The sequence below is a fragment of the Ascidiella aspersa genome, chromosome 3, assembly GCF_963924565.1.
Source record: "Ascidiella aspersa chromosome 3, kaAscAspe10.2, whole genome shotgun sequence".
NCBI classification, from domain to species: Eukaryota; Metazoa; Chordata; class Ascidiacea; order Phlebobranchia; family Ascidiidae; genus Ascidiella; species Ascidiella aspersa.
Genome location: NC_139449.1, coordinates 10,212,947 through 10,285,035, shown reverse-complemented (window position 1 = coordinate 10,285,035; position 72,089 = coordinate 10,212,947). Strand labels below are relative to the sequence as shown.

General features: G+C 35.7%; 3 protein-coding genes across 3 annotated transcripts; all 3 read right to left on the bottom strand.

Annotated features, from left to right (window-relative positions):
• Positions 1–14,031: 14,031 nt before the first annotated feature.
• On the bottom strand, positions 14,032–22,392 carry LOC146159139 (solute carrier family 22 member 21-like). The gene is made up of 14 exons (XM_083384881.1): positions 22,335–22,392; positions 21,253–21,356; positions 20,579–20,749; positions 19,632–19,735; positions 19,289–19,312; positions 19,069–19,223; positions 18,359–18,551; positions 17,925–18,048; positions 16,746–16,834; positions 16,008–16,228; positions 15,430–15,538; positions 15,017–15,116; positions 14,684–14,847; positions 14,032–14,077 (listed from the first exon to the last, which is right to left on the bottom strand). The coding sequence occupies exons 1-14, from the start codon at positions 22,390–22,392 to the stop codon at positions 14,032–14,034; spliced, it is 1,662 nt and encodes a 553-aa protein (XP_083241007.1).
• A 7,930-nt stretch (positions 22,393–30,322) lies between these two features.
• LOC146159138 (ELMO domain-containing protein 3-like) lies at positions 30,323–40,085 on the bottom strand. Its single transcript, XM_083384291.1, has 7 exons — positions 39,963–40,085; positions 38,029–38,173; positions 37,248–37,451; positions 36,718–36,840; positions 35,259–35,460; positions 34,135–34,262; positions 30,323–33,278 (listed from the first exon to the last, which is right to left on the bottom strand). The coding sequence occupies exons 1-7, from the start codon at positions 39,978–39,980 to the stop codon at positions 32,941–32,943; spliced, it is 1,158 nt and encodes a 385-aa protein (XP_083240417.1). The 5' UTR covers positions 39,981–40,085; the 3' UTR covers positions 30,323–32,940.
• Positions 40,086–43,444: 3,359 nt separating this feature from the next.
• LOC146159137 (SRSF protein kinase 3-like) lies at positions 43,445–66,621 on the bottom strand. Its single transcript, XM_083385504.1, has 18 exons — positions 66,540–66,621; positions 66,000–66,096; positions 63,762–63,892; positions 61,409–61,517; positions 60,597–60,684; positions 60,168–60,255; positions 59,402–59,508; positions 57,000–57,165; positions 56,071–56,102; positions 54,922–55,047; positions 53,584–53,932; positions 52,661–52,778; positions 51,985–52,083; positions 49,780–49,918; positions 49,397–49,504; positions 48,455–48,524; positions 46,676–46,768; positions 43,445–44,734 (listed from the first exon to the last, which is right to left on the bottom strand). The coding sequence occupies exons 1-18, from the start codon at positions 66,553–66,555 to the stop codon at positions 44,547–44,549; spliced, it is 2,124 nt and encodes a 707-aa protein (XP_083241630.1). The 5' UTR covers positions 66,556–66,621; the 3' UTR covers positions 43,445–44,546.
• Between the last annotated feature and the right edge of the window lie 5,468 nt (positions 66,622–72,089).

Sequence of the window (72,089 nt, the reverse complement as noted above, 5' to 3'; positions counted from 1 at the left end):
AACCATTTTTTTGTTTCTTAGTTCTGTTGGTGCATCGCGCTGACATTTTAAAATTGTTCAATGTGGCCGTAAATATAGGACAACTCTACACGTCATGCGTTACAGTGACGTAACAATTATGTTTCGCTTTGCAGTTCTTAAAACATTTCCTTAGAATTAAATGGTTGTTGAATGTTCCGCTAAATTATAGAGAATACTATTTTTTTAAAGGTTGTAGTAAAATAATTTGCGAAAACAAATGTGAGATATATTCTAATTGTCAGCTGCAAAATTCAGTTCATTTAGTACAACTAGAAACAAATCTAATGACATGGAAATTTAACTCCATAATATTATTAGTTTAGCTCAGTTTACTTTTACTACCGCCTCCAAGTTGAATTACAGCTGTTGAGAGGAGACAAGACACGGCCGATAGTGTCAGAGATGCCACTACAACATTTCTCCTTCCAAATTTAATGAGAAGCCATGAGCTCAGAAAACAAGCGGCAAGTTCCACAGCGCCACCTAGCGCATGGTTGACGAAAATATTTCCAGCCAAGCCTCCTCCGTTCAGCGATAAACCAAAGTAGAGAAGACTAGTGACAAAGCACACGAACAATTATTTAAAATTTAAACATATTTTTTGAATGGTTGTTGTAAAGAAATTTAGTCATAACTAATTAGTCATAATAAATTAAAAAGTAAGATATTCAGATAAATTTAAAACAAGCTCGCAAATTAAATTATTAACAGATGTATTCAGGTTGTTGTATTCAAATAAAGATGGAAACTTTTTTAATTAAAGAGTTCGAAACATTACCGTTCTGCATTTTTTTTTTGTTTTTTTCATAAATAACTATATTTACTTTGCAAAATCGCATTGTGCATACAAAGCAGATTTAAAAATACCTAATATTAGCCCATACCTAAATATTTTGACGAAACTTAAATGAACAAGGGAACTTAAACATATTAAATGGTTAGTTGTACAAAATTTTAGTCATATAAAATGAAATTAAAAAATAAGAAATTCAGATCAATTAAAAAAATTCCATATATTTTTTGCTCCCGGGGTTCATCTTTAGAAAATTCTTAATTTAAAAAAAGCTTGTTAACTGTGCAATTTTGTTTGCCCAGTCATATAGTATAACAGTCATATATTATATACTATAACCCAGCACAACAATTGATATATTGACCCAAGTTACTAACCTGCAAGATGCCCATACCATTGTATTGCATATTAGGATGAACCTTGTAAGTGGATGTTTAAGTAACTCCCTGATGGATGCGGTTGGTTCCTGACAAAAAACGAACATCCATTAAGATTAAGAAATTAACTCGAGCCTCACACGCAGCAAGTTAATCTCACCACAACTTGGCTTAAATAATTACAATTTTATCATTTTCCATTTAATACCTCAAAATTGATTGGATTTAATCAGCATTACCAACTAAAGGTTTCCATTTTTGGTATTTACCCCATTTGTGTTATGGATGGCACGTCATGTTTTATCGCAAAACTTGGTATTTATAACAACAGCAATAAGACAGAATTGGAATCACATCACAATGAAATGAAGCGCAGGTCAAAATAAGACCAAATCAGGATTAAGAGATCATAGTCGAAATACAATCTAACTGAATAGAATCTAGACCCGTCGTAGAAGCACCTAAATAGCCTTCATAATGTCTAAGTAAACCTTATCCCAACCACAAACCCATTTTTAACCTCATTTTGGCAAGTATTATCTTGTGTAGTAGATTTACTTCGGAAGGCTTCGTAAAGGATATTTCTTATTGATTTTTTTTGTTATATTGTTATCTTAATACTATGTTATTACACGTTAATCGCCTTAGATATCGTTGACTTAATGCAGTGGTTCCCAAACTGAGGGCCATGGCCCAATATTAGGCCACCATGAAATTTTCAATGGGCCACAGAGCCATTTGAACAGATTCTACTGTTTTGTTATACTGTGTAGATATTATGCGCTTTGTTTTAAAAAAACAATAATTATTTTGTAAGAAAGGGCTAACAATGGATTTTAGCTGCTGTGTTGGAGATGGCAGTTCAAAGTGGGCGAGTAGCATCGTTGCCAACCTTGCGTTTTTAAGTTAAATTTTGATAGAATATGTTTGAGCACGTGGTGAACCACGAATCTCTATTAAATAGACACTTGGGCCACAGACCAAAAGAGTTTGGTAACCCCTGACGTGTGTGCCTCCTTTTTCAGGCTTACAATGTACGGGAAAGGTAACAATCGGTATGTTGGCGACCTTGTACTGCACACCATGGAACAATCGAAATGAAGTTCGATTTGCGTTTGAATACGTTTCCCAACGAAGCATTTAGCATTTGGCAACTCTTTTTTATCACGGAATCTTAATGTCGAAGTATTTTTATTTGCAATAATACATGACAATACACCATTCTTTCGTCATCTTGCTCAATAGGATTTGTAACCTACCTTAAAGTTAGTCTGTCGTTGGACGCGTTCGACAATTCCCTCGGGCAGTGACGTATTGTTCCTGAGCGCCATCAAGCGACATGTCTGGCGAGCTTCTTCCGTTTTTCCTTTAGACAGCAACCACCTGCGATGTCAACAAAACAAACGAAGGACGCAATGGAAACATTAACACCTTTACTGCGTCGAACAAACTGTCACTCTTACCTCGGCGACTTGGGCAAAATAAGGAACATGCAGAGCACCACAGGTATAGTGAAAACTGAGAAGGAAATCTCCATTGTTTTCCAGTGTGGCCAAACGTAGGCCAATCCGGACATGATGATACAGCCGATGCTGAACGAATACCCGTAAATTGGGGCCATGTAGTGACGCAACGATGCCTTGCTGATCTCCGTAACTGTAGGAAGCGATGTTGGCAATTTAAGGAAGATATCGAGGTTTAGAATAAGAATACCGTTAAACAATATAAACAATATTACCAGCATTACATCAGAGATAGTAAAACATCCCGTCGGCCTAATTGGCAATTTAAAAGTGCACTTTTGGCAAAGATGAAAGTCCTATACGCCAAATTAGCAAAAAGTCGTATCAGTTTTCTGATTGTTTTAATTTAAAATGTACAATGAAAAGCAAATAAGTCAATTTTATGATGTTTGTCGCTTAATTCATTGGTTCTTGTTGAAAATTGCAAGCTTTTAGGCACTTGATTAGTACCAAATAGTTAGTAATCAAGTGTAGCCTACTATGATAGTTTTACCAAAAGAATAACCTAGGTAAAAACAGAAATCACAAACAGCACATTAAGACGTATGTTCTACAATGCATTGTTTGGATTTCGAAATGGACTCTGCAGATAATCAATTTGCAAATCGGTAAACAATTTCTCGCCCAAATAAAAGGTATTGCATACGACAAAAGGTATGTCATAAACATTGTAATATTGATTCTAACGTAATTTTTTTAATATTTGTTAAAGAAAATAAATACTTCAGCGACTTATAGAGATTTACCGTATACGAACGCTGACACCTGCACTGGTATAACGGTGAGTGCCAGCATAAAACGAAGAAACATTGCCCAGTAAAAGTTGGGCGAAAATGCCAGGGACAGGGCAAAGATGAATGATAGCAAAGACGAAAACTTGCACACCATAATTCGACCAAACCTGAAATACAGAAAACTAAATAACTTAAATATGTTAACATAGACTATTGTTTTTTATTGAGTCCAAAATATAGTTTTTTTTCTGTTTTTAGGCGCTTGGAAATATAAAAACTAGTCAAATTGATTTTGTACCCGCTAAAATATTTCTATTTCACATTTTTGTTTTAAAACAACATTCAATAAGGTTTGAACAGTTAAAAATTTTCATGTTCAAAATTCCAATTTCTTTCTTGACAGAAGTGATGCACAAAAAGCATGTCTAAATAAAATTACTGTTTTATTTATTCGGTTCTACCGTTCCTTACTTGTCACTTAGCATTCCTCCCAAAGACGCACCAAACGCGACTCCCAAGTAGTAAGCTGTGGAGGTTAGCGTCATCTTGTAAAGATCATCACAAACCAAGTTCCACTGAAATTCAAGCGTAGAATTATATTGCTACAGTTTTATACTTACTTAAATTCCTAACATATAACGACATAACATAAATTTAGTTGCACATAAAAGGTGCAATATTTTCGAAATATTACAGAATTTCGAAAATTCTTGACTCGCTGCGACTAAACAAATTCATTTGAATCAAATCATATAAATTTATTTAGGCAACTGACACAAATTTTTAATTTAATAGTTTTTGACATGTGTTGCTTTTCTATAACTTATACATGTAGTTTTCCTATTGTTTGTTAGGTTGTTAAAACTTACTCTGCGACATACCGATCAAAATGCACTGGAAAGTCACGTTTAACAGATTAAAATTTGTTTTGAATAACTTGGTGGGCGTCACTTGTATTGGCAATAGCTTCGACAAGGCTATTTGTTAAAGTGACCTGACTTGGTCGAACGTCATGTTGCAAATAAAAAGACTTGTAGTTCTCTTAAAGCAAGTTGGGCGTAATACAACAAAACACAACAAAATATAATTATTGAGCATTTTTCTCTTTCATTATAGAAGTTAATTAATTTGTATTATGAGTCCCCTGTTGCACGGGGTTTTCTGAAACAAAGTTAACCCGATCTCTTAAATGCAACGAAGTAATTGAACAAGGGGGCTTCTCTAGGCGAAGCTAGTATTAGATTATGGGGAACAGGAAAGGTGTACGTCACTTAACTAAAGGGATGTTAAATGAATACAGGCGGCCGACCGGGCAAATTCGTGTGGAACATTTAAAAGGATCTACTTTTGACAACCAGTCAAGTGCATGAGCTCATTAAAAGTTAAAAACAGAAAACTTTCTTCCACAATGTAAATTGTTGGATCTTAAAATGTCTCATCCAGCTAAAAGAAAATAAAAATTCAATGATGAAGGCGATTGTTTCAAGAAAAGTGTGAAATACAGCATTTTAATCACAGAGATAAATAAAAAAAAAATGGAATAAAAACGATAAAATATTTTCGTTTGCAACGTTTTCCTCAATCGTGATAATCGGCGCTTAAACAATTAATTGACGCCGGTATTTATAAATGCTTACAACACATGACAATACGTATAATAACTCGGTAAATTAATTGCAGTGCAGATAAAACAAATATAAAATGATTTTAATGCAGTTTTTGTTTCAGGTTCTATTACGGCTCGATGATGTACTCAAACTATCTCGTGAGGACCCCAGTGTATATTAACTTGACATCCCTGCTTAACTATGTTTTCTGGTCCCACGTACAACATTGCCATGATTGTGGCTGCGTACCACTTAGTTTAAACGATACAACTATACTCAGATTTAATTATTATGTAAAGTCAATTAATGAGTAGAAATAAAGTTCCTCTATAAGATCTCGTGTCAGGTCGAGTTAATGTTGCAAGGAAAGAGTAATAAAATTTTCGCTAGTTTATTTTAAAGATATTTAAGCTGCTCACGTGCAGCTTGAATAAACTTAGATTATTACAAACCGTCTTTCTTTTACCTGAGTAGTCATGGTTTCTTTGAGTTCCGACCGGTCGTAGTGAAAGCCATTCTCACAAGGGATGGTTTCGCGTTTGTCCGTCGCTTGTGCCACTCCAACGATGCAATCCGATGTTAGGTTCTGCTTACACGGACTAAAGTCGAACTTGTAGTGCCGACAGCGATCAAATTTCTGAAAAAAAATCGGATAATAGTTTGAAGCTCTCTACATCTCAGTAAGGTTTTCAAACTTTGAACTTTACAATAGCTTTCTGTTTTGAATTACAGAACCGAGAATACAACGATTTAATTTTGGTTTACATCTATAAAATTGGATAGCAAACTTTAGATAGATTATAGCAAACTAGATTTGACACATGTTTAGGATGTCTCAAAGAAAGGCGTAATCCAAGATAGAATCTTACTCCTGAAGCGTTGTTCACTGGTATAAAAGTGTTTGTTATAAATTGATCGGTCATTGAAATGTTTCCCTCCAATTCGATATTACATCGCGATGATGGAAGCTCAACTGCGAATAAAACAATATATATGGCATTTAATGATTTATCGTGTTTCCGTGTATACTTTTATATTTGTTCATAGAATTGATTACATTTATTAGCGTTAATTAAAATAAGTCCGCTGGTATATATTAGTTTGTCCAACGTTTCGGCTAACTATTCAGAAAGCCTTCATCAGGGAAGACACACATGGCCAACAAGAAGTAAAATGACGCAAAAAAGAAAAAGAAAAAGGAGATAAAATGTGCGAAACTAAATTATCTCTTTTTTTTCTTCTTCTTTTTTGGGGTCATTTTACTTGCGTCTGATGAAGGCTTTCTAAATATAAAAGCGTTGGAAAAACAAATATATCGAAAGAACTTATTTTTAGTACACTATGCCTAGTAGCAACAATATATTTATTTGTTAGCGTTGTGGCACATGTCAAGTTTAGAGCATTCAAAGCCTGATTTTGAATTAATGTATTACATCTTGTGACACCAGTTATTCCATTCAAATCATCCCAGTTTTCTTTGCTTGTAATTTCAAATTAAAATAATTAGCCTGCTACCAAATAAAAAACTGTTAACAGCTGTACATAACAGTGATTGTGAAACTGAATGGCAGCCACAATACATTTGCACCTAAATGTGTCTAACGACTTACGTAGAAACACTGCTCCAAGATGGTAAAACGAAACCGTTAGATTGGCGAGAACTCCCAGAAAGATCAAGAGGTTCTGGTACCTTCCAGTCCCAGCAACTTTTTCTATGAGTTCTTCGTACAGAGAATTTTCCGCATCTTTGGATGTCATGGTAAACTTACACCTAAAACTATGACAAACTTTCCTACAGGACTCTGAGCAGAAATTGCTAAAGGTGTAAATTTATAAAAATATCTCGCAAAAATACATCAAAAAGTCAAACTCGAATCTCGATTAGGAGGAATTCAAACTTATAGGCGTGCGCTTAAGACACCTCTGAACTAAAGTTACTGGAAAAAGTCAACCGCCATTTTTGTTTTTGCAAACTGGTAAGATACAGATTGATAGAAACCATGTGTCAGACAATAGATATTTTTTCAGGTTATTTATTTAAATGTCATAACCATTCTTAACATAATATGTCACAGCGATCAAAAGGTGTAACAGCTTTGTACTTTATTTTAAATTTATTTAGCCAAGCAAAATTTCGCAAAAATGTATTTTCAAAAGGGTTAGTTTAATTAAATCGCAGGAACAGCGACAGTGTAAGTCGTGTTGCATTTTTTATATCAATTTAAATGCAAAAACTGTTAAATTCTTTATTTTATCAGGGCAATGCCGGGTATAACGTCTTTATATTACAGGGGTGGGAAAACTACTGCTCACTGGCCAGATCCGGTCCGCCAATGCAAATCATGGGCGTGACCTATTTTACAAACTTGGCACAATGCCATATCTCGTTATTTTTTTAGTGATTTCAACTGCCTAAAAGCAAAATTGTTTTGCGATTTGCGCAAATCTCTTTCCTTCATTTATCCCTAAATAACAGTCCTTGCGGTTGTTATAATAAGATGCGTAAGCCGGTACAGTTAAAATTTAACAGCCCGCACAGACATTTCTGGGTTGGTTTGACCCGCAACTAAAAAAAGGTTGTCTCCCCATGTCTGTTAAGACTATATGCATTTATGATAAAGAATTAGGTATGGTAAGGTATAATGTATTTTGATATTGTCATATTCTTGTGTTGAATGTCCAAATTAACGCATGATAAAAAGTAATGCGTGCGCATTATTAACCATATAGAATCAGACGAGGAATTTGCGCTCGCCAGCGAAAGAAAACTGTTTCATTCAATCCAATTGTCGCTCAAATAGATTTTAATTTTATTGGTTACAACTATAATTCCCATTTTTTCAAACATTATAGGAATTTTTTTCATCGTTGTTCGTCACGTTTTCGCGACTGAATTGTTTTAAAAACATTTACAGGAATATCAATCAAATGTCTGGCTTTACCTGTTTTGCTTATATTTCAACTAACCACAAGGTTTGACACGCAATATAGCTGGTAACGCAATATGCAAAAACTAATTTTAACAGGATGACAAAAAAGCTTACATTTTTCTCGCTGTCTACATAATACATTTTTCTCGCTATCTACATATCTTAAAAGTCAGCAACAATTACAGTTAGCAATTTTCAGTAATTATTCTTTCGGCTTTAGCGGTTATTTACAAGCGCAACCGTACTTTTACAACTGCAACTTTACGGCTACATTCTCTGTAACAACATATTTTCTGAAGCACAAGTGTAAACAGTGCACACTTGCTGCAGAATGAATTACTTGCGAACAGAACTTGTAAATGTTATTGCAACAAATCGGTTGACAGCGTTCATACACAGACTTCCCGACGGCATGGATTGATTATAATTAATTCACGTCAGCTGCCTAACTTGCTTAGCACGATGCTGGCGGACCAAATCAACGAATCATAATAACGTAACTGGTGGTAAAACGGGCAAATCACATAAAAACCGTTGAGCGACCAAAAAATCAAAAGAGTTGTATTTGCGGAAAATGTTCGTCAATTAAATAGAGATTAAGTGCATTAAAGCGCTTCGCGCAATATGCATTCATCGTCTGCGATGATAGCGCTCACCAATTCAGAATTTAGAAGAAAAATTGCAATGCCACTCTTGTTGAAATCTGACTATATGTATAATTTTGTGGTAACAGTATTGTAAATATGTAGATTTGTTGCACCGATTATTTCATCGTTTATGTGTGCATTATTGTTTCTTAGTTTTATCATTTGTGCGCATGTTGTTCGTTTCCCTCTTTTTTTTTTAGTAAATTATATCTCGCTTTTCCATTTTTGCACCTCACCTTTAACGCTTTATTTCTCAGCTTATCACGTTTTCTGTTGGCACCTAAAAAATAATTAGTTACATTTGGCACTTGCACCATTTCTTTTCTTCATTGTGGCGATTCGAGAACCGTAAACCGATGAGGGAGTCGGGTTTGGGAGAGCTTGTAAAACAGTTACAAACCTTGGTAATTGACGTTTCTGCCACCTTTTTAGAGGTTGACCGCTTTTTATTGCTTTACTTACAGTTCGCTTATATTAACACAGTTTAAGGGCAGTGCGTGGAGCGCTTGCAGATTAAACAGATTTTGATTTTTTACTCGAATAGGGAAAACGTAAACATTAGAACATTGCGTTTGGATTAACAGGAAACTCTTTTCCTGTTTACTGACATGCCTCCAGGCATTAATCTTTCAGCTCTAGCAATTGCCTATGTTGTTGTTTTACGCAAGTTTTTGCCGAATGGGTAGGTTTGTGCAAAAGATCGCAAAATTCAGACGTGACGGCCCAAATCAAGAAGTAGAAATCTCTTTTCTGGTTGTAAACGCTGTTAAAATGCGTTAGCTACCTTATATACTATAGAAAGACCACGCGACGTTTATTAGCCAACTACGAGTAGAGACGGAAACCACTGGTTATTTTTGTTCATGGCGTTACGACATTGGCTAATCCGGAATGATTCAATGAAGTGTTTTTTGTAATAGTGCGGTTTCCAAGTTTTAGTGCGGAAGTTTATTTTTGTAATTATCAAAAACAATCAGGTGTCGAAGTTTACCCGCATGTTCTGCAAGAGCTGGCCGATGATGCCCTTTCGTGGCGGACATCACGCTTATGTTCAAGTTTCCGTGTATGAAAGACAACTGACCTCATGCTAAATTCACGCCTTTATTGAGGACCATAGTTGAACAATTCAACAGCTTGTTAAACTCTAAAGGTGTGTCGTCTACAAGTTGCTTACAGTAGTTAACGCCAAGACCAATAAAGCATCAGAAACAACCTCAACTTCTATGCGTAAACAAAAATGATAAAAACGTGTAGGCATAACAAAAACTTATCATGCACCGTACATCACAAAGCAACGCATAAACATGCCCCAAGGCTAACAAACTTCTATGCGTTTACATCTAATAAATTGTAGTCTGCAAAAAAAAATACGCTATACCAATAACACTACCTTTCGAAAGAGTTTAGCGTTTTTTTGATGAGCCAAGGTTTAGTGTTCTTTCTGAAATACAAACGCGGTCAATTTAACAGGGTAATTCTGAAATATCGTTTTCCTTATTTCAAAAAGCCACGTCATTGTCCGTAGGATATAAGTTCGTCCAAATCTTCTTCACCCATACGGTATAATCAAATTTGCACTTTATTTTTAGGCGAATTGTCGAACAGTTATACGTATTTTACTGTTTTACGAAATTAACGAATATAAATTATAAACGTTTACAAATTAAATCTGAACGTTAAAAATAGCCTTGAAACCGTACACGACTAAGCATGACCATAATCTTGGTTTCTATTAGCGAATTGAAATTTAAGAACATAAAATTTAGGAAACCGACAAATGACAGAATGCGTATACTTACATTTCGATCCTAACAAAACCATGGGATATCTCGCGTGGTGACCAAATGTACCACAATTTCACGTCCCATGTGAAAACAGGAAACGCTGCTTGAATTCGTCGAAATTCCTTGCCTATGTGCTGTTCAAATACACTGTAAGTGCGGTCCAAATACACTATCGCCGATTTTCTTTCCACAGTTTAAAATAAAAAGAAATAAATCGGTCTTCTCGTGCGGAAAAAGTTATTAATCGACGTTGGGCAGCATATACCGGCTGACTTCATCAGCGTTAAAGTATAAAATGCAAGCTCAGAAAAAAACCTAGCTCAGCACCTATAAACCTATAACAAGCATCTATCTTGGCCGACCTGCATTTCAGAAGTCTACCTACCTAGTTAACCATGCTACAGAGCAAAGTTATAGTACAAGCAGGGCAAGCTAGAAAAACACCAATAGCCTGTGACGAGGTTTGAACCCACGAACTTCGCAAACCATTGGACAACTCTTTCGTTCTGTAACTTAGGTTGCAGTGTAAACCGAACTGAGATTAAGCCGCAATTGCAGAGCGTTGCAATATTTGGTCGACAATCACTATACTGCACTATACTGTTAAGGCGGAAACACACAATGAGACATAATCTGAAAGTAGAAAATACTTTTAAACCACAGTATTAAACCAACGACATAATCAAACCAAATTAGCAGTATTATCCGGGAAAAGAACTTAAACGTCTGAATAAGACTAAACCTGTCGGAATAAGTCCAAACTCCATCGGAATAAGGCCTAGAATGCGAAAACAACGCCTGAAATTGCAGGAAGAGGGTATGAGACGAACGGAGGCCATGGGTCTGGCATCGGCCGTTTTGGATACGATGTTTGGGCCCACTAGTTTAAAAGGCGCCACTAGGGCGCCGCTGTAATGTCACAAGAATTTTTTACAGTGTATGGGCGTTATTTGTGTGTGATGGTGGGGTTATAGAAATTTGGTTGGGGTTGAAATTTGTAGGGGGCTAGTGATGTACGTAGGGTTGGGGTTTGGGGTTAGGTAAAGTGTTGTATAGGCCTGATTCTGTCCATTTAGGACTTACTCCGACGACCGTTATTACGGTTTATTTTAGACGATATTACGACTTTTAGGTATAACTCCGACTGTGGTCTTATTTCCTTTGTTAAAAACACTTTCGGAATAAGTTACATTTTCCACTAGAGAAACCTTAAACTTACTCCAAACAAACGTGTAATGCTAACTCAATTCATTTTTGGTTAAAATGTACAATGCATTTTAAGGCTTTTAAATGTTATATAAATCGAAGAAGTGATGCAGATCAAAAATAAACATTCAGACATCGAATTCCATCAAGGGAATGTCTTACTTTGTAGAATTTCTGCAAAATAATTTCTTTTTCACAAAGCTGTGTACTAAATATAGCTAAAACCATGAAACGACTACCTGAACAACTTTTGGGTGATTTCAACACAATGGTGACGATGCGAGTGCATTGCTGCAGCTAAAAAGATTATATCAATGTTAACTTGATCTATTTGTAGAAAGACCTAGGAGATTCGCAGCCATTTTTAGTTATGTAACATCGACATACCCTTTCCAAATGCTCTGAAGATGAGGTTTGCACATTATACCTGTGTTGTCTTTAGAGGCAAGTACTATATACCTTTCCTAAATCGCTTGATCACCACACACGAAACCATTAATTAACATAGAATCCGATAAGCTCACATACCACTCCTCGACACATTGATTGTACGTTTGGATAATGTGTGTTTTACCGACCAACACGGACAGAGTCCTGCATTTTACATCGCATTACCCGCTGAGCCACAAACGTGCGGTCGTACATGCCTTAACGAACCGAGCTATACGCCTCACGCCTCACAAGGAAAAATTGCCTGAGTGCACACAGCCATACGCCGAAATGGAGGCTTAAATAATCCCGACATAAACCTTCTATTCGACTAACGGGCGGTTTAGTGGTAATGCCCTACATTTTAAATTTATCGGAGGTTATCTAGAGCAGTGGTTCTCAAACTGGGGTCCGCGGTCCTTTTGGGGTCCGCCAGACAATTTTCTGGGACCGCGAAGCACCTAACAAAAAATCAAAACAACGCTCCTGAAGAAAAAAAGATCTTGAGCCAAAACAATTCAGGAATCTTACTTTTCCAAAGCAAGCTGATTAGTTGTTGATTCACGTTATTGTACACTTTGAGTTGAATTGTCCATTGTGACGTCTTAGTATTGCATTGTGCTAATAATGAGAGTTACGTTTTACTGTTTGCTGCGCTGCCACTGTGAGCTGTACGGTCACGGTTTTAAAACTGATCGTGATTGCTTCACACAAAAAAAGTGATTCGTTAGAGGTTAACTAGCCGAGCTGATAGCAAAGAAGCAAGTGCACCCATCCTATTGATACCATTAAAAACAAATCTTATTTTGTGTATATTTTTAAGGGACCGTGAGCAATTTAAAAAGTTGCTGAGGGACCGTTGCGCAATTTTTCCAAAAAAGTTTGAGAACCACTGATCTAGAGAATGTTACGGGACTTTGTAATGTCATTAGCCATAACCCCATACTAAACTCTGGGTAGGCTGCCTTCGCGACCCTAAGACCATGTCAATATAGTCAACACAAAGGGTTTATTCTATTTATTGTATACCCTGTACTGAATGTTTTGCTATACATATTGTCTCCCCTATGAAGCAGGGCATTTATTAAATACTAGAAGAAAAGAACAGAAGCATCAAAATTAGCATTAGCCAGTGATGCGACCAGCCAAATGAATATCATAACATCGACTTTAAATTTCGTGTATGGTGACTCGAACGGTAGACTACCATCCCGGGTCTTTCTAGAATCATGGTCGATACAAGCATGCCAACACAATAAACATAATCAAGACACTTTTATTGCACTCTTGTACCATACTGTGCAGTAGCGGGCTTAAGAAAGCTGCAGCCTCGTTTTTATCGCATTGGCCAGTTATCGGGTGTTTATTTCGTTTTTTCTCGCCGCTTGGTGTAGAACGCGGTTCATTGTGGTTTTTCCTTTAATGTTTGTCGGGTATATATATTGTTTTTCGCCTATAGTTGAAATAAAATTGCACTGATAAACATTGCCCGTATGATAGTCAAAACGTTGGGACCTTAATAAATTTGACAGGAAGAACAATTTTACAATCGAAAAAATGTCTGGCAGCAACAGTACATTTTATTAGTAGTAAACAACAGATTATAATTGCAAAAACAGGTTGGGTTAAAGCACAAACTCTACTAAACAAAGACGTATATGATTACATATCATAAAACGATAAAGTTAAACGGAGATAAATCGTAGATATTAAATTAAGCTTATGGGTTGCGCACATAAAGCACCGATGTACGATAATGTGAAAATAATTAAACGTGGAAGATTAAATCTCAGGTGCTTTTGATAGAACAGCTGATACATGTGCTCCTTAAACACGATTTTCGATACAAAACTGGTGAAACAGTTTTAAGATTTTGCTTAGTGCATGAGTTTCGGAATTAGACAATGAGCCTGGTTCCGATGGAAATTATAAAGAATACAAGTAAAACAGTTTAGGTTTATGTCGAAGGAAACTTGGCATTCAAGCAGCTGATTTCATCAGAGGGGTGTCTTTCTTCGAGGAGTTTCTGTAAAAAAGATGATTAGATATCAAATAAGAACGAACTATAAAGTTATTGAATAAAAGTTTAACTTAATCCAAGCATTGTTTTATATTTGCTGGAAATATGGAAAAGTTTATTCAGTTTTCAAAACACATAAAACCTGCAAAACGTTTTGAACTGAACCTAAATGCTTCAATTTGTTACATGTTGGCAAACTAGAAATTTAGGTAAATTTTAAGATTGAACAAAACAACAATTTGACAATTGTTACGTTGACGTTTTTTTGAAATTTGTTAAATTTACCACAAAAAGAACATGCAGAACACTTGCAATAGTTCAACGTTCATTTAAAAAAAAAATCATTCAGCTTGATTTTAAAGAAATGACTTATTTTGTACTACTATGCGACCAACCCTTTGGTTTGTCTCTACAAATCAATCAGTAAACACGAACGTCGTGATTTGCTAAAATTTTGGCTCAATACATTGGTATGAAAATTGTAATTGATGTAATTAATTACAATTTTTAATGTTATTGTAATGTAATTGAAACATTTAAGAATGTAATTGTATTTGTAAATGTATTTAAACTGAATTAATAGGATTGATCTAATTCTAATGTGTACTAAACCTGTTGAGAAAAAGTCCTAGGAGCTTCGCAGCCCTCGATCCCTCCAAGTGTCTTCCGAAGAAATCCTCCGCTTCTTCAAAGGTTGCCAGGAGAGGTTCGTCCTTGGTTTCAGGGAAGATGGTGGCGATGAGAGCGGCTCCCAGTGCAACCACACCCAGGATCGTCTGAATATTAAAAAGTGACTTTTAAGAATTGCTAAACATTCTTTAACCCAGGCGTTTTGTTTTTACCCAGGCAAGTATTGTTTTATGTTGCATACAGTGGTTTGTTCCCAAAGAAAATGTTCCTAAAAAATGTTCCTAAAGATTAATAGAGTCTAAAAAGAAAAACGACCTGAGTGAGCCAAGGTACATAAAACTGCAATTGTATGAGAAACGGCGATAAAAGGCTTCCTATTCGAGCTGCGGTTGATGAGACTCCAAATGACGTTGCCCTGCAGAAAACAAATGTAAAATAAAAACTTCAGAATTTGAATCCGACCAAAACTTGCTACAATGTTGCAAATTGAAAAATCAAAAGCCTTGCAGCATTTTTATTAAATTATAGGGTTAATACCGCTTTGACAATTTTTTTAAACAGTATATAGCGACACTACACCGACCCGGATTTATCGAAGCGTTATTTGTTATTTTCTTATTTTTCTCTTGCCTTTTCATCGGCGGTTCTAGTGTTTTTCTTTTATTCGGCGCATCTAAAATAAAGACTTGCCATTGCCTTAAGTACAACAATTACGTAAGTTTGCTGACCTTCCTAAAGTGGGAAACAGCTCAGCTGTCTGTTGATAAATTCCGGCGAAGGTGATACTAGACATAAAACGGCCTATCAAGGAGAGCACCAGACCGACTTTCTGAAAACCTGAGATATGAAACACATCAATTTATTGTATATTTTACACCAATATCACAAAATACCAAATTACCCCATATAACAGGGAAAATAAGTAATTTTAATGCCAGTTTGAGACCAGAAACCAAAAAGACATTTAGACAAATTTGTTCTCAATTGGAGTTTTAACACCATCGTGCCTCGTAAAGTGTTTCAGTGTTTCAGAATACGTTAATAACTGTGTTGCTAATTTAAAAATAACGCTTCTAATTTAAAAATAACCTTTGGTTTAAAAAACAGACATGCAGGTAAACAAGCAAGATTTAAACGACCAAATATATTTATTCAACTAAAACAATGATTCCCAGTGATATATATTTATTCAATGGGTCTTATGCTTCAATCTAGTAATTTAATGAGCAACCAAGCATCTATTTTTGAACAGCTGGAAGTAAAAAATATAAGATAATTGTAATGTACAGTTTGAATATCAGCAAACCTTGGCTTCCGCCTCCAAGTTGTATAACGGCTGTTGAGAGAAGACAAGTGACGGCTGCCAGCGCCAAGGTTGCCACCACAACATTTCTTCTGCCGAACTTAATAAGAAGGGGAACGCTTAGAAAGGCAGCGGCCACTTCCATGGCGCCGCCTAGTGCGTTGTTGACGAAAATATTTCCCACCATGTTGCCGCCGTTCAGGCATAAGCCAAAGTAGAGTAGACTAGAAATAACGTGTTTACAAACATAAATAAAAACATGTTTTAACCTTTGGGAAAGTTCAGACTTGAACTCTTTTAAAAATTTAATTGTTTTACAAGGAAGTTTATTTCCACTGTGAGCAGTATTCTTGTCAGTAGATCCATTTAAATTGTAAAATAAAACCGATGCTGAATTTATTTTGCAAGCTTTGGAAGCATGGAGCCAATTTTTATGTAATTATAGGGTATTTTTATATTACATCTTGGAATAACAAATCCTAATAGTGCGTAATAACTATATTTAGTTACTCCAATTAAATAAATTCTATCCGTTAAATAAATTCTATCCATTGTAATTTCGGAGTCGAAAAAGTTACACAATAAACTTGTAAAAGCTAATTTAAATACAGCGCGTAAATTTTCCACCCTATTAATTACGATTTGTTAGATCAACATTAAATGTTAGTAAAGCTTTAAATTAATAATTTTTACAACACGAGTTAAAACAAAAATACACGAAAAACTGTATTTCTATTTTACCTGACAGATGCCCATACCACCGTATTGCATAAAAGAATAAATCTTGTTAATGGATGCTTGACTAACTCCTTTATTGATACGGCTGGTTTCTGTTAAAAAAATATGTTTCTGTTAAAATACTGTTTTTTAACATAAATAAAACCGCAACTTTATGTATATTTTAAACCTTGTTTACAGGAATGCAAATTTTCTGTCAATGTGTCTTGTCTTGCAATAATTTGTGATTTAAAGTAAGATAAAATATCTCAACAATTTGAAAGACCTAATAAGTAAGAGTTTGCATTTTAAATGATATCCAAACAAGTACCTCAAAAGTTTTCAAAAAAGTATTTAGCCTAACTACAACATGTCTAAGATCGGCCCATGCAAAGTTAATTTAGCTATTTCGACTCTGGTATGCGATCTAACCAGAGCTGTGAAGTCGGGCTCGGGCTTTGGTAGACGGTATACTTGGAACTCGGAACAGAAGAATCAGTTTGTTTGCTGGAGTCAGACTCGGGGCTAGGATCTCGGGTAAGACCACGCAAGAGTCCCGAGTCCGACGTACACATGTACAGTGCCAATTTTTTAAACTGATATTGCTGCCAACTTTAAAGTGTAATGGCGGAAATTTCTCAACCATGTATTGTGAATGGATGAACTACACCCCTATGAGGGGATTGTTAAAATCCACCTTTATTTAGGTACGAAAATAGTAAAACACAGGTTGTATAGGCGCGGCCGGGCTCGGGACTCGACAAAGTCGCACATTTGGTCGGAGTCGCGACTCGGGTTCATTCTATTAAAACAATTGATAAATACTACCTTGAAGCATTTCAATTACATGAATTTTACCTATTTGAAAGCCAAATCAAAAGTCGGTGCGGGCTGTAAAAAATCTAGCTGAGAATTATGTTGGTAACAAGTGAAATTTTCAAGCTGGCCACATAGCATTAAAGCGCAAAAGAAATTAAATCTTCCATATTATCCCCAGGGTTCGGGACTCGATTTGTGAGAAACACTTTATCGGAGTAAAATGTTCAATGTAACGACAACACATGGAACTGTGATTTTCGACAAAATCGATAACAAAAGAACAGCTTTCAACCATTATTTAAAAAAAAAGATTTTTTTTCATAAATGTTTAAACAAGTCTGTTTTAGAAAATCTTCTGAAAGATAAGCGCTTCCTAAAACCAACCTTGTGATTCGCCTGGCTCCGAATGCGTTCTATGATCGCCGTTGGCACCGTTCCATTGTTTCGACGCGCCATCATGCGAAACGTTTTGACAGCTTCTATCGATTTACCTTTTGACAGCAGCCATCTAGGTTTGTTCAAAACATTAGACTTGTAAAGATAAAATTACATCTTTTCTAGGGTTGCTAATCGTTATCTATATTTGACCAAATAAGAATATTTTTACCATTTACCGCCAAAACAATTACCTTGGGTAACAAAATTACTTTAATAAGAATATATGCTCAACATAAATAGAACAGAAGAGAATCAATAAAAACTTTAAACTCAATAAAAATATTATTAAGAAGTTGCAAAACACGAAATAAATCGATCTCCGGGGTTAATTTAACTCAGGGTGAACAAAACGAGCCAGTGCTTCTGCCCATCTTATTCACCTTGGCGACTTGGGCAAGACAAGGAACATGTAGAGAATAATAGGGATTGTGAACAACGAAAAGGAAATCTCCATTTCCCTCCAGTGAGGCCAACAGTAGGCCAACCCGGCCATGACGATACAACCGACAGCAAAGGTAAATGTATACAGGGCTGCCAAGTAGTGGCGAAATGATGCCTTGCTAATCTCCGTAACTGTTTGGAAGGCAAAACAACGCAAGTATATACAGGGATGCCAAGTAGTGGCGAAATGATGCCTTGCTGATCTCCGTAACTGTTTGGAAGGCAAAACAAGTTCATAAATTGTCAAACATGTTCGAAAATCGGCAAAACGTTGATCGCTCGCCAAAAATGTAATCAGTGGAATGGAAAATCATACCTATAAATTTATAATAACATTGGCGATCGTAAGTTAGTTGAGACCACGCGATTAATGGCGTGCACTGATAATTATCCGAACTCACATAAAAGTATTTTTGAAATATTAAAATATATTTTAATAACAATGTGCTTTGGACATTACACTTTCTCTAAATGGGTACCTCGTGAAATGATAAATTAACATGATATCGCTGACCACTTAAGTATTCACTCTTTTTAGCACACTACAGTATTCGGATCACGAACAACATAGACAAACAAATATTATATTGGGTTATGCGTTCGGCAATTATGAGGTATGCGTCGATCGCTTACATTCTTAGGGATTTACCGTAAATGAACGCTGACACCTGCACTGGAATGACGGTGAGAGCCACCATAAAACGGAAAAACATCGCCCAGTAAAAGTTGGGTGAAAATGCAAGGGATACACCGAAGATGAGCCACAAAACGGATGAAACCTTGCACACCATAATCCGACCGAACCTGCAAAACAAGTGGATAATTTCAATTTGTTTTGGTAGCCTTGGGATACTAACAATAAAACTTACGACTCTTCATCATGCATGGGCAATCTAATCTAAGACCAACAAAATAATGCAGTACAGCTGACGATATCACCGCTGTTAAAATATTTATTATTATATAAACATTGTAATTAGTTACTTTTTTAGTTTGCGATAAACGTAAAATAAGTGCTAAATGAGTTGAATTGGAAATAGACTTAAATAATTGAAGACTTCGACTGTTGCCTAACTAACTTGCTATTTCTTACACATAACTTGATTTGGATTTAAAATAACACGACTCGGACCTGAAATTAGAAACTTAATCCGTGATCCCCTGCAGTTTAACAATTACAGGATTTGGAATTCTATTATTAACGTTTCTTGCCTGTCACTTAGCATTCCTCCCAAAGCCGCTCCGACCGTAACGCCCAAGTAGTAAGCTGTAGAGGCCAGCGGCATCTTGTAAAGGTCATCACAAACCAAGTTCCACTAAAAGCAAATATATGGTAGCTTACTTTGCCGCCAAATGCCAAAAGCTTTAAACCATCTTTTTACAAAAAATTATAAAAAATTAATATTATTAATTGCACTTTGGTTCGCGCTTTAGTATATACGTTGTATTTTTTATAGATTGCTTAAGTTTCTGCAAGCATCAACAGATATAGGCCCAAACTTTCCCGCCTCAACTTTTGGCTTAGATGCGAAAACTGTAGTTCCAGGGTTCATTTTCTTAGACGTTAGTAAATTGGTAAAGACTATGCAAAATTAATTGTAGAATCATTTTGCAGACAAAATATTTTGTTTATTTATTTCGATTTATGCCGCTTCAAATCAAAAATCCCATTCCCAGAGACAGTAACAAACTGGCACTTCGCATAAAAGATTTACCTTCAAGAGAACGTTCGACCTGTTTCGGTTTATTGTTCAATCTTTGGAGACCATTCACGAACATCATATAAATTAAGCTTCTGGCAATGCTTCCCTGCGTTCTACGATGGGTGAAAATTACATGGCCCTGCCTCTTCATGTATTACCGCGACAATAAATTCTGATACGGCGAGATATTTGGGGTATTATCGAAAAACATATTTGATAAATATACTTTATGTAGATAACGCTTACGACCATGTTATTTCATTTTTGGCCATTCATTTGTGTATGACGCCATGTTATGACGTATTTTATTACGCCATGTTATGACGTATTTTAAGTTTATATACCTCCATAGAGAAGTGGCCAGATACATAGAGTTAAAACAATGACGTAACGATATTTTGGGGTTTTAGTCCCCCAATCAAGGCCCCTAGGGGTGCGGAGCTGAGTTCGTGTTACCTGAGTAGTCATGGTTTCTTTAAGTTCCGACCTGTCGAAGTGAAAGCCATTATCACACGGGATTGTCTCGCGTTTGTCGGTCGCTTGTGTCACTCCAACGACGCATTCCAATGTCAGGTTCTGCTTACAGGGACTAAAGTCGAACTTGTATTGCTGGCAGCGATCAAGGTCCTCAAGAAAAAAGATTTAAAACGTGTTTAGAAACATTGAAAAAACTAATGTAACAGCAACAAATGAAAAAAATTAACAATGAGTACTTGTACTGTTGGCAGCAATCAAGTCACTTAGGCCAAGACACCAAGTCACTTTTTAAAGCGGGAACAATTATTTGAACGCATCGTGTTTTACTTATGTATAATTCTCTGATCTAACCACTGTTTCTGTTATAGAAATTGTAGATTTTGTTTGTACATCGAAATATAGGAAAAATATATCACGTAACGCAAAAACAATCATTAATGCTCCATGAAAACCGGGACAACAGGTTAACAACCTATCAGAATCATTATTTATCACCCCTTTGTCTGGCTGCTAATTTTTACCAAAATGTGACGGAAAAAGCATACTCATGACAATATGCATAGCTGAGAGTTAATATTAAGTGTTCAAAACACGATCAAGTATATTTAAATATTCGTTCTTTAGGACCTAAAAAATGCAGTTAAATGCCTTACTCCTGTTACGTTGTTTATTGGTATGAAGTGGTTGACAATAAGTGGATCGCTTATTGAAAGGTTTCCATCGATCAGAATTTCACAGTGAGATGTCGGCAGTTCAACTGAGGAAGAAATGTTCTAGTTTACGAGTCGTGATATCGCGTTTATTTGCTCTGACAAGACACAGGTAAATTTGGCGGTGAGTACATATAGTTGTGGTGCACGGACCGTAAACTTTCGCTGCCAACACTAGATAACAATTGTGTGGTACGCTGCAGCAAAACGAAGAGGCGCATGACCCATTCGCGTTAAATTTTAAATGTTCCAAACCACATCGATTTACCCCAATCGAAATTATCCTAGCCTATATCCAAAGCGAAACAATGACAATGCACGAAACGTGCTACGTTTATCACTAGAAATTCTCGTTTCACTTAAACATCATTTGAAGGCTTTAAAACAGTGCTACAGAATCGGTTAAAAATTCGAGCCCGACCCTCGAGACCGACTCTGGTCGAAAAAATATGCCCGAGTCCGACTCAGGACAAATGTGCGATTTACCGAGTCCAACTCGGACTCTACAGTAGCCTATGTATTTTACCCAATTACGTCACTAATTAAGGTGAATAATCGGCAATCCACTGATAGCGGTGCATATCACTCACCTACCCACAATATATAGACAGAAAATATTCAACCATATGCCTTTCCATTTTTGAAATTTAAAGTTTGCGGCCGAAAGTTGGTATTGCGCATGCGTACGCCGGACTTGAGACTCGGATAGTCTTTGTGGTATTACTCGATCCTCGAGTCCGAATCCAGCAAAAACAAACCGACTCCGCCAAGTCCCGAGTCCCGAGTCCGACTCCGACACCGCAGCCCTGTTTTAAACGGATTTAGACAACATGTATATCAACAGGCCCTGTAACAGTAATACTAATGTATACGAATATCTCATTTAACAACAACTTATTTACTTCATAAGGAAATGCAAAATGAGTCAAACTTACGAAGAAAAACTGCTCCTAGATGGTAGAATGGAACAACTAAATTGGTAAATATTCCGAAAAAAATTAAAACGTTCTGGTATTTTCCCGAACCAGAAACTTTGTCCAGTAGTACTTCGTACAAGGAGTTTTCTTCGTCTTTGAAGCTCATATTGTAACAGCAGTTAACCCGACCTGTGAGAATTAAGTATATTACCATTTTATATAAGCGCTTAACTTTAAATTTTGGAATCGAAATCGTCAACAGCGTTCAAAAATTACTAGGGCACTATACGGCGCACAGTGAAAGGAATAATAGCGTGTTGATTTTTACAATTACATATTAGGGCAGGGTTTCAAAAACTATGAAGCTTGACCGGTTCTAGGCTAAGGACTCATAGAGAGATGCCAGTTCGCCAATCTAGAAATTTAGTCGGAACAGAATCGTTTGTTTGCTCTTTTTGCGCTGCACAACAAGCGGGTTTTTTACCTTTGGTTTCATCGCTACAATTCGTGGATTTTCGTCACACTTTTTAACGTTTTGGCACAGAATACATTTTTTGCACTTTAAGCGTATCAAGCGAATTTTGCACATTTGGTTACAACTCGTTATAATTCTCATTTGATATTTCCAGCCGTGGTTTGTAGCATACGAATATAATTAATTTACTTCGAAGATTTAGTAATACCGCCAAATTCACAAAAAATGCTAATATTGCTACACAATCCAGCAAAGTCTGGATTATCGCAACACGCATTTATTTGACCTCAATATGTTGAACTGCCTCATAAGCAGTTTTCTCGACGCGATATGCCAATCTCTCTTTTTTCACTAACGTCGAATATATACAGGTTGGATCGCTTGGGTGGGTTTGTGTCAATCATTGGTAAGAATATTTCCGAAGACTTTCCTGGTTGTTCAATTGTATTTGAAAACACGTTTTTTTTTTTTTTTTTTTTTGCAGAAAAATGATGATTTTGCACATATCATTATTTGCTTTAGTTAATATGACGTCATAATAGCATTCTATGTTCAGACACCTAGATAGGCTACAAATAACCTTCGATAGGTGAAAATATATTTCAAAAAAAGGCAATACGGCTAATTTAACTGAAGTAAATCTTTTGGGCCTACAGCGGGCGACATATGACCAAACTATTAATGTAATGTTTCCAAATGTAAAGTTAAATTTCGAATTTTCCTGTTGCAATGGAACTGTTACCTTAAAGTTTACAGCTGTGATGTCATTATGACGTCATATGCTGGTCTAATCGTTTAATTTAATTGTCTTTATTGTTTGTTTGAACTTTACCTTTAATATAAGACTAATCTCAAGGTGTTTGGACTATTATGAAATTTCAGCCTATATAGACATGCGTATGGTTTTGATGTCATTATGACATGTTAGACACTAACTTTTCCGGGGACTTTTTTTTGGGAATTCCGGGGACCTTTCCGGATATGATTCAGCAAAAAAATCTTGTGTTGCAATTAGTCCTAGGTTTGAGCCTTTTTTCACCTAGATTTACTGGCCTAAAATAGAACTTGTATTCACTTCAGAACTAGCATTTGTTTTATTCCCAGAATCGAAGTAGGCTAAAATTTGGATGCGATCCCAATACTATTTATTTTAAGCGAATTACACCGCCTCTTCCATTGGTTTCTCAACTTTAAGCGTTTGTCCAATTACCGGCTGCAATTCTTAACAATTCTTAAAACAAAATTCATATTTGTTGCTTTTTAATATGTCTAAATAAAACTAATCGTAACTTAAACTAGAGTAAGTGTGGTGGGACTGAAAAAGTGATAGCAACTGTAACATAACGAATATAAGGCACAGAACTTTTATGGTACTTTAATACAACACTGATTATTATTAAAAATACGCACTTCTCTTGCTGCACGTATGTCACCAACTAATTTGCAGTAACCCTCATGTTAAACATATTTTAACCTATACCTTGTTTCTCGAAACTCAATTCTACATTACTTTCCTGTCTGAAGTATGCCCCTTTTCCGAAAAAGGTTTCACAGAACATATTGAAATAAGCCATATAGGACAACTTTTTTTGCAAACGATGCGGCTTTGTTGGTCGACTGCTTAACTACAAAGGCTCTTGTTGCGTTAGACTTTAACGCTTCACTGGCGGTTAGCATTACTTCAATGAGAGAGTGGAACACAAATTGTCAAGTTTTAGTGGAATACCACACAGAATACCCAAGTGAATTTATCTGAATCCCGTATAACGGTGTAACTTAATAGACTATGTAGTACACCGGTGTTTTAACACTTTTGTAACATGTTTAGCATGTTTTAAAACGATCTTCGTCTGCTTTGCGGTAATGTGGTTATCGTTTTAACTTGTGGTACATTAGGTTTAACATTGATGAACATAACACTTCTCGTTTGGCAGACAACATTTTGCCTAAAGTTTCCTAGTGGAAATCACAGTTAAGCGTTGTAGCTCTAGAACAAAAATGACTGTTTAATCTAGGATTTCTGCAATCTTGTCTTGCAACACGTGGTGTTTATTACGGCATCTAAACTTTTCATCAACAAAAAGATACTCGCCCAAACATAGAAGCGTTTAGGTGTATTAAAAATAAATGTTGGATATTTTAAAGTGATTTCGTTTCCAAGTGGCATTGACTCATTGAACAACTGCATTGCACTATTAGGCCCATCTATGGTGGCCCATGACTGCCATCCTGTTTTTTTTTCAATTTAACAAAAAAAAAAATAATTTAAAAAAAAAAAAAAAAAATTTAAAAAAAAAATGAAAATAAAAAAAAAAATAAAAAAATTATTAAAAAAAAAAAAATTAAATTTCGACGTGGCCCAGGACTGCCATTCCCATATAAAACGCATTTCGGTCGGACCATCACTGCCAATCATAGAATACCTTCTATTGTGTGCTGTTAAGTTCCAAGCCAGCGCAGGGAGGTTTGCCACTTGGTCTTTTAGGCCTTCTGGTGGGATTCACCAAAGGGAAGTTGGCAGAGTAAACAAGATATCGATTAGAAATTTTTACACATTACTCAAAGCAACCTAACTTAGCCAGCAATCAGACTTATAAAAAAAAAAACATAAAAATATTCATATTTATGAATATTAATATTCAGTAATATTCGGCCCTTAAATTAAAATGTGCCCTAAGTGACTTACATAGGGTGATAGCTACGAGTCTACTCTTCAAAATGAGATAAGACTCGACCGCCAATTATTCGGGGATAAGTTATTAATATTCCTTCAAAAATTCATAAACGTCGAAAGTTTCAAATTTTGTCAAAACGTTTATAGGCTGCATCACTTAAGCAACCTGGCCGATCTTTCAATCAGGCTTTATCAAAACCTTGACAAGATGACCGCGCAAAACCAACTTAAACCTGATAACAACTTGTTTGGCGGTCGAGCGGTCGAGTCTTATCTCATTTTGAAGAGTAGACTCGTAGCTATCACCCTATGTAAGTCACTTAGGGCACATTTTAATTTAAGGGCCGAATATTACTGAATATTAATATTCATAAATATGAATATTTTTATGTGTTTTTTTTTAAAAAGTCTGATTGCTGGCTAAGTTAGGTTGCTTTGAGTAATGTGTAAAAATTTCTAATCGATATCTTGTTTACTCTGCCAACTTCCCTTTGGTGAATCCCACCAGAAGGCCTAAAAGACTAAGAGGCAAACCTCCCTGCGCTGGCTTGGAACTTAACAGCACACAATAGAAGGTATTCTATGATTGGCAGTGATGGTCCGACCGTAATGCGTTTTATATGGGAATGGCAGTCCTGGGCCACGTCGAAATTTTCAATAATTTTTTTTTTTTTCAATAATTTTTTTTTTTATTTATTTATTTTTTTTTTTTAATAATTTTTTTTTTTTTTATTTTCATTTTTTTTTTAATTTTTTTTTTTTTTTTTTTAAATTTTTTTTTTTTTGTTAAATTGAAAAAAAAAACAGGATGGCAGTCATGGGCCACCATACCCATCTAATCTATTTGTTGCCGAATAGGTAATGATCTTCGGCATTATAGGCAGGTTTGTCATACCGTCCTTATTTATAAGATTTCCTTATTTTGAAGGCCCAGGTCTTAGAAAATCTAAATGTCCTTATTTCTAATAAATGTCCTTATTTATAAGAAATGTCCTTATTTTCGACTTGCGTCCTTATTTTGTCTTATTTTCAACAACTACAGAACTTCGATCGTTTTCCTCTGGTAACCGGTGTTGAATAATATTCTAAAATTATGCTTTTGCGCCGAGATTTTATGACATCATAAATAAAAAGGTACTCCCGTGGCGTACAAGTTTCAGGATTTATTTCCCATTTTGATTAACCTGCAAATCTTGATTTTTTCATGTGTGTCAACTACCTTTTTGATTTTTTTGGAGCTTGTCAAAAAGATAAAAATTACAGTAACAGTGTTGTAATGAGAATGACTTTTGGTAAAGACTAGTGCACTTAAGTCACTGTTTTATAATGATTGCAATTGACTTAATTCTTTCGGGCAAATGACTTGACATGGACATAAGTGACTTGGGTTGAAATTCAGTGTTTTAACATTTTATTATAAAATTAAGATAGGCCTACTTGATTAAAGTATTAGGCCTAAGCGATTAGATTGCTAAAATTGACTTGAATTGGACTTGGACTTGTTATTTTTTTAAAGACTTTATTTGGACTTTTTTTGTTTTTGTTACGTCTGGGCAAACATAACGAAGCGTATGACTTTGTCGCAACACGTCAGCACATCGAATTATTTATCGCCTTAATGTTGCGTCACGGAAAGTTTTTGTTTAAATTCGATTGCCGATATCTCTTGCTAGAGTTTGCAACGAATGCCTTGTTACACCAATTTTTATGCGTCAGAGCTGTATGTGATGTGACGTATATCCGTTTAATGTGAGCGCTTTGTTTTGAAATTCGCCTTATTGTCAACAATCCGCTATTTTTTAGAATCGAACGCCAGTTACGTCGCAATGTAGATCGAAGCGCTTTTGTTCAAGCCGTATTGGGACAAAAATATTATTTCCGTCTATAAGAGTCGAGAGAAAAAGGTTTAGACCACGCCTTGTTGTCACGTGATTTATTAATGAAAATCGTAAGAATATCTACGTCAATATTTCCTGTGCATTTTAGAAATCTTCTCGCCAATAAGTATAGTCGCACAATCGAATAAATCAACCAGTATCACCCAGTACTGCCTAGTGCAGAGAGAAAATACTGAGACAGCAAAATTGACTGTTCAAGTATCTGAACTAAAGGAAAGAATTGGACCTGTCTGGCCTCACGAAGACAGGCCATCTCAAATCTTGAAGGAGTGTGGTCGATTCATCTTGGCAATTATATAAATGATGACTCATTAATCTGACCCACCCCCTCAACTTAACGAATTGAACTTCATCGTTGGTTTGGAAGAGGGGTGCCCAACATTTCAGCTGTTGACGGTCGCATTGACCGTGAAAAAACGTGTTTATTGTTTTTTTTAATGTGACACTTGACGCAGCTGAGCGGCTGATCGTCTAAGCGGCGCACATGCAGTTCCAGGGTGATATCAAGTTCGTTGACCTGGCCCGCTGTCTGTGGTTTATATTTATTTTTTTTGGTGTTTGGCTTATTAACGAAAAACAGATTTTTATTGTGCTTGACATTTAATCAATGTATTTTCTATCCCATTTGCCAAATAACAGTTTAAGAAACACTCATACAATCTTAATTGTTTAAACAAAGTTTCTATAACTACCGCTCAACCTGTCCCACAGTTTTGCCATAATTCCACTCACAACTCGCATAACACATGCCTGCTCAGCCGTTAATTATGTATCATCATTTCTTATTTTATTTTTGTGACATCATCATTCAGATTGTTTCTAAGCTGATTTATTTTTGCACCAGTCGTAAAAGTTTCTAATCTTAATTTAGCATATCAACCATAAACGCTGACAGCACGGGCACGGCAGCCAACACATGCTTAAATACGTGTTAACGGCCGCGTAACTATTTATCGACGGCCGCATGTTGAACATCGTTGTGTTGAAAGACAAGCTGAATGTATTCTCAAAAGCCTGGTTATCCCATCACTAATTTCTAAAGTCAGCGTCATTCCGACCAACCTTCCAGAAAACTTCCTGCGCAAACTTGAAACAAAAGTTTTTCAATTTATTTGGGGTTCTAAATGGAAGAGGATAAAACGAACAAAATTATGCGCTAGCGTTGGTCAAGGTGGCGCTAACATGATCGATGTGGATGCCTACATCCTCGCGCTGGGTATGAAATGAGTAACAAAACTATTCGATGACAGTTATAAGGCGCCTTGGAAAAAATGGAAAGAAGTAGTATAAGCAACAATGAAATAGAATGTTGGCTTCGCGGAAGCCAATCTGCCCTCTCTCAAAAAGCCCGAAAACTGATTCCTTTGCAAACTATCAGAAAAACAATTGCGGATTACAAACACTTGATTAACATAATGTTTACAAATTTAAGGAACGGTAGACCGTTGTGGATTAACGACCAGGTTCGATACCGTAAACAAACCTTTTTTATAAAGACTATGATTAAAGCTGGCATATTGGATTACGCGCATCTTATCATCAATACGGGTCACTATATGTTTATGATAACCTCGCCCAATTTTACAGCTTTTCCACCAACAGTTAGGATTATTTAGATTTTAGAACATCTAAAACTAATTTCGGCTATCCCTGGACAATGGGACTTTAATGAACCTAGTAACATATCCATGATTGACAACAAGTTGCAGACTTGTACCAAATTTATCTTAAAACTTGATACAGTTAAAGAAATTTATTCACATATTAAAGATGCTGGCTTGTCCCCCCCCCGTCAAACAGCAAATCAAGTGGGAACAGATCTTACAAGTTTTACCAAACCAAATCCCTTGTGACAAACTTTACCAATTTAATTACGACTGTACCGTGAAAAACAAACGTCGAAGTTTTCAGATAAAATTAAACCTAAGGGCCATCGTGACCAATGACGCCCTGTGCTCATTTGGAATTAAAGACTCAGATAAATGTGTTTTCTGCTGCGATGCATTAAAAACTGTAGCGCACGTGTTTTATTTTTGTACCAAAGTAGCAACTTTCTGGGAAGAAGTAACTGCCTGGATCTCGGCGAAACTTCTGATTGATTTACGCCCTAACCCTGTTCATATGTTGTTTGGTATTGTGGCAGATCAATATGAAACCCTTTTGAATTGTTTGTTGTTGTGTGCGCGTTTTGTAATTTACCTATGCAAGTACGCCGAATCCGTCTCGAATTTCAATATGTTCCTAGGTATGGTTAATTCGGTTCAGAAATCGGAACATCTTATCGCCATTCGGAATTATAAAATTAACGACTTTCTTTGCAAGTGGCAAGGGCTATTTTAAAGCTCACTATGTTACCCCGAATCCCCAACTGTATTTTAATGCCTCCCTCTTATTTCGTCGCTTTCTGACATGTGTTTTATCTCGTCACTTTTTTTTTCTTTCGCACTCGCTTTGTTGTGTCGCTATATAATGATAAAAATATCAACATAAGACAAGCTGACTGCAGTTTGTCGTTTCATGAAATGATAACTAAATGGTGGAACATTTTATAAATTTTACTTGAAATTATCACTCACGATGTTTAATAATAAATTGGAAATATAAATTTATCTACAGTAAAAGAGTCACAGAAAAAATGGTATCCTGTTGTTCTACGGTAACGAAAATGTATTCAAAAGTTGCAAATGCTTGAAAAAAGCTTGACTTTTGATTTTATTTTACAAACAAACACCACAAAGAATCAGCGAATCACAGTATGCTTGAGGAAGAGCAGGTAGAAAAGAAACGGTATATTTGTGACAAAAAACACACAGAAGAAATCACAAAACCATAAAGAGTAGACAGAAATGAAACTAAACAAAGGGTATAATAGACTATAGAGTCTATATACTAGTACAGGGGTGGGCAAATGTGTTCAATGGAAGAGCCATTTGCAGAAAAAGGTACCAAAGAACCTCAAAACTGTTAAAACGATAATAATAAACATAATAGTAATAACGATAATAACAAAATACTACGCACAGTATTTATCAATTTCAGTCTTTTGTTCAGAGAGCCACAAAAAACATGCCGGGGAGCCGCATGTGGCTCGCGAGTCGCAGTTTGCCCACCCCTGTGCTAGTACATCATTTCAAAATGCGATTTTTTGGTTAACATGTCGAAAAAGTAAAGCACCATGCTCTTACGCCGTCAGCCATACTTTAATCAAGCACAATTGAGCACCGATAACTGGGAAAGGGAAACGAATTAGCCAAGAGGAAAGACTTTCGAAAAAAGATTCCTTAAATTTGACTTTTGGATGCACCCCACACTGTAATAGTTAAAAAAATGGGCTGACTGTTAATTGTGACGGTCGTTAAGAAAACTACAAGCAACGGAAAATACTGTGCGATCTAAAAGCAAAGTGCAAAGGAAAAATTTGATAAAAGAGCTTAAAACACAAAGCTCTCACGCACAATTAATATAAAAGAATAATAATTACAGTTTTTTTAATACTTTTAATAAAGCTGGTGGTTCAAAGCCTGCGGTTTAAAAAACTGATCTTTTGCGTCGCCATTGAACTTAAAACGCTTCTGGAAAACAGATTTTTTTATGTGAATAGTAAACGCTAGGCAAAATTAACCGTTGGCACATATAATACAGTAGGATATATTTGGCTGAACAAATAGGACCAATGGGTGTACAGTTAGGAACTTTAAATCATAATTGTACTATATTCAGGGCTTGGCTGAGTAGTAGTCTTGCAATGCCAAAATTTGGGAAGCTTACTTTCAAAATTTAAACAGTCTATATTTTTTCAGAAAGTTTAACATATTTTGGAAACACCCGATAACGTATTTGTCAATTCGAAACCAAATTGATATATAACCATTGCATTGATGATGTGCGTTATAGATTTTATCGGGAAAAACATATAATAGTAAATTCAAAACTGAAATTTAATAAAAATGGTAACACCGAATCAAAATTTGGCCAATCAAGTTGGTTAACAATTAACATGGCCGTTGCATGCTATAATTTCAACAATTTTTGCCTTTTCTTCGATATCTTTTGCAAAATAGTTCGGCTTTCAGTATCGCAAATATGTAGTTTCCGACATCTTTAACCAGAAAACGCAAAGAGTGACCGTAAAATGCCATAGAATAAAATGAAATTTGAGGAACGGAACTAAAGTTATGAGCAGAATACACCTAGATAGCCCCAGCCCACCGTTTAGACTACTAGAGGCACGTGACAACACCCTCGTACCAAAAATCAAGCTATCAAACAAAATCGGATCATATAACATCTCACAATTGCCGTTAAAACGCTGTAACGTTTCCGACTGGCGCGTTACTCTTTGGCGTTGCGCGATGAAGCCGAGCGAGTAAAAAAATAACACAATAAATAAAGGCGATCCTAAAAAATGTAAGATCGTCAGGGTAAATTATTTAGAATACGCTTTTTACGAAAAATTTGCGCTTATATCAACAAACGATAGAAATTTTTGCTCACTTCGAATGAATATTTTTCATATAAAACATCAATAAACACTAAAATAGTATATTAAACAAAATTTCATAAAAGTAATTATTTTTAAATTAATGGCATTGTTTGCTGATTAAAATTAACAGTGGCTGGTCATACGGTTGAAGTTTGGGCACCACTGGTCAACATGGTTTGATAAGACCCCTAATGAGTGCTGAAAATTGAATTTTTTACAGTTAATCGATTAACATGACGCATCGCCTGAACTTTGATTAAATTGAGACGGCGGTTAATGACGCAAGGTAGCACTAAAAATGTCTCAGGTAAAAACAGGTCGATGAGAGCTCGCCCAACTTACCCTTACGAGATTACCATAATGAGTTTTAGGACTTGAGCCGGTAGCCGCTACTTTACACTAGGGCTGCTAAGTCGGTTAATAAATAACCCCTCGATTCCGACCTCGGCCAAAAATAAATTCGATTCTTACTCCCGAGCCCCGAGTCCGACCAAATGTGCGATTTCGTGTAGTCCCGAGTCCGGCTCTGACTTTGCAGCCTGTATTGTGCGAACGTAGCTAAATACGGCGGATATTGAGCAATCCACTCATAAAAAACTCATCCACCCACAATGCGTGTTTGGAAAATATCCACCCTATGCTATCCTGGCTTTATTACAGTTGGCCGCAAAATTTGGTAATGCGCATTCGCTTGTCGGACTCGGGACTCTGGTAGTTTTACGTGGCCTTACTCGAGGCCCTAGTCTGACTCCAGCAAAACAAACCGACTCCCCCCGAGTCCCGGGACCAACTCCGACTCCGCGGCACTGGTTCACACAAGACGCTTATTAGACAATAACAGTAAACAATTTACAATTCTAATTAACTTGACTAAAACTAACTGGAAGACTAACAATTTATACCAAAAATAATGTAGCGTTTTCTCCTAAAAAACGGTCTCTATTAATAATTTTGGCTTTCCTACCAGCATAACAAACATGTGACCCCCGTTTTTCAGTTGATGGGGAAAACTTTTTGCATCGTCTCAGCAGACGCGTTGGATTTTTACAAAAAGGGAAGAGAAAGGCGGTTTCCAGAAACCAATTATCCCATCAGCATTTTCGCCTTAATCGTGTCAAAAACATGGGATTCCCCGCCAGGATTGCGATTTTCTATGGACTAAAGCGACCCAGAGACCTTCAGTCTCACAGGTGCGTTGTCATGTCGTCGATCCCCTCAGACTCTTTGTCAGCGGCGCGGTGCGACCCCTTGTGGCCGATTTCGTGCACCCCTGCGAACCTCGGTTCACTGGCGTTCGACTCAAGCCGGTCGCGCCCTGACAGCGGCTGCAGTACCACGTCAAGCGATTGTGACATCATCGCCGGTGACTGGAGCGTGACGTCAGAGGTTGATGACGCAATCGAGAGGCGTGTAATGATGATTGGTGGGGGAGGTGAGGCGCGCAGCGGGCGTTTTTTGGCCAGGGCCGCTTCGAGAGACTTGAGAAGGGCGCCCGGCTCTTTTAGGGCAAACTTTTCGAGGTCTGTAAAAAAAATTCGAATCGTAAGGAAAAACAGGAAAATACAACATGAACGTACGGTTGCATAAAAGCAGGCGAAAATTTGTGGCCACCCGCTCTGTATTTAGGCGATATTTTCTCCAAAAACTTCAAGAAACGCACAACTCCTCGTCTAGCATTAGGATTTGGAAATCGCGTTTATTTGCCTATACATTTATGCAGGTTCTTGTTGTTGTTGATGTAAGACAAATTTTAAACTTATATAAAAGTCAACTATAGTACATTGCCGGTATGCAGTTTCTGATTGCGTCTCGACAAAATAAATTTCGACCATGCCTTTGGATAGAAAAAAAAATATATATATATATAATCTGACCCGAAAAACTTGTGGTAAAAAAGGACAGGCTGATTTTAAAATGGTCGAAACCCACATGAAACGATCTGAAAGCTCCCCAAACCCTTTTTTGTTGAGAGTATAAATGAGGAAAGGTCGTTTCTTGATATATTATTGCAATATCAATTCCCGATATTTTCGGCTAAAAATTTCGAAATTCGGTGCAATACCAAGACGTTTTTATCGTCATGGTCAAAAAAGCGAAATTGCTTAAAATGTCAATGCTTTTTAGAGTCCGCCGAAAATTGCTCTGTTAGGAATCCTATACTTCTTCGAATTCGTTTCAGAAATTTACCAGTAAAGGGTAGAAAACATTTCTGTTATGCACAATTTAATTTGGTATCGGTTAGTCAACAATAATCTACTACCGGTCGAGTATTATCATTTGGGTATGGCTACAATCCGATAATGTCGGACATAGTGTAATATATGTGATTAATGTAATTAATGCAATTAAATGCATTGTGTCTTATCAATAACATCTACCTTTCAATACGTGTCCGGAGTCCTTCATAGTCTTGTGCTGAGTCCTCCAAACAAAGTAAAACTGGTTGAAGATGGCCAGGTAAAACTCGTTCATGACAGTCACCACTTGCTTGCGCTTGTTGCAAATGCTTTTAATTTAAAAGAAAAAAAAATGGTCTTAAACCTCTCGCGTAAAATATATATATAGCGAATAAAAAACACAACCAGAGCTAAATAAAACGACAGTGAGTACTAAATTGAATTAAAAAGCTATGTGCTTTGCTTATATTTCACTTACATTTTTATAATGTGGTTAAGTCTACTAGGTTGTGAGTTCGAATCTCACCGAGTATAGATTTTTCCAGCCTGGATTTTCTTTCATGTAAAACAGTGGTTCTGTGGTACGAGTACCACTAGTGGTACGCGAAGTCATTTTGGGTGCGTACGCTGTACGCAGTATGTTTTTAAGTAAAATTACAGTTTTACTAAAAGGTTAAGCATTTATTTTATTGTAATAAGCTATACATTCATCGTGATGATTGTATAGTTAAATTTTTTATGCTTCTTTAACGATAGGAACTATTATCTTTCCGGAACATCTATGCATATTTCGTTTATGACATCATAGCAAAACATCACAAAACTTGACTACCAGTATCTTGCAAGGTAAAAAAGAGAAACATTTTTGAGGTGGGCCGCATTTGTTTTGAAATTTCCGGGCTAACTAATTAGCTAATCCACCCCTGTTAATAATCCTATATACATTTTGAGTAAAGTTGAGTTTTTCGACATTTTGTTGGTACGCAACAAGATCATAGAAGCTCGATTAACGCAGTGAAAAAAAGGTTGAGAACCACTGATGTAAAACCTGGGTTGCTCGATTTGATTTTGGTGAGCCCTTTAAATGTCTGTGTCTTTATAAGCTTACTAATTCACAAAGTGAGTATTTGAAATTCGGAGTGCATTTACAACCAAACGAAAAACAACGAAAAATCCAACCAACCAAACAAAAAAACAACCAACCAAAAATCATCAATCAACCAACCTACCAAACAAACAAAAAATCACCAACCAAAAAAAAAAAAATATTTAACCAACAAAAAAAAAAACAACCAAAAAAACAAACAAATATTCAACCAACCAACCTGGACAGGCGGTCTTCCCGTAGAGCGGTCAGCGCAATCCGCGTAGCGTTAATGGAGACCAGTGCGAGCGGGAAGTTTTGCTCGTAGTGCGTCGACAGGTTGTAGATCTCGCCACAGAGCTGGCGATGGTCGCAGACCAGGTGCAGTAGGTGCATGAGAGCCAGGAAGCCGGCACCACGCAGGTCCGTGGCCGGGTCGCTACCTGCAAGAAAGATATGTTTTGTAGAAATGTTAAAATCAAGCCTGAGGCGACATTTAGCCCCGGTACCTATGTCCAGTGGCGTATCCAGGGGTTCGGACCCCCCCCCCCCCCTTTTCGTAAGTGATATTATCGTTTTGTGTTCGTTTTTGTCAGAGTTTTACTCACCGTCCAAAGTTGCACTGCGGCAATGTTTTTAATGTAATTATAGGTCACGCGTCGAAACCAAAATCAAACGCAAAACGCCATTTTCGTCTTTTGTTTGGTCGAGCGTAAACGCTAGATAGATTTTCGCTTTCGCCTTTCGTTATTCGTTCGGGTTGGCTAATCAGCAAGTGTGTGTTCGACAATTAATAATATAAATCAAGCGGTTTCCGCTTTTTTCTCTTTGAAAACGTTGAGTTAGACGGTGCTGATGTTTCTCGCTGTTTGTTGTCTGCGTTAATATCAGATCTTGGTGTAAGACTGCGGTCAGCAACCTGTAATTCATCGGGCCCGTCGCCTCTTTGACAAACTATACACGAGTTCATTTCGAATACTTTTTGACTATTTTAACTACGTAAGTGCGAAAAATTTTCGCGCTTCGGGCGAATGATCTTACTACGTTCGGTTTGTTAACGTTTTGATGCTGTATTTTGAAATAGATCAGTGCTTCTTTGCCGTTCAGCCGTGGAAAGCTGCCAAGTGCGTCGCGGACAAACCGAAAACGTATTAAAAAATATTTGACATATAACATTTTTTTATTTTCGGCAATGTAATAAAAACTTGCAAGAAATTTAAAAGAAATACTGTTATACATATACTGAAATTTTAAGGGCGTTAGTTGGACAAAGACCAAGTGGATGGGACCCAAAGCAAAACTTATAACATGGTTATACCACATTCTTCTGTTGTGTATGGCTACAATGATAGAAAGTTTGCCTTTATAACGCTAGTAGCCTAAATTTAGCCAACTTTGAATACGTGAAAATTAATTAAGGTCGGTACATTTGCCTAGATATTGTTTTGGGTTGGTGAAATTAAATACATTTTTTGGTAAAAATAAATGCGTTTCATTAGCGGACCTGAAAAATGCTTCACATTGACTACAATGGGTCCTCTCAACAGATCCTACTTTGGCAATAACTACAGTAAATAGAAAAAAGCAGAAATAATGAAAAAATATATTTAAAACGGAGATCTACAAATTAAAAGCCACATTGGAAATTTTTCTACTTAATAATTAAATAAACAAACTTTTCAAGAAAAACAATTTTTTACCTTGAAATCCGACTATTTCCCAATGAGGACCGAAGCGAGGGCAGTTGTGCTTAGCACCGGTGATTTGCTTGTAAATGGTTTGGAGGACTCGACAGTGCATTGACTCATCGTTGTTCATTTGCACTGAAGCAAATTACAAAAAGTCAATTTATTACAAATGGATTGTCAGAAAGACTGGAGCAGCACAATTGGGAAAAGTGTTTTCAATATTTGGACTTCAGCTGTTAAGAGTTAATTATAATTTGACACAGAAAAAATGAGTTCAGTAGGCGTGATTACATCAAACAACTTGTGTCTAAGGGCACTCCTGCCAGTAGGGCATGTGGGTGTCAAGTAGCACTTACCAGGAGACAATTGTACTTGCATTGGCAAGCAGTCGAGTGAAAAATTTAAACCCTTTTGTTAAATTCTTTATAAAAGATACTGATCACAGTATTTGATGAACTTTTTCTGCTTATATATTATGTTGTATAGTAAGGCCAAGTTATTAGTACAGTTGCCTGAAAAAGGTCTAAAAATTGTTCATTTACCTTGTGCCATGTAGAACAGCAAGTTTCTTTCATCGATCAGCGACCTTTGTAGACGGCGGGGTCCAAATAGAAATCGGACCAGTTGAGCAAACCTGGTTTGCTTAACTTTGTTGGCATTTTTAAACCCTTGCAGATTTTGAACTTGAAAATGTTGCAACGCCTCGCTGAAGTTGATGTCTTCCGTTGCTTTCACAACTCCACTGACTGAATACATGACAGAAATATTGACAGTTTTACCAAACTTAATGGATAATTTAATAAAAACAAGCCAGATTTCTTAGATAGTATTTTTTCCAACGATTTATTTTTGCTAGAGATATATTTAAAAGACAATTGAAAACCAGTACCCAAACATAACCAAACTAAAACAGTGGTTGTGTATTTAAGCAATTTACACAATTTAATTTTAACTGAGAAAAAACTAATATCGGTTTTGGACAAATATAAAAGGGTTAGGTTTTTAGTCCTAACCTTTAAATAACTAAAAATAATCTAAACCCACCTTTAGAAAATGAAATCTATGTTGATTTTTGGGCAAGTACAAAGTATTTGTGGAAGAACACAAAATGTTGTAAATTCAATTAATAAATTTTCATAACACAATAGTGCCAGAAGTGTGAAACAAGGATATTTATTTTTTAACAATTAATAAAAATAGATGGCTAATCGCAAATTTTAGTAAAAAATAAAGCTATTTAACACGACATCTCAAATTTAGTCACAGCAATAAAGAAAAGGTTAACCAAATTTATAGTATAAAATTAACTGTATTGAAAGTCACCAGAATGCCTTGACACCTCAAGGTGATCCCATTCAGCAGTTTCCTCCGCAACACTTGTCTCCCATCGTTTGCGTTCTGCATCCTTTTGCACATCAACAACAATATCTCCGGTAGTGAGCAAACCTTGCTCGTGAAGTATTTCACTCTATGGAAAACAATGGCAGATATAATGCAAAGTGTCAGAGACAAGGCTTAATAACAGAGAATTATTTTTTTAAAGATGCCCTTACAAAATCATTTAAATCAGTGGTTCCCAACCTTTTTAAGTTAGCGACCCATTTTTAATGCAAGTTTTACTGTACGACCCACATGAGATATGATCAGAACGAATAAAATTACATAAAACCTACATCTTTACAACGGAGCATAAATGTTATGTAAAGATAATGCTTTGCAACCATCTGAAATAGCTTCACGACCCACTGGTTGGGAAGCACTGGTTCAAATCAATGTGTGAGTCACGCAATTAACTATTAAGCACTGCCTGAGGCTTTCTACACAGCTAATAACGTAATTTAAATGGATTAGGGAATCAATCCTGAAAACATGACAAACCTGGGAAAATTCTATTTAACTATATCATCATTCGAACTGAATAGCTAATACCATCACCAACATAAAACGGGGGAAGGTTAGTATTTGACGTATTTTCAACAATTTGGGAAATTTTACGATGAAAAAAATTGACTAAAAAAATATTTTTTTTAACAAATTCGACAAATATTAATTTAAAAGCTGTGTTGCCAATAAAGGACTGCAATGGTATATAGGTCTAGGCAGATGGAGTCTTTGTTGTTAGCATGTTTAGCTGAGGGCCAGTAGAACGCAAACTGTTTTTTTACGGTGCTTGGTTAAATTTTGGGGAAATAAAAAATGAAAAACAATTCAGAAAAGATGTATTTTAAAAAAAGTAAGCCAGTATTCCTACAAAAACAGTTTAGTTTAGTGGTTCTCAAGATGTTTTATTTCATGGATGCCATTTTCTAAACAAAACTAAATTCACCCTGGTTAAAAAACAGCACAGTTTGTAAATGTCAACACAAAAAACCTCCCTGAGCACACTGTGAAATGTCTGTGATAAGTTTTTGTTTCACATGTGCAAAATTACAGACACTCTTTGGATTTTAAAGTGGACTCTGCCTACTCCTTCCACCAATATGCATATGTACTGTGCGAAATAGTCAAAATATCACCCCCAACCAAAATGTGCTTTAATTTGGTTTAATTTATTTTAAATTAAACTAAAAAAAATAAATTATTTTAAATTAAACCAATGCTTCGCAATCTCTTTTAAAATGTTACTACTGATGTTAAAAACAAAACAATTACCTCTTAGTGAGTTTTTTTCCTGTTAAGAATTTCTGGTTTAAAATACTGCATAAAATCTGGTCTAAAATCCTACTACTTGTTTTACAGTTATAAAACTAGTTGTCACAATTGAAATTGCAATGAAAAAATAACAAAAAATAACCATGGAAGAATAAATATAATATCAATAATACCCAAACCGAAAATGCTAACTCGCATCCTAACCCAAATAATGTTAGCAATATAAACCCCCGGACGAAAATGTGGTAGGATTCCAGTCCGGCACCAAAACTGGTAAACAATAAACACAGACATTTTAAAACATTAAATATATATAGGCTAATTGCAAATAAACATTTGGTGCTAGTAAATGAATTTATTGTAACCTTTTAAACAAATTAATAACAACAACCTTGACCTTTACAAAAAAAAAATATTATTATAATGTTTAGGCATTTGTCACTCAGTTAATAGTCTAATTTAAATAATCAAATGCTTAAAGTTCATAAAAAATCATAACAACTTGACAAAATGATTTGAGGGCCTAAATTTCCCTTTATTCCTTGTTAAATGTATAAATTAAAGTTTAAACTATGCATAAAAGACTTTTTTTGCAATTGACTTACGGTTGTTTTTGCGTTCATCTTGAATAAGACACCTTCATTTTAACACAAAGCACGCAATATAACATTGGCAGCGGTCCGCACGATAAGAAATAGTATTACAAGTTATAAAAAAATTACGTATGCTAAACGTGAAAATGATTTGAGAAAAATCTTAGCAGCAGTTGCTAATCCCACTGTCGACCCCTGTCTCACTTGTGGTAAATTAAAGTGCAATATTTTGCGCCATTTTAAGTCCTGCTCACGTTAGGTAAAAAAGTTAACAGTTTTACTTATTTTTAAAATGTCTCTTTTTTCACCAATTTTTTTAATGTAAAGTTTGAATAACTACTCACCCAAAAAGTTATAAGTTATGGGAGGAATTAGTAATCATGCTAAAGTTGGTATATTGTGGTGTGCGTTTTTGTAATTTAGTTTGTGGCGTAACTAACAGTTTCCACACGACTTGACTGCAAATTTGTCATGGTTACATTAGGCTACTGCACTTCGTAAAAAAAAAACATTTACAAAAAAATTACAGAGCCAAAATCCACCTCGGCATGTCGTGCATTTAGTCTGGAAACTATCAGGCTATCGTATTTTCACAAGACAAAATACTAATTTAACAAATTTATTATCTTAGTTTACCACTTTGAACGCCTGTCTTCGTTTGACTCGTAGCAATAGGCCTACAAGGTTTTAATCTTAAACTTAACTACAGGCCTTTAGCCATAGGTAGTTTATGATCTAGCTTTTGTTATCAGTTGTTAATGGATTGCGTCAAACTGAATGTCATACACACAATTCGAAACTGTTCAATGTATTCCTATATTGTGACCCACTGGTTAGTCAATTGCAACGTGAAGCACGATACCAGCGATGTGGAGTTGGATTTAGGAATATTTAACTGCTCAGTCCGACGTGCGCTTGCGCAATATCAATGAACTGTCCAAGTAGCAAACTGCAAAAAAGAGTACCTATCCTAAAAGTAGCCTATGTGAAAGGGTGGGGTACGGGGTCGGATAGGGTTGTCGAACTCGTTTCTTATGTAGGTCTATATTAACTTTTTTCCATATTGCAAAACTCATTAAACAAAACACTGTGTTATATCAGTCATAAAATAATATAGCAAATTACAAATTAAAAAGTTTTTAGGAAATATTTCCACAGTTAAGTACCGGCTAAAATTGAACGATACCAATATATCGAGACGAGAGGAATAAACGGATATATTTAAAAAAAATGGTTTTAAATAAAATGAACCGTATGCTAAAATACGTTAATTTATGTTTAAAATAAACCAAAGTGTTTTTTACTTAAGGCGGAAAAGGACTTTCGTTAGTTTTTACGGCTGAAGTTGCGTTTTTTTTAAACCGACCAGGCAGCCTTAACTAGACGGTGAGACATTTGTAAATGACGAAAAAGTACTTTATAGTCGAATTTTACTGCTGTAAGTCATTTAACGCCTAAGTGCAAAAGAACAGTTTGGTTTTAGCATGCAAAAATGCGTAATTACAGTCGAAACAATATGAGGTCTTCGTGTTCTACTAAGTTAAAACATGTGCAATTTGGAGTGAGATCATTGCTTAGCCTTTTTCAGGCAGTTTAGGTTAACTGGAATGTTTTAACATACTTACTGTCTACTTTTTAAACTTTAACCATTCTATAATACGTAACCATTTTCTAATAAGGCAAACATACCACCGTTATGCTATTTCACCGACGATTGAGTGCGAGCCGGTTTTGTCTTATTACTGAGCTGTTTCACACAATTCGGTACCAAGTTTAAGAAATCCAAAACAACAAGGTCCTAAGTTTAGGGAACCACTGTTCTACCATGTAGGCCAGTGGTTGTCAAACGGGGTGCCATTCTATTTCTCACGGGTGCCGAAAGATATAGATGCAAATCAGAATCTGATTTTTGCTTAACTTTTTTTGCAAAGATTACAGCGGAATAAACCAATTATAATTTCTTACGTTGAGTAGAGTTGATGTGTGTTGTTCCAGCTCCGTTTATTGTGACATTCAGATTATTACCATCGGAAAATAATCTTGTAGGGATGCCACAATCTATTTATTATTTCTGAGGGTGTAGCTAGCCATAAGAGGCCAAGACAACACTACTATACTAAATAGGCTTTCTTAAAAAAAACACACACAAGACTAGGTGCTTCTACCAAGAGTGAAACTTTATTGAGTCATGCAAACGTAAATAAAGACACAGCAGCTCGAGATCACACACAACACACTGGTGGGCGCCCGCGAGCGCAAACGTCACCCATTGCTAACCGTTGGAGGGCGTATGCGCGGGAAGAGCAAGCGGGCACCTAAGTTCGACTCAACGCAACGCACACCGAACGTACATCTTTTATGTACAATGCACAGATAAAGGTAAAGTACCATTACACACAGCAAAGTGTCGGGGTTAAGGGCAATCGTTGAACAAATGCTGCAAAAATGCGCCCGGAAAAAGGTGACAAACCGAGTAACGAGTAGAACACTCAGGTCGAGTAATTTGGTAACTACGTCGATGAAGTTACTAAAAACTTCATACAAAAGCCTGCCGCTTATTCGAAGATTTTTTTAGCCGTTATACGACTGTTTTTCAAAATAGTTTTATAAATGCGGTACGACTGTCTGGAAAAAGGATTTTTTTATAAATGCTAGAGTCGTTTATATAGCATATATCGTGCGCATCGACCAACACGATCTGTTTGGTTTTTTCTTGAACAACACACGTTATATCAAAACAGCGTATAGATGGCGGAAAACAGTCTTTGTATAACGCTATCGACAATTGGTGATGTTGTGTAGCTTATACGGACTGGTAGCAATAAGCTGCATAAAAAGGTGAGACATGTAAGCTTTAAAAAATCTACAAGGTAGCAAAGTGGAGAAAGCGAAAGGCTTGCGAAAACGTGAATGATGGGAGTCGCGAATCGTGTTTAAACGTATATAAATATATATATATATTATTTTTTTTATTGAAGGATACCAGTTTGACCTATTAGGCCAAACGCCCTATTCGGGCAGTTAGATTAAAGTCGAGCAAATATGAAACTCCACCTTTAGATAAATTTGGTCGCTGGTCGTACGAGATGCAAAGCGTTCAGCAACAAAAGTCGAAAGCATCAGCAACGGCCGGTTGTAGCGAAGAACTTTTTTTTCGCTTTCCTATTATAGCAGAGTTGGCCTGATTTTTATGTTGTTTAAATAATGCAAGCGTTGTGCATTTCATAAAATCGAGAAATCAAATCAAACTTTGAAAATTTTTAACATGGTTGTTCGAGAGTATTGAAGCCGATAATCACTGCTGATAGTCCGATACTAGATAGAGTTTCGTACCGATTCGATAAATAATAAATTCATTTTGCCAAAAAATAAATTTTGCCGCGTAAAGCAGAGTTTTAAACTCGGCAATAAAATATCTTTTAAAAAAAAAACCGACAGAAAATGATGTTAACTCAACTTTTAGTTGTTATTAGTAATGAAGTAATACTTTTTTTTCACCTTAGTAATGGAGTAATTGGTTTCGGGTAGGGCAGCTTTACTGTTGATATCAAAATATCGGGTAGCGATTTCAAAAAAAAAAGTCCAACTATCGGACTTTACAGTTGCGCACGCTTAAGTTCAACTGGTATTGGAGTACATCTTATTTCTCAAGTCGCAAAAAACAGTAAGGAAGCACACACATCACAGGTCGCAATGCTGCGCTACAAAGAGAGGCGGGTTTAGCACCGAAGCTTAAGATATAGCTGTTTTATTTTCGGATAAAGCAAACTAACTGGACAAGGCGGCAGAAGAAAAAAATCGATAAGAGTTGAAAAATGATTGTCCCCTCCAATTTGTGGGCGCAGGTAAATGTGAATGATGGTGCGACTAGAGCTGGGGACATTTTTTGTGTTACCCCAATATGGATGACCGATAATACCGTATCGGAAACCGATAATCGATACCGGATTTTTCTACATTAGGTCGGTGTCTGTCCAAATAAGTCATGAATAATGTGAGAATTAAGTCTACATGAATCGAGCCTACGCAGCCAATTTAATTGTAAAATATTTTTGGAGAAAAAATCTGTAGTTTACAAATAAATGCAACTCGGTTTTCTTCACGGCAAATTAAATTTATATCTAATAAGTACACGTTAACATCGGGTTTTCATTACTTAACAATTTTGCCTTTTGTGTTATTTTGAGCATAGAAAACTTACGATTGAGAAGAAATCTGGCAGACGAATATTTTTTTGGAAAAAAATAGTGTCGAAATAGAATTTTAAAAGATATCGCAGTTACAACGGTCTTTTTTTGCTAGACTGATACAAACGAAGGCAAAATTCACGGGGTTTTTAAAATATAGTTCATAACTGGTGATCGGGCCACTTTAAGAACACGGTTTATCACAGCAGCAACAGAAACGAATTTTCGGACAAAATCCGCGTTGTTTACCGAAAAACGGCCAAAAACGCGAGTATTTCTCATGCGCGAATTGTCTACAAGCAAAAAAGACTAGGGCCGAAAAATAGATCCGGTTCGAATTCCCACGGGGTTGTACACTTTTCCACAAGGCAGCCCGATCGACTGTCGCGCCACGTCATCGGCCGTGACGTCACGTATCAAGCAGCCAGGGATGACGTAGGCAGTCGGAGGCCTTGGCGCGACGGTCGGGTATCACTTCGAGCATGGGCAGAAGAAAGGAAGCAAAGCTGTCGGCGTCCTCGGGCGGCCATTCGTACTTTTCGACCAGCACTTCGCGCAAAGGCCACATCTTCAGCTTGTGGATGTGACGAAGCTCGCCTGCGGTTAAGATTTTGTCTGTTTAGTATTTTCTTATTACAATAACAAAAACAAAAAAAAATTGAAATAAATTCCGACGAAACTGGCCTGCAGTCAAGGTTTTTGTCTGTTTGTTATTTTCGTATTACAAAAAAAACAAAAAACAATTGCCTTGAAAAAAAAACCCAAAGAAATGTCTGTTTTTTTACTTATTACTTTTCATTTTAAGTTTAGGTGACATTAAATTTCACACGTTCATCTACCAACTTTATTTTTCCTGTTATTTTTCGGTTCAGTACAAATAAATTTATTTCATGCTTACCTTTGGCCCAAATATGTTTTTTTTTTATTTTAGTGTTGTTTAAAAAACAAATTTTAACTTCCAGTTTTGTATCGAAATGCGGCAAAATCGAAACGGATCCATTGTCGAAAACGGATAACATAAACAACTCTATGCCATTTTAAAAATCGAGTGCAAAAGCCATCACATTTTTTTTAAACACACCACAAAAAGCTCGATGCTAATGCAAGAACAAACAAGCATTCAGCAAATTATATAAAATTAATCGGGATTTTAAAAAACGTTTTGTTGAAAAATATGCCTTTTAATGCATAAAATTTAATAACTCGGGGTAATCAGATCATAGTTTAACGTCTACGTTTGAAAAAGTCGCACGACTAGACAAAATAAAGATTTGTTTATTTTACCAATGCAAAAAAAACTAAGTACAAAAAAGATAAAGATATTCCAAAATTTTTCAAATAAAATTCATAGGTTTTAAACGACATAAAATTGGTTGGCTCGACGTTTCTCTATAGGTAATTAAAAAAAATCAAAAACAGTATAAACGGTATGGTCAACACAATAACAACTACTTTAAAAATTGTTTTACTAACGCGTTTTCTAAACACAGAATCTAAGCTGAACATAAAATTATTTCGAAGACTTTCAGGAAAACAGGGTTTTTCAGAGACTTGTACTGTCACTCGATTAAACACCAAAATGAAACACTTGAAAAGGGCGAAATGCCAGCACGGTTTAAAAATAAACATGTTTAAATATCAGGTGTTTGGATGTTTTGCCGTTTATTCGAGCAGGTAAACGTGCGCTTTAATAAAACCGAAAGAATCGGAATTCTGCGCGGTCGAAACCGACAGTATATACCAGTGTTTTCCCTTTTGTGGCTATTAAAATAACGGATAGATTGTGGCACCTCTAAAAGATATTTCGGTAGGTAATTCGGTAGACACAATAAATGTCACAATAAACGGAACTGGAACAAAACACATCAACTTTACACAACTTAGGAAGTAATAATGGGATTTATTCCATTCTAATCGTTACAAGAATAGTTGTAAGAGTTAAACAAAAATCAGATTTTTAAAGATTCTCAAATATCTCTCGGCACCCTGGAGCATTAGACATGGCACCCCAGTAGAAAACCACTGGTATATACTACAGCCGTGCGTTTCAATAAACCTGTAAAGAGTTTTGGAGTTGAAAAAAGTGCCTTTTAATGCGTGAAATTTAATCAAATAACACAGGGTAATCACACCATAGTTTTGTTGAAAAAGTTGCGCGATTGACAAAATAAAGATTTGTTTATTTTACCAGGGCATAAAAACCTAACTACAAAAAAGAACCGCGCAGTAGGGCCACCCATGACAAAATTGGACACAAGAGTAAGATTATAATTATACACAGTTCCGTTTCGAAAATGCCATTAACGCATTTTCCAAACACAGAACCCAAGTTGGACATAAAATTAATTCGAAGACTTGAATTGAGAAAACATAGTGTTTTTCAGAGACTTTTAAACTCAAAAATTTCGTGACAACCTAGTATATGAAAATACAAAGAAGTCGCAATTCAAATTCCGTATTTCATCGCGTTCGAAACCGGCGGTTTATACTATAGTCGTGCGTTTTCAATAAACCTGTAATCGGAAAACAAGCGCGTACCTCTTTTGTTGAAAAACTCCTTGGAGTATTGTCCGCTGGCGGCAAACTTGCGCGGTACGTGGCCCAGCAGCTCAATGATCAAGGCAATGTGATCTGCGTGCATGCAAACAACAGGCAAGGTTCACAAACGAGCGCAAAAAGTCAAAAACCAAAAGTCGGGCAAGGCAAAACACACGCACGCGCTCGTCCATTTGGCTTTCAGTTTCAGTGTTTCGCAAACTGGAGGCAACGCGGACTGTTTTTCAGGGATACTTGGCATTTATACAGGTGTGACAATTGGGAAAATGGATTGTCATAATATAGCGTGTGCCTTCTGGACTTATATCATGATTTGGCAAACTGGTTTCCGTAAAAGTATTTTTAGAGGCACGCGGTAGAATACTATAGGAGTATGCCGTAATAGTTGGTCGGTTAACTTATACTACAATTCGTTCAAGTTTCTAAATAAATAACTTCTTGGATATAAAGTCATAGGCAAAAAGATTTTTTTCCTATTCTAAATCGATTTTTATCAAACAAATAATCGCTTATGAACTCGAACAAGCTTAGGACGAAAACAACCCCCAGGAAAAAAAATGAAGGAAGTACTTCAACCGCACCATAACTAAACTAAAACGCCTGTTGAACACAGAAAGTCAATCGTATTCCTTATTGTTGTACAATTATGAAAATACAATTTTTATTTGTTTTTATTGAATGAAACCAAACAATCAATCTTGAATAAAAGAAATAATTTAGATGACCGCAAGAAAGGTTCGCAATTCAAAGAAGTAACTTAACTTTGAGAAAAAAGTGTTCATATTTTAATAAGAAATGTTTGCCATTCCATTATTTATTCCACCATGTTGATTTTTTTATGGTGGTTAATACTTTTTTTCTTATCAATTTGTTGTCTTCAATCATATATTGGATTGGCGATTTGGTTCTAAATTGACTTTAAAAATAATTTCTAACAAATTTGAAATCCATATAAACACAAGCATAGTCAGAAATGAAGTCCGTGGTGCCAAAAGTGTGCAAAACCCTGCACTGATTTCTTAAGCACACGCGAGCAGGCAAACGCGTTGATACCTTGCTGTGTGAAATAGAGGCACGAGTACTGGCCCGTCAGTGAGTAGTGAAGTGGCATTTTGCCCAGGAGTTCAATCACCTGGGCTATGTGGTCTAACGGACGCGATAAAAAACGGTTTTAAAAAGCACATTGGTATTTCTGTGAGTTTAAAACTTATCATGTGCAAGTTATGTAAATTTTTAACGAACATAACTAGCTAGTTTTAATGTAATTTTTCCCGGCCGGGGACAAGTGAGCAAAAACACAGCAGTTTGGTGAACGGTTTAAAATATATTTTTTTTAAAACAACTTAAATTACAGATTGTAAAAAGTATTCCTAATACGGTATTTAATGCAAGTATTTTTTTTAAAATAGATTTTTTTAAATAAGTTATACAGTTTTTTAAGTGATATTACAAGTTTTTTTAGAGCGGTTTGCAATTTTTAATCAGCTACATATTAGTTTTGCCGAATTTCCTTGGCAAATTAATTGACACAATTAACATTCTCACATTTTTATGCCACGATAGATTTGCGGGCGTGCATTAGCATATCGATACAGGCCTTTTAATTTACTCGATCACTTACAAATTGTTTTTTTTTTACGAAAGAAGCACTTTTTTAATATTTTCGGTGTAAAGTGCGAGTAAGGCAAAATAATATCGCAAAAAAACAAAAACAAAGTGGAAGTAAGGTAAACATAACATTTATACTCTATTTAAATGTACCTTCGTCACGGGAATAGTCTTCGCCGGAGTGTGGCTCGAACAAGTAGTCTCCTGTTGCAAGTTCGAATGCCTACAACAAAGAACGGTATGGTTTTCAACTTGCAGGATAAATATGCACTGCTCTAAACCTTGGGAGTCTTATAGGATTAGGGATGGTCGATAATATCGGATCAGTCCGATTCTAGGGTAGTATCGGTGTCAAAAAAATGTCAAAAAATGAATTGTAAAAAAATGAACGATGACCAGTGTTCAACGAAATCTTCGCAAATGGCCGTATTTATCTAACTTCATACTTTGACCTGAGCAAACGAACCAATAGATTTTCTGCTTCGACCTGATAATAAAGCACGGTTGTACGAAATCTTGTCAACATTTTAATACAATTTGTATGTGTATATAGTGCCACCTGAACACCATTGCGTTGACGCTAGTCTCTTAAATGGTAACGCTTATTGGCACTTTGTTCAACATATATCAAACTGATTATAATAAGAATTTTATCTATGATTTTGGATTCAACGCAACGATTTCTACCTAAAGGTGATTTATAAATAAACTAGGTTAACAACTGGAGGTAACTAACTTCTTTCGGCCAAAGCAAATTTTAGCCTAATAACCAGGAAAATAATACTTTTGAACGGTTCAATTTTAAGCATAAACGTGTTTTTTTCAAATTATTTAACCTTTTCTTCAAGTTATTTAAGAAGTTTAGTTAACACCAGTTGTTAACCCATAGTTTGGGTTAAATGTACCTTTTGGGGCCAAAAGGGGTCAAAAATAATTTGCTAAGTTAGAAATCATTGCTAAAATATAATATAAGTTGGTTTAGGATCGGCAACGATACCCTAGAATCGGACGAGTACCGATGCCATCACTTTTGATCGATCATCGGGCATCGGCTACGGTTCAATACCATTGGACATCCTTGTATATAGATCTTACCATACAAGCGGTGCTCCAGATATCGGCCGGGGGTCCGTAACCTGCTCCCAGCAGGACTTCAACGCTCCTGTACTGCCGCGTCTGGATGTCCTCTGTGAAGTGTTTCGTCTGTAAAAGGTACGTAATTGACACCGGAGTGAGTGACATGCCATATTTAAGCGCTATAAACACAAAAATTAGTAACCGTGATTCTTACAATTGTTTACGCTTTTATTGCTTATTTCATGCAAGTTAATATGTCATTCTAGTGGTGTTTGATCAATGACCATTAATTGATAGTCGAATATAATTTAAATTGATAGTATAGAATATAATTATAAAAAAAATGCTAAAATGCCGAACAGGTTAAAACAACAAATGAGAATCGATCAAAGAGCACTCACAACCCAGCAGGCATTTCCCAGATCGGCGATCTTCACTTTGATCTTATCGCTGTTGCTCCCGTCCAGCAAGTTGACCAGGAGGTCGTTGGCCGAACTCGACGTCTTCCAATCGCTGCCCTTGCTGGTCGACGTCTGGCTACTGCAAAGTGAAGCAAAAATCAGGGTCAAATGCGATATGGCCAGCAAAAGACAAAACACCCGGCTTTCTGTTTTGATAGATCATGGTTAAATTAACAAAATACACTGCTGTTTGGTTGGGTTTGTTAAACACGGTCAAGGCACCTGGGAGAGGCGAGATTCGCAGTCATTAAGGACAGTGATTGTCAAACTGTGCGGCACCTCAGTGTGCCTCGAGTGTGATTCTTAACTGTTTTGCAGAACTTTTTGGTAATTTTGGAAAATAACTTATTTATGTTGAGAATAGGCAATTAGGCATGCATGTGGGACTCAGATGAACGAATGCTGTGAGAAAAGTGGTCATATTAAGGCAGTTACTTATTTTTTCTCTACGTATTAGGGGCATTGTTAAGTTGTGAATTTTTTTTGGGAAGGGTTGGGGGCGCCACGAGGGCTGTCGGTTTGATGACTCTTCGTTTCTTGTATTTCAATATGGACGACACATACACCAAAAGGACATAAAGGTAATTCTTGTACAAAAAGTTTTCCTATTACGCGGAAATCATTGCATTTGCAGTTTTGCACATTTCAATTTGATTAATTTTGCTCGTTTGGCGTCGAATCGTGTGGTCCTTTGGTGTGAGTCGGATCGTGTGGTCCTTTGGTGTGAGTCGGATCAGCGGTACTTTTGCCTAAAGCATGGCATTGGAGTAAAATACGAAGTATCTGTAATCCCGCAGCAAAAGTATGCCTTCTTTGTAAGAAAAACCCAATTCAGCTGTAAAAAATGGGTAAAGCCTAAACGGTCAGAGAGCATAATAAAACCTGAGGCTTGTGTTTTAAATTTCTCAAACTGTCTCTCAACATATATAAACCATTCTTACGTAACTACAGCAGAGAATTAAAAATTAGTGGTCGCGGTCCCTTAAAAGTTCCTGAGCGGTCAACTAACCCACACTTCAAAAACAACTGGTTATACCAAACTGACTAAATTATCAAAATGCAATCCAACACCAATGACGTAATCATATCGCCTGCTTTGCAAGCCGCTCCTCAACGAACGAAGAGTCGACGTCAAGAGGACATCGAGAGACTGTGCGCGCTTTCGATTGGACTTAATCGAGTTTTTGGTCGACCGTAAAACGCACCCCGGTAACTTTTCGAAAGCAAATATACGGCGCGGAAAGTGTTTGTTCGCGGCGATCAAAAAGCGTTTGCTCCGACGGTAGTTTGATGAAGTTTGTTTCACCATTTGTACGCAAGGTCGCTACTGTGCCGTTTTTCACAGTTATCCTATAAGGGTGACTGCGTGAAATGCCCTATTTGTAGCTTAGGTAAAAATCGCATTAACAGTTTTCCTAGTTCAGTTGCATAAAATACCCGCGCGAAAATCTTCCTCATTTTACATAGTACGGTGACTTTTTAACCAAGCGTGAGTTTGCTAAATCGCATTTTGATCTTCATTTTAGTTAAGCAATCACGAACAGTTTTAAACCCGTGACCGTATAGGCGTACAGCCCACAGTATTACCGCAGCAAGCTGTAAAAACGTAATTCTCATTAGCTGTAAAACGCAACACCAAGACGTCACAATGGACAATTCAACTTAAAACGTACAATAACGTGAATGAACAACTAATTAGCTTGGTTTGGAAAAGTAAGTTGCCTGAAAATTTTAGTGCCCAAAAATTTTCTTCTTCCGGAGCGTCGTGTTGATTTTTCGTTAGGTGCTTCTCGGTCCCAGAAAATTGTCTCGCGGACCCCAGTTTGAGAACCACTGATGTAAGCAATCTATTCTCTTGCGGTCAACGGCCAAAGTTCACTAAGCACATGGTGCCTTTACATTATTGTTGTCCGTCGGCTATTTGTGTTACTACCTTGTCGAGGTAGGAGCTCATATTGTGAGTTACTCCAGTGTTTGGCGCTGATGTTACAGTTAAACTGGTGCTGTTTCAGTTTCAATAACATTGTTTTGTATTCATTAGAATTAGGATATAAATCCACTTGTGTAAGCCTTTGTCTTATTAATAAATTCCTGTACACTGATAAAGACTTCAGTATCGGATCGGATCCATTAGTTTTCACGCACCTGTCTGAAGACATTCCCCGCTTTTTTCGGTCGCCATCCTCTGGCAAATCCTCCTTTCGACCTGATCGCAGATCGCTTACCGCTTCTTCGTGGACATCCCTGGAAAAATATCTTAGTTATAACGAGAAAGTCTGATGGTATAAGATATAGGTATCGGTTTTATGTTGATATAGAATTAATCAGTGTATTAGCCAATAGGTTTGTGATCCAAGTTCATCTAAAACAGCAAATTTGGTCTTGAAAAATATTTTTTGTCGAAAAAGTATCATTTTGGCAGATTATTACAGCTAGCCTCCTTAGGAAAGAACACGACACTTCGCTAATTTCTAACGCAAAAGGTGTGACACTATAAGTTAAGAGTTTGTGGAATTTGAACCATAACCCATGAAAATTAGGGATATATATTCTTAGTATTTAAGATACCACAAAAGTCAAGACAGAGTTTTAAAAGAAAAAAATCTGCAAAGTTTAAATAAAACACAAAAACAGTTGATGAAAACTGTAATAAATAAGGTAATAAATCACGTAATTAATATACGTTAAAAAATATTCACTCGTATAAATCGTCAGTTGATTTTAATAAAACAGTGTGCCAAATAAAAATGCTTATATGGTGATAAGTGGCGACGTAGCAGTCATAAAAATACACAGTATAAATAAAAAATCATGAACTTACCCATTTTCCTGCACGCCGTTGCACTTCACTTCTGTGTGCGCTTCTTCTGTTTCTGCATTTTCGTTAATCTCCAGGACTTCCAGGATTTCCGTTACTTCCTCGACTTCAACTTCAACGTCTGCCATTTGAAAAAATAAAAGGGTTTGATGCTTAACACCATAAGCGCGAACTTTCAAAATCCCAGAGAGTTTTTTTGAACCAGTGTCTACTTATTATCAACAAAAAGTATACAGCAGGTCTCGCAAACCGATTTTGCAATTTGGAATATTAGTTTTAAAACAATGCGTTTGTCGTGTAATTTCGTTAGAATAAATTGTGTTCAAAGGTAATGGGTGTCGGGCCGGCATTAAAATGACGAAGGGCGATGGTTGGTAGCAATCTACTTATGTTTCGTAACATGTTATCGAACACGACATATACGCAGATACGACATACAGGCAGATGGAGCGAGAGGAGCGAGCACGGATTTTTTGGGGGGCAATACAAAACTACAAGAACATATACCAGTGAACTTTTTTTGTCGCGGCCCAAATTAGTATTTTTAGATCTATTAAAGGCCCATTACGTAAAACCACTACGAAACAGTGGCGGATTCACGATATTTAATTTTAAGGTTAAATATGAACCAAATTTTCGTTTACATATAGTTAAAATGGGCAAAAATATACTTCGATAGCCTCTCAGGGCCACATTTGGCACGTGAGCCTTTCCAAGTTGAGCCAATTTAAAAATTATATGCCACACCAAATTTTAAAATAAAGTGCAATGAGTGTACGGCCATGGCGCGGCCCACAACTACATGATAACACTAAGCTGATCAAAAGTAACTCGCGGCCCACAGTTTGCCGACCACTGCCATAACCCTTTACCCTCCACAATTCGAAATTAAAATACCGATATCACCGCTTTACAACAATTCCTACCGTGGTTCGTTTCGGCGGCATCCGTCTTCTCCAAAGCTGGCGCGTCACTCGCGCGACTGACGTCATCACCTACGTCACGCTCGTCCTTGTCTGGCAGCTCCTTGACCGAATCGCCGGCGCTCGTTTCCCCAGCGGGCTGTGCGTCACCCTCACCGTAATCGGCGGGCGCGCCGTCCTCAATCCCCGGCGGATTCGCTTGCTCGCTTGAAGGCGCCTCAGGGTCGGGTCGCGGCGGGCTTTCGGGCTTCGAATCCCCGCCGGCGGTGAATTGTTCGCCGAGGCCGCTCGTGCCGTCGACTGCGTCGGGCTTTGACGCTTCTTCCGTCTCGCTTGCGTCTTGTTCGGCAATCTGCGATTTGAGAAGGTGTTAAGTGATGAAAGGCGCATTGGTTTATGCGCTAAGGTTCAAAAATCCCGAACTTTTGTATAGAGGGGACCGTGATTGCTTCATTTAAATTTGAAATAAACGTACGCCATTGTTTTTAATCGAGGACTCTTTCATCTTTTACAAACTACCTACTCTCTTGGAAATACAAATTCGTTTAGCGCATTGCTATCCACTATTCGTCATTTCGTTGTAACTTGATTTACCTTGTATTTCCATTTCTTTTTTAACCAATAAAAAATTGAAAAAAGGAAAAGTCACACAATAATAAATAACATAATATGGAAACAATTACTCATACAACACACGCTAATTTACTGTACTTAGCTTTCATACGAAACATATTATTAAAACCCAAGTAATGAAAAAGTGTTTAGATATTAAAATTTATCAATACCTGAAATTAAAAATATGATGCGCCTATTCCTTAATTACATACTTATGCGAGTTTGCATATCCCAAGAGTGAGAACAACTGGTAGAGTTGATACCTAGTTCGTACAATTACCGAAATCGTTCGAGTAGTAAAAAATAGCGAGAGATATACCGAATAATTGTACACTACACTGGCAAGTCGCGTTGAACGTTCCGTTTAATGAGCCTAGGAGATTCGCCCCAGGAATATTTAATTAATGACATGTTGCCTTTGTCAACACGTCTTAATTATTGACAAACAAAATGGAAATGAAATGACCTGTTGAACGACCTTGTCACATAAAGCTTTAGCCTAGTAATAATGAGACACATGCTTTAAAAATCTCAGTATCTCTTCTTCATATTACTGGTGATTTCAGATTAACAATTTGACAAACGCAGTAAAGGTTTTATAGCATTTACAAATTGAGTTTTTCGAATATAAAAAGTTATCTGCTTTAGAAGAAATAAAAACGTGTTTTTTTAGTCTTGCTTCATAGTTTTAATGTTTAAAGCTAAATCTAACAAACGAATTCCTACATCCATTAGGGGTTTCCCCTCTCTTTCCGTTTCTTCGATTTGATTGATTTGCATCTGCAAGAGCTGTTGCTGCTTTTTGGCCTTCTTTTTCATTTTCTTCTTTTTGTTTTTCGATATTTTTTGACCCTACAAAGTAAGGTACAAATATTATATTTCTATATATATATATATCATGGAAAACAGATATAATTTTTTTGCAAATGAACTGTGCATGCTTTTAATTTGGGGGCAGCCTACATGTCCATTTTTTCACATTTTCTCAAAGTGCAATGCAAAAACGTTTTATTGCTCTAAGAAGATAGGTAATAGATGTACGTAAAGCATAAAAAATTAATAAAAATTATTTGCCAAGTTACAGATCCTTTTTTTAGAAATCTGGTAATATTAAACTTTTCAATACATTTTTATATTATTCTCTGGCGCATAGCACGCCAAATTTTATTACACATTGCGCCACAGAAAGCCAAATATCCTTGAAAGTCAGTGTTAATAGGTAATATATTTCACTGCATAAAACTACTTGGCCAGCAGTTGCTACGATTGAAACAATCAACCAACACCTAAAATGTAAAACCATGGTACATTTGGCTACTGTCGCATTGCTTTTTAATGTTTGATAAACCAGCCTTTGTAAAATGGACCCCTGAATTCAAGAATTGCACTAACAAATACAAAACTAAGGTAATTACAGCCAGCACGCATGTTGGTACAGCCAGGAAAACTGCTTTTATGGATTGATTGACCTACAAAATTGTGTTGGCTTGCACTTAAGTAGGGCTGTGCATACCACAGATATGGCCTTGAAAGTTAAGAAATGGAAGGAAATTCGAAACGCTTAAAATACAGCTGCAAAGTGCTTTTGGCAAAGCAAAATTTAACTAAAATTTCAACCAGGATTATGTTTTACACTTCTGGTTAATTTGATAACTACCGTACACTTGTTCTTTGAAATGATGAAAATAGGCGATGAGAAAGGCCTGGTATGACGGAACAAAAAAATGCCCATAATACTCTTAAAAATCCATTTTTCACAAACGTTTAAATTGTTTTACAATCTTTAAAAAGTTGCCACTCTTACAATATATTTCTATTTTTTAATGTTTGGAGTAGCCCAGAGTGGAAAACAATCAAAGAAAAACAACTATTTACCTGAGCTTGGCGACTTTGTGGTGCAGTGCTCACTATAAATATAAAATATATGTTAGCACATGGAAAACACTGCTTTTACAGAAAATCAAAGCTCTTGTAAAACTAAATAAACACTGTAGAAGAAAACTGGGATTTAAAATGTTTAAAGTTATAGTTACCACCACTGTTCTTTACACAAAACAACAAAAGATAAAAAGATACGAATTTATAAAAACGTTATCAAAATAATGCATCAACTGTTGGAAATATTGCTTCACATTTGTAAAAGATAACATAGTATTAAAATAAATACTTCCAAATTCTGAACGAAAATCCTAAACAACCAAAGGTTGACAAAATAGGTTAAACTAACCAATGTGTTTTAGCAGTACATATGCAGTTTTCACACAATATGTCAAAACCAAATTTAAAAAGAACAATCACAATTATTTTGCAGCAGACCAGCCGGCAAAAATTAAATAATCTGAGATATTATAAAAAACAGAGTGAATACCTAATCGGCCAAAGGGTGGCATTAAACATTTGATGGCCTATATTTGAAGACTATAATATTTATATTTGCAAACTTCAAAAAACACAAGTGATTTAACCTTTGGAACATATAGTTTATAGATTGAAGCACAGAAACACCAATAAAAACTAAAAAATCCCTAAAATAGTGGCAACAGTAGGGTCATATTGCGTAACGAATACTTAATGATAGTGGGTGGAAAATAATATTAAGAGGTGCGCCTTGAAATACTCCACCACCTTTTAAAAATACCATGCAGCATTGAAAACAAACCATAAATATATACTTATTTAACCAGGTAGTGGTAAATTACACTTAACCAGCCAAAATTTTTATAAAGGAAAAGGTTGCCAAACAAACTTTCACCTTTAAAAAAAACCTATGTAATATGCAAATAAACGAAACAAACAAGTAATACCTAATGAGCCTGAGGGTGGTTTACCACCATGTTGTTGCCACTGCTGTGCGTCGGCGGCGATACGCCTGACGTATGGCTCATCCACGCAGAGGAGGATGTTTTCGGGTTTTACGTCGGTGTGGATTATCTTGCACTTTGTGTGGAGGTAGTCCAAGCCTTGTAAAACCTGAAGGAGCAGATTTAATTAACTACAGCATCCCACCTTCATACATGTTTTTATGGAAGATTGCATCATTAAAATTCGATAAAGCACTACTTATCTTTAACTGATACTATAGGCAGATATTTTTCAGTTATTGGAATGCCAGTATCAATAAATTTAAATCACATTTTACTATAAAAATACTATATAACTTTTCTCTAAAAACAAACAACTTTTCTGTTTTTTGAAACTGCAAATTTGTCTTGGGTTTTTAGTTTCATTGTTGGTTAATTTAGTGTTTGGGTTACTATGTTATACCTCATACAAAAGTTATAATCAAAATAAGAGTTGTATGTTTAAATCTACTTAAATATATGTTCAATTATTTAATATATTGTCATATTCAAAGTGGCAGCAATATAGGGTATCAGTCAGCAAAACATAAAAAAATCAGGTATTACTATTAGTTCAAAACATTTATGACAGAATGACTAGATTTTTTGTTGCAATGTTTGTAACACCAACTGTGACCTGTAAATTGTTGCAATAAAGCTTTTCATCTTATCTGTGTTTTTCTTCTTTCAAAAAAGATCACTACCCTCATTCAGAACACAAAATGTTAGTTTTACAAGCAACATTACTGCAACTAAAACAGTCGGGATATTTTGAAATATTACAACAGGGTTTGCAGTTATAAAAACAATATATATACATAGAGAGTAATTAATTGACAAAGCCAATCAAATCTGAATCTTGTTTTTGTAGTAAATTAACTCAGTGATTCTTATACTGTCTTGGAGAGACTTATAAAAGTGCTGCAGAACATTTTCAAGTATACCAGACTTGAATGTACACTTTCCGTTGACTAACATAAAATTATTGTAATTTGGGTGATTTTTAGTTTTAATTACAAGGTTTTGTAAAATATGTGTAGCGAATTTGATTTTCTTTTACTGTGTGTCGCTAAAAAAGGTTGAGAACCACTGCTCTTGATTTTTTGAGTTTTAAACTCTTATTTTGGTTCAAATAAATCACAGGGCCCAGCACTTAGTCTACTTCTGAAGTAATACATTGGTCTGAGGTAATAAATGCAATATAGCCTGGGGTGTACATTGTAAATGTAATATCTGTGTAAACAATGGTCAAAAGTCTACTGTAGTAAAGGTATTCCTGTAATAATAGCTAAATGTTTTAACTCATCAGGCATATTCAGTTAACATTTTATCATAACAATTTAGCTTTAAATTACGTCCAACGACCTTTTAACTGTATTAAATCTTCACTACAGCAAGTATACGCAAGCCGTCAGAGTTAACCACCCAGGTTTAGTTTATCGTAATTGGTTCAGCTCGAACTTCTATGCTTTATATAGTTGTGTATTCCTGATTTAGCCAATAGTTTTGAACAGTATTTCCTTTTTTTCGCTGGTGATTTGCAATCATCCCATTTCTTATTTGGATAATATACTACGTCCTAATTGTTAATTTTCTGCAATTCTTTTTATCTGGTATTTCAACTGTTTACACATCATTTTCCTAAAATAACCGGCGTCTCGTTTTTCTTTGGCATTTTTATCGCTGTTTGTCTTTTAGAAGTTTTTTTCAAAAAAAACATTAATTAAGCAATTTTTTTTTGGAGTTTTGCATAAACCTGAAAAAATCACTGATTTGTGTTCGACAAACATCAAAATTATGTGGTTGATGACTAGCCAAGACACTAATTTAGTACTTTATACAACAATTTAATGATTAGATCAATGTATCTTTAATAGGTAAAAATTTTGTCAAAAAATTAAATTTCAAGGTCAAAATTTCAATTTTTCAGGTCAAAATTTCTCATTTTTTTGGAAAAAATAATCGCCCTAGTGATAAAGTATGATGACAAGTCAATATTTTCTTGGTCATCATTGGTTGCTGTTATGCCTATTTCTAATTTTTAATAAAATATCCATTTACCACTCATTTATTTTTAATTAAAAAAACGCCTATGCCAGATTTGCTTGTGCAAAATGTTATGTAACAACACTTGAGAAATTTAAACAAAAATAATTTAAAATGCTGGATTTAACTGTTATGATAGCCACTGCTTAGAAAACTTTAAATAAATGACATTATCAAATTATCCCAGGAGAACAAAAAAGCTGTTTTTATGTAGCAATCGCAAATCTATTTTCTCCTACTGAAGTGACTCACAATGTAATCAAGCCAAATGGCAGTGACACCAAACGAAATGATGTCATCACATCACAGAAATCACTTACCTGTCTGGTAATGCTCTTCACACAAGGTATGGGCATTCCTTGGTAGTTCGACTTGATGATCCACTTGAGAAGGTGGTGGCCCAGTACTTCGAACACCATACACACATCTGTGAAGTAAATGGAATTAAACAAATGTAATGACTATTTTTAAGACAGAGATTTTCACATCCTTTTTTTGTTTTCAGAAATATGTCACAAACTTTTTTCTTTCTCTTTATTTTGAAATGCAAAATGTATTGCACAACTGCACATTTTTACTCCCTACATAAAAATGGTCTTTAATAAACATGCTTTTATATATTAAAGCAAATATGTTTCTATCATTTTGTAAATAACAACAATAAAGTTGTTAAAAATGCTGTACAAATGTCCATGTTTTAATAAAACTAAGACAAACCAATCAGTGTGTGAAACTTACAGGTTGTAATGTAAGTATACCCTTTATTATCATAAATCGTAATTATTAGTATAATTCAGATGACCAAGAAAGTTTTAAATTATTTTGCATATAAAGCAATAAAACTAAAGCAGCCCAGCAAGGATTTGTGACTCTGTATTTATTATTGGCCAATCGAAAAACAATTTTTAACACAGAAACTTGGTCTATGTTTATTCAACTTTGTACACCTACTTTGTGTAATCCAATATGTAAAGCACATGACTGTAAAGGTGTATAAATATTTATTAGTCAACAAAGTAATTAGTTTGCCCGTAATGCAGCTTTATGACATTTGATTGAAGCAATACACATCATAGCTGTACTAACGTGTTCCGTTCATTCCATGAATTTTAAAATCATCCAGGAGTTGAACGCATTTGTCACGGCTGCTATCAGATGGGTCGGACTCTCGTACCTAAAAATAATAAAACAAATTTAGTATAATATATAAGAAAAATATATAACGAAGGGCAGTTGTATGGTAAATTGCCTCTTTAAACAGAACTTTCAACCAAAGCGATTTTTATTTCTAATTCGCCTGTTTGGAATTAGTAACACTGTTAATTTAAAGCATTTTATTTCAGCCTTAACATAAACAATCAAAACAACATCAAGAAACATAGACATAAATATATTGAAAACAACTTCTTTCAAAGACTAACTTTTATTTACACAGGACTTATATCTATACTAATTTTAACTCTGTATAGAGGTATATCTATACTAATTTTAACTCTGTATAGAATTTACACTTACAGCTTTTAGAAGTTTAATTTCATCCAACGCAGTTTCTGTGTAGTGGGGTGCACTTTTGACAACTTTCATAGCCACAAACCTTTTTATTCTGAAAAAGAATTTAAACCATTTTTTGCATTTTTAGCTAGTTATTATTTGCATTTTAGCTATATTTTCGTATACTACTGGACATTACTTGACTGATCAAAAAAAGTTTGCTACATTGTCTAATTGGTAATATTTTTAAGGAAAACACATTCAACGACAAGCAGGAAGATAAGGAGACAAATAGAGATCAACCAATATCACTTTATGGGAGCGATTCGTATAAACAATTTTATCTATAGATACCTGGGATAGATAACTATTTAAATAAATTGATCACTTTATCTACTCATTTAATTGTCTAAATCTTATTTTGCATATTAACTTTTCATGATGCTAAATAAAGCAAACAAAATTTAATAAATGCAAACATGTTCACAAGTAAAACATTTTTTTCTGGACAGCTATATAACATTTTACAAGTAAAATATTGGCCCCAATATATCTTTCCATCTCTAGAAACAATCATTCTTTGACAAATATGCAATTTGTCCACTATGTTAGAGACATTGGATCACTTTAAATGATGGCATACATCTAGGTAGCCTACATCATATAGCAGCCCAAAAATACATTATGACATATATTCAAGATGCTTTTTAATACGTGTAAAGTCTGGCAAAGCAATGGTTACTTTTTTGTAACATAAAAAAAACAACCCTAATTTATCTTTTATATTTTTTCAACACTGCTAGTGACAAATAGTGCAGACAAAAAAATGAACATACTTCATGTCCCAGCAGAGCCAAACTGTTGAGAAATGACCCCAGCCAAGTTTTCTGACAACATGGTAGCGATTGTGGAAGAGGTCGCCGATCTTAACAGGATGGTAGCCACCTTCGCGACAAACAACAAATCAGAAATTACTGAGGATTACACAATATTGTCTGGTGACATTTGATACATAACAATGAAAAAACTATGGATAAAATATAATTTAAAATCACTAACAGGTAGTCAAAAAAGAGTCTCAATAGATAATAAAAATAGAGTACTTCTTTTTCAACATAATACTAGTGAGGAAAAAAAACAGCAATTTAAAAAGAGAAGCAAAATATATAAACAACACAACTTAACGCAACTGTATTTTTTAGAGGAAAACATCCACATATCTCTTGTATTAGATTAAGATCCTTATGTCTAATAAAAAATTTCTTAATAGTATAAGGCAGTTGCTTTCAAAACTTTTTTTATTGCGACGTTTTTGGAATAGTTTATTTCAGTTTAAAGATAGTAATATATGGAAGCATTTTATTATCACAATAGAATTTTGATGCTAAACAGAATTAATTGTGATACGCCAATGGAAACTAACAGAAAAACCAGGGCGTGGAAATAGGGTTGCAAAATTCCCGGGAATTTTCATAGCCGAAACTTTCCAAAGAAATTTTGGGAATTAACGGAATTTGGGGGAATTTCAGGAAATTTTCAGAAACTTTTAAAACAATCTTAGGTTGATATTATGACAGGAAAATAATGGCCTTATAATGTTTAGATATTATGTATAACTAAAATACTTAAGAACATACAAACACATGGTTTTTAGTTTATTAACTGCAAACGTGAAGCATCACCAATCTGTTTTTTTACAAACAAAAACAACACTGACCGGTCTAGGCCAAAATATCCCCAGCTTACGGTAGCTAAATCTTTAACATTTGTTGTTTTGTGAGTTCAAAAGTCGTTGTACTAGTTCAGGGGTCGGCAACCTATGGCCCTCCTCAAAAGTAATTCATCCGATATGCTGCCTATTTAACAAAATAGACACAAGTCCATTTCACATACTTTTTGACTATTTTAACTACGTAAGTGCGAAAAATTTTCTCACTATGCGTGAATGATCTTCATACATCGGGTTGGTTACGGTTTGTAATGTCTTTTCGAAAGATTAGTGCTACTTTACCCTTGCGGCGTAGAAAGCTGATAAGTGCGTCATGGACAAACGGAAAACGTATTAAAAATTTTTTGAGCTTTTTTCAACATTTTATTATTTTCGGCAGTGTAATAAAAACTTGAAAAAAATTTAAAAGAAATACTGGTAAACCAAAAAAAAAAAAAACTTTTTCATTAGTAGTATGGATGACCACTTGTGGACTCGAATTTTACACCAAACAAACGTTTTTTTTTCGAGCTTTGCGCCAACCTTTTTGCTGCCTCCTTAAATGTTATTAAACACATCTTTAAGTGCAAAAAAACATCCGCCTGATTTACAGTTGTTCTAACATTTTAATAACACAATTCTTAGTTAACCTATTGTGCGGCCCGCAGAGACCTTTCTAGTTTGGTTTAGGTCCGCAACCCCCAAAAGGTTGCCGACCCCTGTACTAGTTGCTGCCGGTTAGCATTTCCTCCTGCTTGTCTAGAAATGCTCAAGATAGGTTTTTAATATTTTTTTCTGATTGATGAAATATTAAACAAATGTTTTAAATATAATAAATGCCAAGCTTTGTATGTGTATTAACAACAGAATCTGGCCCTCCAACAGAACACATAATGCCGACGATAAAAGTTCTAAAATTTATTAATAAAAGCTTGAGAAGCGCACCGCTCCGAACAAAAATCAGTCAGCAAGGTAAATAAATGCCAAATTTGAAAATTCCCAATATTTCAGGGTCCTTCAAAATCTCCGTAAACCTTCCAAAATTCCCGAACCCTTTCCACCCCTACGTGGAAATCAAGATATTCAACAATGCATGGGAGTAAGTGTATAAACATGGGAAAAACACAAAGAACAATACGAAACTATGTGAAGTAAATACATAACATTTAATATGATTATTAAAGCATATCCAAGTCTTTAATTCAATCAGTAATTCTTTCAACTAAGCCCTAAAATATTTATGACAACTAAACCAAACATTGTATATCAGCAGTTTCCAAACTGGGATCCGTACAGAAGTTTCAATGGTCCGCATTAGTAAAAAGAATCGTGACTGCACTAGTGTACTGCAAGAAACAGATCGACTGACCCTTGAATTTTTATAGGGCCGCAAAATATTGAAATAATTTCAAAGGGTCTAACAGGCAGAACCGCTGTGTTATAACTAAGCAATTTTTTAGGGGGCACTTTTATTGACCAACCTTTACAGTAGTCAGCTGGGTCTTCCTGTTCATCATCATCGGACCCTCGTATTTCCTCCTCATCCTCTTCAATGTGTTCCTCTTCGTCTGAAGTAGTTCCATGTTCATTCAACGCTGGACCTGTGGCATGGCTTTAAACAAAATGCAACAAAACTTAAAACATTGTGTGTCAAAAAATCAAAAAAAAAATTTTTGGAGTCGTTCTTTGACTGAGGTCTAGGGTTCATATTTTTCACAGATTTTTTCACTCCCGGGAAACAGAATTCAAAAATAAAAATTACCGGGAATCCCAACAAAAAAAGCATACCTATACCAAAATTATGTCATGTATACCAAAATTACGTCATTATGACGTTTAAAATTATGTTATATTAGTTATAAATATTTAATTAAGCTCGTCAGATTTTTTTTCTTCGGTTTTTTCTCACACCCCTAATTCTTCGTTTTTTTCTCACACCCCTAAAGTTAAATGATGTGTTTGCTCAAGGAATGTATAAACTTAGCCATGTCAAAGTGATAAACAAGGCTGTTAACAAGTAAATCAGAATACAAAATGTTGCGCAAAATTTTTTGTGACTTAAACACATTATAGCCTACATAAGGGACATGCTAAAGTACAAACTGGGACCTGGAATAGCACATGTCTGCTTATTTTTACTCCAACAATGTTACATAGATAAGCTTTTTTCGGGCGAACTCGTGAGCAAACATGCAGCGCAAAACCAGATTAAGCCATTGTTTTTACAAATGTAGGGTGTCTTCGATTATTTCAATAAAGCAAAACAAAACTGTAACAGGTAAAATTAGCAATCACTGTTTTTAGTTTTTAAAGCACAAAACAAATTTAATCTAATGAGCAAATCTCAGAAGCTTTATAGTTAATGTTGAAAGGTTCAAGTAGTGACAACACACAAAAATTTATTGTTTACAGGGTTGTTCCTAAGCAAAAAATTACACTCGCCAGTTTGGCGAGTGGCTATCAATCAGCACTCGCCAGGACGAAATAACACTCGCCAAATTTTTGGCACGCTGTCTGCAAATTTCCGTCCTAGCGCTGTCATTTCTTGGGTTATCGTTAACCTGTATTTTTCTATACGTAAACACCAGATTGTAAACTTTAGTTTTTGCGCTGGAGAGACAATTTTGCAGCTTTAAATTGCGCGGCTGTAATAAAGTTATCTGTAAAATTTGCACGGCTGAAAATGCAGTACTAGACTGAAAACTGTTAACGCGACAAAGTTTTGCGCGTTTGAGCGATTTTTGGCGGCTGACTGAATTTTACGTTGACTTTACATGAAATGCGCGGCTGTGACCGCGGCAGAGCGGGTACTTTCCAACCTATCGTAAACGTTTGTTTTTATAAAAGTTTGGTCGTTTATTTTTATCTATGGATGAACAAATGAATGACATATAAAGCAGTTTACGCTTAAAACAATGTTTTTCAGACGAAGTATTCTTTAGTGAAAAAATAACACTGTCAGAACCTTGCGCCCTCTTTTTTCGTATTCTGTTTTTTCTGTGCTTCAAGGGCGTCCGCAATGGTTTCGATTCGTATATATCTTAAATACGGTATAAAATATTCACAGACAGTTATTCAACATACTTACGTCTTAGACTAATTACTAATGCTCAAAACATTTAAAAAAACATTGCTTACAAATATTATTATAAGACATTTGCTTTGAACTTATTGTTACCCAAAACTGCACGTCCTTTCCCAAAGGCGTCAAAGAAGTTGAAGTTAAACAATAAACCACATAACTGTTTACCACTGCAGCAATTACGTTATTGATTGTTCGCCGGTAAACGATTTTTTTAAACGGGACAAAGAGTTTTTATTACGAGCTTTGAACGTGACTTCGATTAACCTTATTATCTGTGAAGTGTTGAATGTTTTTGCACCTTAGTGTTTAAGAAAATAATTTTAGTAGTGGCGCTTAACACAAGTTGTCCTGCACCAACTAATTACATTTTTCGCGAAGCCACTCGCCAGTGGGGCGAGTGGGTGTCAATCAGCCCCCGCCAAGAGCAATTTGTACTCGCATTGGCGAGTGGGCGAGTGCTTAAGTCCAACCCTGGTTTATCATAAAATCAAACTTCAAGGAACAGTAAGTTTAGAATTATTTTCAAGTTTTTGTTTTATGTTTGGTTGAATCAAACTGTTTGGGGTCTATATAAGTTATATATACTGCAAAAAAGACCTGCGAGCTGCTACACAAACCTAGGTTTGAAACTTACCTATTTTGCATGTTGCCTTGTAGTACGGCTTCACGCTTCTTAACTTTGTCTGCCTTTTTCGGCTTGGTACGTTTTTTTCTTGCCTGAATTGCCATCACTTGCAAACACAAACAAATGTATCAACTTTGTATCACAGTATGGGAACCAAACTAGTCTAGGCAAAAAACTTGATGCTATGAAGATTGAAAAGAAAGTAGTCATCTCAAATTACCAACAACTGCTTTACCATCATCGTATGATTGTTTTAATTTTACGACCAGACTGTCTACTGGTAATTTAAGATGTCTCTGTTATAAACACTTTACATAGCCTTAACATACAAGCGTAAAGAGAAGCATTTACAGATAAACAAAATTTAACCTTTATGGAAATTTAATATTGGACTTGGTTTATTAACTTCGAACTTAGCCACCACATTTCTGTAGATTCTGAATTAAAATTTCATTTATATCTAGCTTGTTCGGGGTTGCAGGACAATAAAACTATTAGTTTAGTTTACATTTGAGACTTCCTAATAAAAAAGTTAAACAAGGAACTTACCTTTTCTGGAACTCATTATAATATGCCCAAGAAAAAACAGTTCATTTCACACAAGAAATTGCCTAACATTGCTTTCAAATCTACAATAAAACAAGCACAATATGTTACTTTTTTTACAAAAATTATGTGCCAAATGACAACTTAGTTACAAAAAGCTTTTTGAAACAAAAACACGATTATTAGCAAATTGAAGCGTATTTCACCAATGTGCTGTAGACGATAAGTCTGCCACTGAATTGACAACAAAAGTCTACCTTGTAGTGTCTACTGTGCACTACAAAAAGTATATGAAATTATTTGTCTTAGCGAATAGGTTATCCTTAAAACCCATACAGAAAATATAAATGAACATAAACAAAGATACTTCAGAAAGTATGAGTGTATTCAAAAGTTTTAAACCATTAACACTTTAACTACTGCACTTTCAAATCTATCACTATCACACATTACTTTCTTGAGTATGGTCTCACCAAAATGGTTGATCAAGAAAGAATATTTATTATGCCTCTTACTAAAAACAATAAATGCTTTTAATGTTTGTCTAAAAAATCAGTAAAAGAAGCTTAACCTATTCGTTATTTCTTCTGAATTTAGAAAACCTCAAGGTTGGTTTTGGGAAACAGTCTCGCATAAAGCTATGATATACTCGTAGACTACATTAATGCAAACCCAACCAATAGAAGTACACGCTTGCTTCATAGAACATTTATTTTTAACATTTCAGAAAAATTTTCCTAAAGACTCATATTGGTTGAAACGAGGATTAAAAATCCAAGAAAAACAGGCATGGTGCGTACTGTATAGATTGAAGTAACCTATTCACTTCTCACTTCTTAACAAAACTTAATTAAAAAACAGAATTTGTTTTGTGCAGGCATATGAGGTTCAATAAGAAAGGAAAGTCAGCTGCCAATCTTTGTTTCAGAATGTAAAGAATTTCATTGCATTTTTGCTTGTGTGTGGATGATATAACACCTCAAAGTGTGAATTGCTGAATATCCCCTTTATTTATGTAATATAAATAGATAAAATTCAGGCTGCTCTTCAGGGTAAAACCAAGATACACTGAAAAACCATCATCAATTGATCACAAGTGAAAAAAGGAGTGTTACTATACCAAAATTTATGTTTGGTTTTTACAAACTATATTGCTTTCCATTGCTTCATGCCTCAGCTAACTGGCACACATCATACCAGATTGTGTCAGGTTTTACAAGTATAATTTCTTAACTTGTTAACATAAATTCAAATGTAGCACTTTTTGCTGATAAACAATTTGTTGAGATTGTGATGATATTATCTGTTACAACCGCATTTATAAAGCAATCCTTTCTAAGATTAGGGCTAAATTAAACTTAAAAAAAAAACTCATGTGGAACAGTGTACACCTGCAACCTGCAAGAGAATACAGAGTGGAACAAATCAGATGAGATTTAAAACATAGCCTGTTGCACAGTTCTGACTGCAGCCAAACCTTTCTTCAAATGTTGTTACAAAAGTTGAGCTGCGCATAATCCCCCTAAATCAGTGGTTGTCAACCGCCGGTCCGCGGACCCGTGCCGTTCCGCATCAACTTTCCTGCCGGTCTGCCAAATATATTACAATCTTAAATCTCAACCACAGAATGCAAGGTGCATAAGGCTTGTCTATCAAATTTAGAACTTTGCCAGCTTCGTAATTTGCAACATTGTGACGTAACAAAGAGTTAATGGTGTAGTTTGGTCTTTATCGTACGACACAATGCAAGTGTTGCCAAACTGTTTAAAATTAGGCTATTGATCGTTTAAGTCGTAAATTTTAGGACCAGTTGTATGTGAAAAATTTAATAGAACCACGTATACACACGTTTGACATAAAAGAGACAGCAGAAAATTGATCAATGAATTTAAGTTTCCATTCTTTGCTTTTAAGTTGCATACTTTTGTCATAGTTGATTTTGATTTTTAAAGGTCCACAGGTCCGCAAAATTTGTTTTGAAATTTTACCGGTCCGTAAGATAAAAAAGGTTGAGAACCACTGCCCTAAATAGCTTGACATTACGTAGTCATAAACAATTAACAAAAAAAGTAGCTAAGTTTTTTAAAGAAAAATTCAAGAAGTATTGTAGAACAACAACAGGTTGTAAAAATAAGATAGAAAATTGAATCCTAGTTTATTTCTAATTTAATCTTTGCATTTTATTTTGGGGAATGGATTAATCATAATATATCCTTTAGTGACAAAAAACAACTATTTGATAATAATATATCCATATTGCCAACAAAAAAAATAAAGCACAAATGATTAACATTGTAACAACTGCCTTTTAAACACTGAGCATCTGAATGATTTGGTTTAAATCCACCATACTTTCGAAATGGGAGTAGAATGTCCTATTTTTCATTGTAAATTTACTAGGCCAGAAATGCTTGACACCAAATGACACCATTGGCATACTTTTGGACGAGGGTTCTACACAAAAAATCTTTGGCAGGAAGGGACTGGAATGCAATCGGTTAGATTCCATATTTACACAAAAAGAAGAAAAATATATTTTTCAGTTTACTAAATAAAAATTTGTTTTAAAGTATACTGGTAGGGATTTGTAGTTAAACATAGTCCAGATTGGAAACTTTGGAGTTTGCGCTGGGAAGACGATTTTGCAGCTTGAAATTGCGCGGCTGTAATTACGTTATTTGTAAAATTTGCATGGCAGAAAATGGAGTACTATACTGAAAACTGTTACAACGTCGTAAGGTTTGTGCTTTTTTCGCAGCTCACCAATTTTTATGTTGATTTTAAATAAAATTCACGGATATAACTGTGGCTAAGAGTAGGCCTTACTTTCCAACCTGGGACGTAGTATGAATGTCAATGCAACTATATAGAACTTAATCGAAGCTTAAGAAAACATTTTGAAGGCTTCGAATATCAGCACTGGTCTAGATTCGGCGCTCTTTCACTATTGTACGTAAAAATTAATAAAATTTTTTTTCTTCTTAAAATGCCGCATACCACAACACATATTGTTTGGGTTAGGGTGCGGGTTAGTGTTTGGGTGAGGGTGGATCAAGTAATATTATGTTTATTATTAATAATAAACTTGACCCACCCTCACCCAAACAATATGCGTTGTGGTATGCGGTATTATTATTTTTTGTTTGTGCATAACTTTTCACGTACAATAGTGAAAGAGCGCCCTAGATTCTACCACAATGCACAACAATTGGGTTACTGCCACAACGCACAATATTTTGGTTTAAATTTAAAACGTTGCAATGGCGCTGGTCTAAAATCCTACCAGAGCCCCACAGCGTATATAGAATTATTAAATCAACACACAATATTTGCATGCGGGTAAGCGTTTGGGTGTGGATGGGTCAAGGTATATTATATTTGTCATTTAATATTAATAATTGACCAACCCAAACGCTAAACTGCACCCTATCCCAAATAAGGTGCGCTGTGGTTAAGATTCTAGACCAGCGCTCAGTGTAAAAATAAACTAAATGATAGTAAACAATCAAATTAAACATATAACAAATAATTTTAAACTAATTAAGGTATCACGCTTTAAAGCCTTAAAATAAATTGGTTAGTAATCACTGCATATACAACTTCTAGCGAACCCGCCTTTTTATTTTACTTTTAAAAAGTGTGGCGACAGGCAAGGGCCTCGCTCAGTCTCGTTAATTTTTCCTATTAAAATTTAAACAGCTAACCTAAGAATGAAAGGGGCGAACGTTCGTTGGTTGAAAAACATGTGAAACTATGAACAATAACTATTTTTCTTACGTCAAAACTTTAATGAAATTTCACGCATGATCGTTTTTAGCTTAAATGAGCGTTTTTAGCCTCCTTTTTTGCTTTTAAAGTTTACGAAGTTCTTTAACCGCAAAAATTATTATAGTTGTATCGTTGTCTATATGGAAATGCAATAATAATTTATCAAACAATAATTACTATAAAAGGAGGAAAGTATTATCTCCTGTCACGGATCACATTACCGTAACAGCGTGGTATCCTTACGTAAATTCATTAAAATCAAAGGGCGTCATAGAGTATTTCCACAACAAAACGACTAACGCGGCAAAAGAGCTTTTCGATTATGACACAAATTACGATGCCCGACGGCAACGGAAAATCAAGGATGCGTAGAAAACGTGCCATTGCGCATATCCCAATGGTATATTAAGCTGTGTGAAAAATAAAATAAATTGTGTCTGCTTAAATATTTACAAGCATCTTTAATTTTGTTGGCGCAACTGCGTCATCTTCCAAAAGCAATCGTTTCTGTTTTCTTTGGTGATGAAGCAAAAACTTTTCACTTCCAATGTGTCACGTTTGAGTGTTGAAGGCCGAGGTCTTTAATGTTTTCTTTGTGGTGGCCCTACTGTTTTTGTTGTTGTTAAGCTAAATGGTAAACTAGGCGTAAACGCATTTAGAAAAATGATCATGACTAGCCCCATTTTTTTATTTTACGCGCACAAACCGTTTAATGGAGAGTTGAAATGTGCGTTAAATTACCTTCAAAGTTTACAATCGTTTTTTTTTTGCGCTGTATAGGGAATTAGGATACAATACTTTGTTCTAAATTTGTTTTCTTTTCCAGCCTCAATTTTTTTTTTTTTTACAAAATTCATTTAAGCGGCGCTTGAAAAAAAAAACATCCTAACCTACGCTATACAGCAGTGGTCTCCAAACTGTGTGTCGCGACGGTGGCCTAAAACTTTTTTGGGTCGTTATAATTCACCATATTTCTGCTGTTTTAGTACGATTATTGTACTTAGTTTTCTTTACAATGACGTCACACAAATAGGCCTAAACGTGACTCTGCGCATAGCAAAAATAGGGATTTGGTGCTTCTACATAAAATAGGTTTTTAGCTTATGAGCTGCTAGGTTACAAGAATTTCAGCAATCAAATATTTACTTTTGGACTTCGATAAAATTAACTTACCCGACTCTGTACAAGTTTGTTCGTTAACTATTGTTTCGGTTTTCAACCACATGGCTCTGTTATTCGAAATTCAGCTCAATGAGAACATTAAAAACAAAACATCGTATACGTACCCACAGTTTACGCATATTCGCTCGTGTTACTTAGTTTCATCATTATTCGCAAATGTAAATTCGGATTTCATTTCATTGGGGTCGCTTTTTAAAAAGGTTGGAAATCACTGCTATACAGGATAAAACACGCACTCGTCTGTAGAGAGTCAAATAAATTGACTTCATCACATTTGCTATCTGCCATTCTGACACCCAAGTGGAAAGTTCTGTTTCAATACGCTGCGGTTTTTCTTGTGTGTAGCTTATAAGCTGAAGGGCATGTCAAGGCTATTTCCCTACAGAAAAAAACTGTTAATGTTGGGTAAATTATAAGAAGGAACATTTTAAACCACCACTTATTTATGGTGTTTTAGACAAGTCTTTTCCAAGTCCAGTTTAAGGTATTCGAAAAAAAAATAGGTCAAAACCCATAGTCAAAGTGATTAGTTGGTGAAATACCAGGCTTCTCAAGCAAATAAAATTCAACATTTTAAAACAGTGACTTAGGTGAACTCAGATT

Coding starts and splice junctions, on each gene's coding strand:
- LOC146159139 (XM_083384881.1), bottom strand. CDS start 22,392: ATGAGCTTCAAAGACGAAGAAAACTCCTTGTACGAAGTACTACTGGAC. Junction 20,750..21,252: donor CAATAAACAACGTAACAGGA/GTAAGGCATTTA, acceptor TTTTTTCTTGAG/GACCTTGATCGCTGCCAGCA. Junction 14,848..15,016: donor ATGTACCTTGGCTCACTCAG/GTCGTTTTTCTT, acceptor TTTAATATTCAG/ACGATCCTGGGTGTGGTTGC.
- LOC146159138 (XM_083384291.1), bottom strand. Junction 35,461..36,717: donor GGAAATAGTCGGATTTCAAG/GTAAAAAATTGT, acceptor TCTTTCTTGCAG/GTAGCGACCCGGCCACGGAC. Junction 33,279..34,134: donor CTCCGGACACGTATTGAAAG/GTAGATGTTATT, acceptor TTTTTTTTACAG/ACCTCGAAAAGTTTGCCCTA.
- LOC146159137 (XM_083385504.1), bottom strand. Junction 63,893..65,999: donor CAAGGCAACATGCAAAATAG/GTAAGTTTCAAA, acceptor TTTTGTTTAAAG/CCATGCCACAGGTCCAGCGT. Junction 46,769..48,454: donor AGACTATTCCCGTGACGAAG/GTACATTTAAAT, acceptor GCATGCACGCAG/ATCACATTGCCTTGATCATT.